Source organism: Gymnogyps californianus, chromosome 12 (assembly GCF_018139145.2).
Source record: "Gymnogyps californianus isolate 813 chromosome 12, ASM1813914v2, whole genome shotgun sequence".
NCBI classification, from domain to species: domain Eukaryota; kingdom Metazoa; phylum Chordata; class Aves; order Accipitriformes; family Cathartidae; genus Gymnogyps; species Gymnogyps californianus.
The window spans coordinates 3,268,487-3,338,011 of NC_059482.1; the positions used below are offsets into that span (position 1 = coordinate 3,268,487).

At 50.9% G+C, this 69,525-nt stretch overlaps 4 protein-coding genes across 5 annotated transcripts; 3 read left to right on the top strand and 1 right to left on the bottom strand.

Moving 5' to 3' along the window:
- The first annotated feature begins 14,168 nt into the window (after positions 1-14,168).
- On the top strand, positions 14,169-17,151 carry FOXF1 (forkhead box F1). Its single transcript, XM_050904169.1, has 2 exons — positions 14,169-15,228; positions 16,991-17,151. The coding sequence occupies exons 1-2, from the start codon at positions 14,169-14,171 to the stop codon at positions 17,149-17,151; spliced, it is 1,221 nt and encodes a 406-aa protein (XP_050760126.1).
- Positions 17,152-28,643: 11,492 nt separating this feature from the next.
- MTHFSD (methenyltetrahydrofolate synthetase domain containing) lies at positions 28,644-44,414 on the bottom strand. Of its 2 annotated transcripts, XM_050904036.1 has the most exons (8): positions 44,387-44,414; positions 44,095-44,198; positions 42,482-42,595; positions 41,791-41,904; positions 39,588-39,678; positions 38,606-38,718; positions 38,271-38,396; positions 28,644-29,984 (listed from the first exon to the last, which is right to left on the bottom strand). In XM_050904036.1, the coding sequence occupies exons 1-8, from the start codon at positions 44,412-44,414 to the stop codon at positions 29,469-29,471; spliced, it is 1,206 nt and encodes a 401-aa protein (XP_050759993.1). In that variant the 3' UTR covers positions 28,644-29,468. The 2 variants fall into 2 exon arrangements, with proteins under 2 accessions (XP_050759993.1, XP_050759994.1); XM_050904037.1 differs by lacking the exons at positions 42,482-42,595; positions 44,095-44,198; positions 44,387-44,414 and adding an exon at positions 42,308-42,332.
- A 6,511-nt stretch (positions 44,415-50,925) lies between these two features.
- Positions 50,926-52,638, top strand: FOXC2 (forkhead box C2). The gene has a single exon (XM_050904041.1). It carries the CDS (start codon positions 51,160-51,162, stop codon positions 52,636-52,638), a length of 1,479 nt encoding a protein of 492 aa, XP_050759998.1. The 5' UTR covers positions 50,926-51,159.
- A 6,809-nt stretch (positions 52,639-59,447) lies between these two features.
- FOXL1 (forkhead box L1) lies at positions 59,448-60,359 on the top strand. Its single transcript, XM_050904042.1, has one exon. The coding sequence runs from the start codon at positions 59,448-59,450 to the stop codon at positions 60,357-60,359; it is 912 nt and encodes a 303-aa protein (XP_050759999.1).
- The last annotated feature ends 9,166 nt before the right edge of the window (positions 60,360-69,525 follow it).

Genomic DNA, 69,525 nt, shown 5'->3' on the forward strand with positions numbered 1-69,525 from the left:
TGGCTTTGGGCAAGGTATTAAATCTTCCCTTGACTATATTTCCAGCTCTAGGCAGTCAGCCTGGTCTGTAGTGGACATACAGACCTCCTCTTTTGTCTGGAAGGGCAGAGGTAGAGGCTACCTGGCAATAGGTATGGGGCATTTCCAGTGGGGTCTGCACCACCACTGGAAAGCTGTAGCTATTTGAACACCAGAAATGGTTAAAACTGATTTGTTAGCACTTCTGATATGCCCGTAGCAGCAATGAGGGCTTACTGTGAGACAGAAGAGATCAAATCCTGGTGGTGGAAATTAGGAAGTGAAAAGCCAAGAACAATAACTAGAACAATGTCATGAATTTCCTCCACCACAGCACTGAAGGAGTGTGACAGGGAATATTTTGATAGGCCTAAATAATTCAGAATGTTGGTTTCACTTCGGAAATTCCAACCAAACCTGCCCGATGCTTGTGTTTTGTTTTTAAATGTTAGTAATGATTTGAATCACTATCAGGGGTACGTATAATTGAAGTGGATCCTGGGCTCCCGTCTTGCTGCTCCACGGGCTCCAAACCAGTAAGCAGCTTAACAGAGCTGGGAAAAGGGAGCTGAGACCTGTGCAACTGGCTTTCTCCTGCATCCCCTTTCCCAGAGCACACACATACCGTGTGTCATGTTGAAACTGGATGCACCTGCTAGAAGAGCTGTGTGGGGGCAGACATTATACACCAGTTATAAATCCTTAAGCTATCAACAGCCTTTAGTAAACATTTGGACAATCCTTCCTACCTCTCGGTCGTCCAAATATTTGCATCATGCGGGGCTGCTAGCCGTTTCCTGACATGCTGCGTATCTAAGAATATCCTCAGATCGCAGGTCGGTTCCAGCGCACTGTGATGGATGGTCTTATTGGATGAAATAAATGGCTTGGGGAGAAAGAAAAAAAAAAAAATATCTATCTGTCTCCTGATAATAAATCCAGGTCAGGATGGAGTGAAACAGCTTGCAGTCATGAATGGTATTTTTAGAGAGCTTTTAGGATCTGATCCGAAGCACCCAAGGGTTAATGACGAACAGCCCTGAGCTCAATTAGTGGATATACTTCCCTTGGTGACTCGGACCGCTTTGGACCAGGCTCTCGGAGAAATGGTCGAAGATGCTCCTGAAAGCTCTTCCTTCCTGCTGTGCTAAGCACAGGGTTGGAAATAGCCTGAGCCAACTTTGGATGTAAAATAGGCTTCTGCTGCACCAAAGCCGGGTTTGGCAGCTCTTCCTCCCGACTAGAGCATCTCCCAGGTGAATCGCGGGAGGAGACCGCTGCAATGCACAGGGCTTGTAATCTGTGTGCGAACCATTTAATGCAGCAGAGTTGCCAAACAGAAATAAAACTTTTTTTTTTTTTTTTTCTCTTAATGCAGAGAGAAGAAAGCAGCCTGGACTCCACTTTAGCAGTTAATAGGGTTTAGCAGTTACTTGGGTTTAGCAGGTAATAGTCTTAAACACAAAATCTGTGTTTTGTGATTAAGACTACTGTGCTAAATAACAGAGTTAGGAAGATTAAGCCTTGCAACACAATAATTTTAGTCTTCTGTTCAATACACAGCTGGTACTTTATGGCTAAATATACACTATAATAAGCCAGTGGATTTTCTGATAGTGTAGTAAAGAAAATAATCAACCCCCAGCTTAACTGCAGGATAAAACTGCTTAGGGTGTGATGTGGCTTTTCCACTGCAACTTCAGTTCGGACCTTTTGTTTTAATCTTCTCTCCCCTCTCAATAAAACCACCAAGCCCATGACAAGCAATGCAACTTGCTATTGTGCAATAGTTGAGGTGGAGGGTGCCGTAAACGCGTTTTCTAATTGGGATGTGGGGCTAACACCGTGCGGAGGGTTTGCTCACCCCCAGGTAATTCCCCTCTGCTACCTCCCAGTTTCTCCAGCATCTCCTCTCCCCACTCCCCGGTCATCACTTCCTTTTGGGAAGCCCAAAGCTCCGACCCCTCTTTGGACAGACTAAACAACATCTGCAAAGTCGCCTCTCTCCCCTCCAGCCCTCCTTGGGGAAAAGAGCCGGTCCCAGATGGACAGGAGAAAGCCGGTGTCACCAGGGAGGGCGAGCGGGGCGAGCGGGGGGTGCCGGGGAGCAGGGATGTGGCGGAAGCATAAAGCACCTGTTGGGAGGCTATTTAGGGATTAGCCAAGTGCTGACAGACAAATTGGCAAGATTAATAAGAGCAATCAAGGCTGTGTGGGCTCGAGTTGTGAGCTGACATTAATGTGACATCACTTTCATCTGCTTTTGCCTCACACCGCATAGCTGGTCTGCGGCATCATTAGTGCTTCTAGAGAGCAGCGCGGTCGGATGTGGGGGTTAGAGGAGCTGGGGGGGGGGGGTGTCTGTGAGTGTGTGTACGTGTGTGTGTGCGTGTGTGCGTGTGCACACGCGTGTGTGTCGGGGTAGGGGACAGCCCTTTGTGCCCGTCCTTTAGCCGGTCCCCACGCAGGGGCTGCCCACAGTGACCAGCACAAGGGCTGTGCCTGCTACAGGGCAGGCACCAGCGAGGGGCTGTGTATTTGGGGGACCCCCGGACCCCCTGCCCTGCTGCCCCCCCACCGCCGGCACCTCTGCAGGGCCTACCTGGCTCTAACAGCACGGGCTTACTTTTGGTGACATTTTCTCCCAAGCCATCTATTCAACAGGGTTTGGGGCTTTTTTTTGCCCTGACAATCCCTCCTACAGAATCGCTTAATGTCACTGGGAAAAAACAATGTTTCCCCACCCCAAAAAAGAAAAAGAAAGAAGAGAAAAAAAAGCATCATGGAAGAAAGGCTAATTCCAGGTGTGAAGAGAGAACAAAGAAACTCCTCTGCGGTCTCACTGAGCCCTGCGCTGGGAATCTCCCCTTTCCGCGGGGAGACGGCTTGACCCCCCTAAAGATATTTTAAGGGAGAAAAAGCTGTTTTCAGAGCGCTCCTCTGCCCCCCAAACCCGAGGGGAAATGCTCCCTGCAGCTCTCACGCGGCACAGCCACTGCGTGGGGAAAACTTTGGATAAAGTTTTCTCATTTTCCCTTTTTTCCCTTGTTTTCTTGAATCCCTTCCCTGCTAACGTTTCCCTCGCCCCAAATTTTGTTCGCGTCCCCTTCCAACGGTGACTTGTTTACGCTCCGATTTTCTTTGTGCTTTAGTCAATGAGGAATCATAACAGTAGTAAAACATCTGAATGTACAAATCCTCCAGGTCTGCCTGGCTTTGCCGGAGAGGCTCCTCCACCGAGAGCTTTTGCCCACAAAAGGAAAGTGTTGAAAAGGAGCGAGATGCCAAACGCTGCGTGCACGTTTGCTCGCAGAGCTCCTGGGTGGGGGAAACCCGCTCGCTGGGACCCAAGGTGGAGCTCTCCACGCTGGGATATTATCAAGTAGGGAAAAAAAGTCTGCAAAAATCTGTTTTGGTGTTGTTTTTTTTAACTATCGCTATCAACAGTTCAAGCACGCAAATGCAGATGGGCACAGAAACAGTTGGGGTGGGGGGGCAGAAATAATTTTGGAGAGGGTTTTTGTTAAGAAAAACAGAATGAGACTGATGCCAAAGTCAGACTCTGAAATCAAAGTAACAGGCTGATGATTGCTGCTCCCCCCAAAAAAACCTTCCGTATTTTTATTTTTAAGTAAATGGATTAATTGATTCCTGCTTAGTTAGCATTTAAAAGGACTGGAATTATATATATATATATATATTTTTACCATCCTGAATGGGGAAATTACCGGGGTTTTTGGAACGAATTTCAGGTTCTGCCTAGCTCCACCCGGCAAGGACAAACCCCTGAGCACGACCCATCCCCACCGCGCCTGCAGTCCCCCCCGCGCAGCCGAGGTTTTGGGGGACACGCTCCCGTTTGCCACCGGGAACCCCTCTGCGGGGTCGGGGGGGACTCGGGGAAGGCGAGCTGAACCTCCCCTTCCCCTGCCCTCCTCCAGGAGCCCAGGGCTCGTTTTCGTTGTTTTTTTTTTTTATGGCTAATTCCTGGAGATGCTTTTCACTGCAACCCTCCTGCATCCCTGCCCGCCACGCCGGGAAACGCAGCCCCGAAAGCGGAGGGAAGGGGCGGCACGGGGCTCCCCAAAGATCCCAAATGTCTTTCTGCTAAAAATAATAATTTTTTTTTTTTTTTAAATCGTATTTGCTCCCAAAAACTGATTAGGTTTAAAGTACACAGCTTAGACCAATCCGGCAGCAACATCCCGGGCATTCAGTGGTCTGTTTGTAATCTCAGCCTTTTTCATTAACATAAACACTACTTCAACAAAAATATACACGGCCACCTACTAAGCCAGTGAAGTAAATGAGGAGCCGGTCGCGCCGCTTTCGGCGCGGGTATTAAGCCGGGTTTAACGGGCGCGGAGCGGCGTGAGCAGCCGGCGCGGAGCGGCCGCACAGCCCGGCGAACCGCGGGGCAGGAGCTGCGTGGAAAACTCACGCGGAAATCGGTGTTAAACCCGTGTTCTCGTTCGTGTCCCTGCCCCGAGGAGGGGGGGTACAGGCAGAGCCGTTCCCGCACCGCCCATTCCCCTCTCCGGGAAAAGATTAGGGAAACAATAAGGCACCGAACCGAATCCCCCCTACCCAAACCTAAACCGGGGGTGTTATTCTTTCTTCCCTCGGTTTCGCGGCGTCCAGGGGCACTGTTAACGGCACCGGGCAGGGGAGCGGGCTGCCCGCCGTCGGGGCGGCCGGGGCGACAGGTACCCGCGGCCCCGACGGGCCGGGCCGGGCCGGGCCGGGCTGCTCTGCCCGCGGGAGCGCTGCCCTCCCGGCTCACCCCTGTTTTCCAGGGAAAAATTATGTTGTCTATGTCTTATTATTGGTTTTGCAGGCAATTAATTTCCCTTTTCGTAATTGCTTTCTTGCTTGCCTTTTTTTTTTCTTTCGTGTTTTCTCTCTCCCGTTCTCCCCTTTTCTGCCTTTCTCTCTTTTCTTTCTTTTTTCTTTATTTTTTCTTTCGCTCTTCTAATCTTTCTCTTTTTCTCTTTTTGTCTCTTTTTTCTCTCTTTCTTCCTTCCTTTCTCTTTCTTTCTCTCTTTCCTCCTTTCTTCCTTCCATTTTCTTTCTTTTTCTCTCTCTCTTTCTTTCTCTCTCTCTCTTTTCCTTTCTTTCTTTTTCTGTCTCTTTCTTTCTCCCTTTCTCCGTTTCTCCCTTCCTCCCTTTCTGCCTTCCTTTCTTTGTCTTTTTCTCTCTCTCTTTCTTTCTTTTTCTTTCTTTTCTTCTTTCCAGCTTGTCCTCTTTCTCTCTATTTTTTCTCTTTCTCTCTATTTTACTCTTTCTCTTTATCTCTTTTATTTTTTGTTTCCCTCTTTTTTGTCTCTCCGTTTCCCTGTTTCTCCATTTCTTTCTTTCACCCTTTCTCTTTCTCACTCTCTTTCTCTTCATTTCTCTGTCTTAATTTCTCTTTTTCTCTCTCCTTTCTCTTTGTTTGTCTTTTTCATATTCTCTGTCTGTCTTTCTAGTTCTTGTTCTTTATCTCTTTTTCTTTCTCTCCTTTTCTCTTTCTGTCTTTCTGTCTTTCTTTCCTTCTTTCTTTCCTTCTTTCTTTCTTTCTTTCTTTCTTTCCTTCTTTCTTTCCTTCTTTCTTTCTTTCTTTCTTTCTTTCTGTCTTTCTGTCTTTCCGTCTTTCTGTCTTTCTGGTTTTCTGTCTTACTGTATGTAGTTCTGTATGTCATTCTGTCTGTTCTGTCTTTTTTCTTCCTCACTCTCTTGTTCTCTCTCCTTCTCTCCCCTCCAGGACAGTCTCTCTCTATACCCATTTATCTATTTCAGTATTTGGAGGCACTTCTGTTTTCCTCTCCTGGGGCTGCGGGGCAAACCAGACCCAGGGCTCCGCTCCAGCTCTGCTCTAAAGCCTCTTCCCGAGGTAAAGAAAATGCCCTTTCCAGTTACGCCAGCGCAAATTTCACAACACGTCTGTATTTGGTTTAATCACAGCCGTTTAACCTTAATCGGGAGGGTCTGAATACCCCCGTGGGTCGGACCCACTCCCTCCCCAACGCCAGGGCTGTGCAGGCAGATTTCGATACGCTTTAAGAGCTCAGCACTGTGCCCCGACGGCACCGCCCGTGGCTCGCCCCGTCCCACGCGTGGGGGGGGGGGGGGGGGTACACGGGCGACCCGGGACTGCCTCTGCCCCGGGCACCGGCAGCTCCCCCGACCCCGTCCCCGCAGGAGCTCCGCGGCTGCGGCTTCAACCCCCGCTTCGGTGGGGGAAAAACCGCCGAGGGGAGAGCAAACTCCTTGAGCCCGCGGTGCTTCGAGTGAAGCATTCAAATTCGATCGTTTCCAAAGGAGAAACGAATGTTCCTGTAAGAAAAAATTATTGTGCTGCGACCTAAGCCCTCGGGCAGCATCTTTCCTCGCAGGTAGCCCGCAAAATCTGCTGGAGAAAGGGATTTGCTTCCAGCGCCTTGGGGGCCAGGCAGAAATTCCCTCATTCACCGATTTTAAGGGGGTCACATGCAAAATGATTTTGTGTATTTTAAGACCTGGGACTTCAGGGAGTTGAAGAGCGCGGAGCTGAGGGTGCTGTGCAAAACGAGCTGGGGCGTTTTATAATTCAGCGAGCGATTCTGAAAACAGGAAAAGCAAAACCATTTCGGGGCTCGTTATTCGAATTTTTAGTGAGTTCTGCGCCAGTTTTGGTGGTTTGGTTTTTTTTTTTCGGATTTCTTCCCCTTTCCTCCCCGGCTTTCGCACACGCACGTCTCCTTCCCCAAGAAACCCAGATGCCCAACGGGAAGATGGATGTGCCCGTTCCCGTTATCAGCCTGATTCGCACAAAAAGCAACTGCTTTGCAGCAGAAATCGGTTAACTTCGGGGCATAATAACCCGTGCTGCCGAACGCCTTCCCACCTTGGGTCGGGCATTTCAAGTATTCACTGAGCATCTTTCCCGGGAATGCCAACGGAGCGCGCTGTTCCCGGCAGAACATTTTTCAAAGCCCCCCCAAAAAATCGCTTATAATGTTTAACTAAGGACCGGTTGTGCAAAAGGGATCGTTTTACGAAGCGCTCGTCTGTTTTTCTAAGGAGGTGGGAAAGGTGATTAACCAATTTTTGGCGTCTTTTAACGCTCTGCGCTGGTAACTGCAAAGGGGGTCACGAATCTGCAGCACCCCGCAGTGTGGCTCCAGAGCCCGCTGGTGCACGACAGAGCGGTCAGGGTCCACCAATTAAACGATACATCATTAGTTGGGAGTTTACTCATTAAAAAAAAATAATAATAACGATGGAAAACAGGTTTTGCCGGAAGAGCTTCCAAGGAAAGCCATCCCCAGGTCTCTGCAAAAAGGGGAGCAAGGAGAGGGGAACTGTAGTTGTTTACAGCAGGGATTTTTCACGTTGTTTGTGAACATGAGTTGCGAACCGCCCCCCGCCTCCCCCTTTGGGCTGGGGAAAGGGGGGAACGGAGTTTAGATGGGGGATTTATTATAGAAACAAAGTTAAAAAAATCAGGAGGTTGCCGTGGGACACAGGCGGTAGCTGTGCGGGCAGACCTCGGTCCGGGCAGGGGGGGGGGGTGTCTCCCCGGGGCGGGCAAGCAAAGCCCGCTGCAGCCCCTCCGACCCGGGCCGCGGGCCTTTGCCTTGGCCGGTGCAGGCCCCCCCCCGCCTCCGCCTGCCGTGTGCTGTCCCTTTGCCTGGGGGCTGCAAGGCCGCTCTGCAGCCCAGCCCCTCTCCCTTCAGCAAAGGACCCGGGGAAACGGCCCACGAGTGGGGTTTTTGCCCCCAGAGGGATGCTCCCTCCAGCAAAAGCCGCTTTTGCAAGTGGGGCGGACCTGGCCGGTCCCGGGGCAACGTGGGAGCTCCGTGGGCAGAGACCAGAGGCACAAAGCCCCTCTGCTGCACCAGGGACCTTCTCGCACGCCGAGACCCGCCGGGGGCTTTCCTCCCCCGGCCAGGTACCTGGGCAGGTCGGTCCCTCCCGGCAGGTCGCCGTCACGGCCCGGAGATGGTGCCAGCCTTGCCCGGCTCTCCCGGAGGAGCCTTGCCCTTAGCATCCTTCGCTGGCAGCCGCTGTTCTTGCCCCATCCCTCCCCACGGGGGAGCGCCGCGTCCTGCGTGGGTGGCTCTGCCGCCGCAGCCCCCTCTCCCCGCTCGGCAAGGTGACAAGGCAGAAGGGGTGGTGGCTGCTGTGGCCCCTCGATGCTGAGGACCCCAAGGGACACTTGCCCTGGGGAGCGCCCGGGTGCTGGCACTCCCCCGGGGCCGGGTGATGCTCCTGCCTCGGTGGTCCCGGAGGGGACCGTGCTGCACAAGGTCTTTTCTCCCTCCCAGGAGCCCACCCGGACCCGCAGCACCGGGGACCGACCCAGGGCTCTGAACGGTGGCGGAAACCGTGCGGGTCGCCCCAAATCCTCCCCGGGGTTTTCCTCTTAGGGAGCCCGCTGCCCGCACCCCCAGCCCAGGGGACCGGGGTACCCCGCCGCACCCGGGCGGGCGGCCACGTCCAGGCGCTGCTGTCCCGGGGGACTGAGCACCGAGGGACAGCACAGGGAGGCCGGATCCTTCCCCAAACCCGTCGGGTTTATTTTCCGCACGTCTCTCTATATTTAAGTGTAGACGAAGCCGCCGACTTGGTTATCATTTAGCCCGGCAATACACCGTCCCCGCGGCTTTTAGTAGCCGTGCAAGAAAAGAACCCTTTCGCCCTTGATTTGCTCTATTCCGTTTTAAATTCTCTCACCTCTCCGTGCAGACGGATTTTGTGTGACACCCCAAAACGGGGGGCCGGTGGCCCTCGCCTGCCCGACGCTAAAAATTCCCCCCTCTGCTAGCACCGGCACGTAGGTGCCATTTCGACGGGGTTTTGGTTTAAAGTTGGGAAGAAAACAACGAAAAAAAGTTCAAGAAGCCTGGAAACAAGGCTGAGCCCCGGGGAAGCCCCTCGCCCTCCCCGTTTGGCGGGGACTCCCCGGCCCGGCCCGGGTCTGCCCGGCCGGGCTTTTCGCTCCGGGAGATATCGGGGGCTGGAGGTGATTCCCGACCCCGAAAATCTCAGCGGATCGAAATGTTTCTCCGGCACCGCTGTTCCTATTTTACCGCTAACCCGCCGGAGTTTGGGGCTAGAAAAGCTGGAAATGGCTACTCATTTTGTCTGCGTGCCACACTGCTCTGCCAAGGAGCTGGGAGAGGGGAGCATCCCTTCCCGAGGGTCCTGTTTGGTTTGGGGGCATCCCCAGCACTGGGCCCCCTCACTAGAGGAGCCCCCCAGGGAAGAAAAGGATGGCTCAGCAATGCCAGTCTGGATTTACACCTGGATTTACACCTGAATTTACAATTCGGGCTGCCTTTAAGGGTGAACTTGTTTGCTGAGGGATGGCCGGGAGTACCACTCGCCGGGTCCCAGCTCTGCTCCGGCTCAGCCCCGCTTTCTGTCGGTACCCAGGTGCTCGGGTCTGAATCCCAGCCAGTCAAAAAGCATCCCTCCGGGAAAGTATTCTAGCTATCCGTCCCTCAGCAGGGATATAAATACCCGGAGATATTTTGAAGATCTCTGTGGGAAGCGATTGTGTCTAAGTGGTAGCGCTCGGAGCTTATTATCGCTGGAACCGATTTGTTTTGCAGGGAGTGGGTCCCGCCAGAAAACTAAAAAAAAATCCTGCGCTGAAGAAGGCTGTAAATTCCTGTGCTGCAATATTTCATCGAAGGACGTCATGGAAAATGTGGGCTTGGGGGGGGGGGGCAGTCTCGGGACGGGTGGGGGGGAAAGGGAGACAAAGCGGGGGGAAAAGTGTAAGATTTTCCTTTTTTTTTTTTTTTTTTTTCCCCTTTCTGACCAAAGCCTGAACTTCTGCCTGAGACACGGCGGCTGACAGCCAGCCCGCACCTCCCCGCAGCCGCGTTAGCCGCTTCGGCAGCTCTGCTTCGCACCCGCTCCCAATTTCGGCTTGTTTTTTCCCAAAACCTACTCCAGGTCCCGCTCGGTCCTGGAGGCCGGGCTCTGCCCGCACGGAGCCCCGGGGATGCGAGGGACCGGGGCTGGGCTCTGGTTGCCACCGGGAAAGGGCCCGCCCGCGACCGGGCACACGCACACGCGTGGGGCAAAGCGTTGCCGTGGGATGGACCCGCAAAAATGCTTGGGGGGTGCGTGCGTCCCCCTAAATACCACCTCTCCCTCGGTCCGTTCACTCCCCCCCCAACACCCCTCTCCCTCTCCCCAGCCTTGAGCCCCTCGCTTGAACGCACCCCCTCGGCCTTAAATAAACATTTAGGGATCAATTTGCCGCGGATTTGAGGCCAGCGGCCACGGAGATGGTCGCGACTGACAGAAAAAAAAAACCCACCCAGCCGAGGGAAAAGGGCTGGTGCTGGGGAAAAGGACGGGGCGGGGGGCGAGGGGGGGGTTGTCCTGCGGGTGGTGTTAATGCAAAGCAGGGGCAGCGGGGAGCGGGACATGAGGCGGTCACTCCCCTCGCCCTGGGTGGTCCGGGCTCGTAGGAACACCCCGGCCCCTCTCCGAGCAGCACCCAGCCCGCCTATAACAATACCACCTATATACATTTCCATACTCGGATTACACCCGGCCTGGTTGCAAAGTTGACTTCACTTAAGCAATTAGCTAGTAAAAATACCTTCGGCGCAGGAAAAGGAAGAAAGCTCGGATTTGTCTATTTTTACACAAAACACCGTCGAGTTTCGGGGAGGGGGAGGGAAGGGGAGCGGGTTTGGGAAGGAGCCGGTTGGGAAGCGCAGCGGGGCCGGGGGTGGTCGCGGGGAATATGCGGGGCCGGGCCGGCAAAACGGACTCCAAACGGTGCCCGGATTAGCAGGGCTAATTGCTCTAGATGATCTTTTTTTTTTTCCCCTTCGTCTTCTTTTTTTTTTTTTCCCCTTCCCTGCATCTCTCCCCCGCCGGGGGCTGGGGGCGGACCTGATTAAACCCCCCCAAACCACCAGCAAACAACAGCCAAAGCGAGTCCCGTTCATCTGCGGGGGCCAACCCGCATCTTCAACCCAGAAACTTTCCCGTCCTCTCCCCTCCAAAAAACCCATCCCAGGCCCATCTTGAACCTGAAAGTACTTCTGGGACCTTGCGTGGAGTTTTTATAAGCAATAAAGCGTCACCACCAACCCTTCGCCCGGCGTGTTTCTCTCCCCTCCATCCTTCCAAGGCCGGCCCCGCACACCATCATCCTCCTCGTACATCAGGCACGACACGGCCCGGCTTTTCCTCCCCAAAACTCTCTTTTCCCCAATTCACGGGCTCAGCTTAAAACCCTCCAACACTTCTGCTATTCCCACGGCGAGGCCTATAAAACCCGGAGCGATGTATTTCCATTTTTAACGGTTTTGGGCTGTAATCAATACGTCGGAAACCAAATCTTCACACTCCGAAAAGATACTGCGAGAGTGAGAAAGGGCACTACTACAGGGACCGATATTTTTTGAAGGGGAATGGTTTGATTTTTTGAGAGGTTTTTTGCTCGGAGATGTTTTATTTCCTAGTGGAAACGCTGCCGGTGGCGACGGGTTTCAACGTGGGTTTTACACGAGCTCTTTGTGTTGTGTTTCGAGCTCCATCCCCGGGTGTTTTGGGGGCAGGTCGGGGAGATTCAGGCGCAAAGCGATGTAAAGCAAAGAAAAACACCCTTTTCGCGGCCCGGGGCGGGGGAGCGGGGGGGCATTCGATGCGGAGCAAAGCTCAGGTTCAGCGATGAGCTCCCCCCGCAAAAATAAAAAGAAATACAGTGACAAGCGGAGGGTTTATTCCGCACCAGCCGCCCCGGGGCTATAAGCACCCGGGGAAGGTGATCGCTTCCCGAAAAAGCGATTTTTGGGGGTGGTTTTCCCCCCTCCCTGAGCAGCCGCTGTGCTCCGCGTTCTGCTCCGCGCTCGGCAGCCCCGGAGGGGAGGGAGAAGCTCCAGAAATAACTGCTCCCCCCCTCCTCCGGGTACCTGTCCCCGGCCTGGGGTTTGCCCAGGGCTCTCCCCTGCCTGTCCCCGTCCCCAAAGCTCCCCCCTTTGCCCCGGGAACAGGAGGGCCGGTGCTTTCTGCAAGAGGATTTATTTTGCGGAGAGGGGGGCAGACGATGGGAAGGGGAAGGAGAGAGGGGGGGGATAAAAACAAAAGCCCCTGATGCGAAATCCCTCTTGGTTGTATCACAGATGTGACAGGCGCCCCGGAGGCTGCTCACAACTGCTCGCGAATAACGCGGAGAGAGTTTGGGAACCCGATCGGTATCTATCTTTCTTTTAAAAGGTATTAAATTATCATTAAAAACTTTAAAAGCGAATCTGGAAGACGGGGGCTTCGGGGGGGTGTCCCCCTCTCTCTCTGCAGAGGGTGCAGCGGGACGGACCCCCAGCACTGCGGTGCGGCCTGCAACGGGGGGGGGGGGGGGGCGGGGAGGGGGGAAGCTTTTTCTTCCTTTTTTTTTTCCTTCTTTTCTCTCTTCCTTTCCCCAATCTTGAACGGGAGCACGCCGCAGCAGCCAGCACATCTCCTCCGCTCCCAGCCAGCAGCCCTGAAAGCCCAGGCTCCTGCAGCCGTGCCACCCACCCTCCCGCTCCCCCCCCCCCCCCCCCCCCCGGAGCGCAGGTTTCCACGCGCGGTCCGCAAGAAGGTGACAAAGGTTTCAAGCGACTTACCTTGAGTGACAGCTCTCCTGATAGGACGATGCTCAAAAGGGTGGTGGGTTTGGTTTTTTTTTTGGAGGGGATGGGGGAGAAAAGGGGGTCTCTGCCCCCCTGCCTTCCTATTGTCCTTCCCCCCACCCCTTGTGTGTGCCCGTGGCATCCGCCGGAGCTGAGCATCAGGCTCCTGGCATTCAACTGCAAACGTTCAGTATAGATTTATATATATCCCCCCCCCAAAAAAAAGAGAACCCCCCCCAAACCAACCCACCCTCATCCCTAAAGCAACCTCGGAGCAGGCGAGGGGGTCCGAAGCCCGTTCCCATCCCCGGCCCGGCGGCGGAGGCAGAAAAGGGCATTTCGAGAGGCGGCAGGAGTTTTCGCCGATTTCTTTTTATTAAAGCACCCCCGAGCCCGTGTTTACATTGCGCAGTATAAACATCCTGCCCGGGCCCGCCGAGCTTAAAAGAGCGCACGAAGAGGGGGTTTAAAGTGGGTGAAGCTCCGCGCTGCGCGGAGGCCGCGGTCGGGCAGCGTCTCCGCTGCCCTGCGCCGCCCGCGGAAGCTGCCGCGCCCCGGCCCCCTTCCACGGCCCGCGTGGGGCCCTTCCCACCCTCCCCCGTGATTTTCAGCAGAGGTGGCGGGGGGGGGAAGGGAGGCGGGGAGGAGGAGGGTGGCGGCGCCCCACGCAGCGCCGCGGTCACGCGTGGCACAACCCCCCCCAATATACAGGCGGCGCCCCCCGCGGCGGGCAGGGATGCGTGGAAAGGCTAGTGCGGCGTGGAAAGGGCTCTTTAAAAGCTGCCCACCAGCTGGGAGCGGGGAGCGGAGGGGGGCCGGGACAGGACGGCGGAGGGGGCCGCCCGGGAGGGCGTGGGGGAGCGGGTCGGGGCGGGGATCTCCTCTCCGCTCTTACGTCTGTCAAGGAGCGGCAGACGCCGCTGCAAGAGATAAAGTAAAAGGCGAGCGGCGGGCCCGGGGGCAGACTCGACAGCCACCGCGATGGGAAGCAGCTCCCCGCAGCACCGGCAGCGCCAACCCAGCTAAAGCCGGGGCGGGGCAGGGCGGGGGGGGGGGTGGGGGGGGAAGGAACGGGACGGGGGACGGCGGCGGCCCCGGGAGCCCGGCCCGCCGAGGGGCAGCGGGGCAGGCGGAGGCGGCCGCCGGCTTCTCTCTCTCGCAGCAGCCGAGCTCAGATCGCTTCCACCCGCCCCCCCCCATCCCGCCTCCCTGCGGCCCCCCCCCCCCCCCCCCACCCGACCCTCCGCCTCTCGCTCGCCTTCTGCAGCCGGGCTCGGATTTAGGGATAAAGTGGGAGGAGGAGGGAAAGGGGCGGGGGGGTGGGGTGGGGGGGTCGTCGCTTCCATTTGTTTATCCACGGAGGGGTGAAGTCTCCCGGTGGAAAGAAACCCCGCCGGGGGGCCGGGAGGAGGCCGGGGGTGTGTGTGTGTGGGGGGGGGGGGTGAGCGGCGGCGAGCCCCCAGCAGCGTGGCCTTTTGGGGGGGCGCGTGGGGGAGGGTGGCGGAGGAGGGCCGGGGCTGGCCGCCGCGGACCTGGCCGTAGATGACTGCAGAAGCGCAGCAGGCTCTGTCCTCTCAGCCCCCTCCTCCTCCGGTGCAGAGCAGCTACGGCCCCATGTCCTCCGTGGCCGAGAAGCAGCCGCAGAGCTCGGCCATGGACGCCGCCTCCGCGGCGCCCGGCGGGGCGCCCGGCAGCGCTCCGGGCAGCGGCGGCGCTCCGGGCAGCGGCGGTCCCAAGGCGAAGAAGACCAACGCGGGGATCCGGCGGCCGGAGAAACCGCCTTATTCCTACATCGCCCTCATCGTCATGGCCATCCAGAGCTCACCCTCCAAACGCCTGACCCTCAGCGAGATCTACCAGTTCTTGCAGAGCCGCTTTCCCTTCTTCCGAGGCTCCTACCAGGGCTGGAAAAACTCGGTGCGCCACAACCTCTCGCTCAACGAGTGCTTCATCAAGCTGCCCAAGGGGCTGGGACGCCCGGGCAAGGGCCACTACTGGACCATCGACCCGGCCAGCGAGTTCATGTTCGAGGAGGGCTCCTTTCGGCGCCGACCCCGCGGTTTCAGGAGGAAATGCCAGGCGCTGAAGCCCATGTACAGCATGATGAACGGGCTCAGCTTCAACCACCTCCCCGAGAGCTACGGCTTCCAGGGCTCGGCCGGCGGGCTCTCCTGCCCCCCCAACAGCCTCTCCCTCGAAGGGGGCTTGGGGATGATGAACGGGCATTTGTCCAGCAACGTGGAGGGGATGGGCCTCGCGGGACACTCCGTGCCCCACCTGCCCGCCAACGGCGGGCACTCCTACATGGGCAGCTGTACCGGCTCCTCGGCGGGGGACTACCCGCACCACGAAAGCTCCGTGCCCGCCTCCCCGCTGCTCGCCGGCGGCGGCGTGATGGAGCCCCACTCGGTTTACTCCAGCTCGGCCTCGGCGTGGGCGCCCTCCGCCTCGGCGGCCCTGAACACCGGCGCGTCCTACATCAAGCAGCAGCCCCTCTCGCCCTGCAACCCCACGGCCAACCCGCTCTCCTCCAGCCTTTCCACGCACTCCCTCGACCAGTCCTACCTGCACCAGAACAGCCACAACACCGCCGAGCTGCAAGGTAAGGCGCGGACACGCGTGGGAGAGACTCCGAGACCACCGCCACCGGGGGTCGGCCGGGGGCTGCCGGCCAGGCGGCCGCGCTCCGCGGCCGCGCGTGGATCCCGGCCGCGCCGAGACTCCACGCTTCGTGGATGGTTTTAATGCACTCCCCAGGGAGGAGGCCGCCGTCCCCCCCCCCGGCTTCTCGCCTCCTTTCCCAGGGGCAACAGGGCAGCCGTCGGGGCTCTCCGCCGCTGCGGGGCTGGGAACCGCCGGGCCAGGGCTCCGCTCCCCCGGGTGGCTGCTCTGCCCCTGGGGCCGCCCCGGGGCCTAGGGACCGGTGGGCTCAGGCAGGCGGGGAGCTGCGGGAAGGCGAGGCCGGGGATGGGCCCGAGGGGTCTTCCACCTCCGTCGGGAGCCGGAGGGCTCCGGAGGGAGAAAAGGTGGGGGCATTTCCCCACCGGGATGTCCACCATCCGCACCCTCCCGTCCACGGCTCCGGCCCCCGCCATCAGCTCCTCTCGGGGTTGTGTTTTCCAGGCCCATCGCCTCCTTCCACCCTCCGCTCCTCAACCCATGTGGAAGTCGGTGGCCCGGGGCCCCCCGCGCCCCGCAGCCCCGGCCCGGCCTCGCCCCCGGCCCCGGGATGGAGCTGCCGGGGGTGGATTTGCCCTGGCTCTTGGCGGGGGGGGGGGGGGGGGAAGATGGTGTTCTGGCCGGGAGGAGGCCTCGGGAGGGACGAGGCCGGCGCTGGGCTTCGTCCCGCGGCCCAAATTCACCTCGGGGGAGGCGGGCGGAGGGGGCTCTCGGGGCACGGGGGAGCCCTGGGAGCCGTACCCGGGTGAAAAGGCAGGTTTTGGGGGTCCCTGCACATCACCCCGGGCCTTCGGGGGAGCCTGACAGAAACGGGTGTGAAACGAAGCGTTAGCGGGTCAAAAACACGAAGAGAAGCGGGGAAAAAAGCATCAGCCGGGCCGGTACGGAGCGGCCGAGCCCGGGGCAGAGCACCGAGCCGGGCCGGGCCGGGGCCAGCGCCTGCGGGCACCCTCCTGCTCCCGGGTCGGTCCCGGCTCCGGGTGAGCGCACTCAGATCCGCTGCAAAACGGAGCAAAAATCCGTCCCGAGGAGCCACCGGGCCCGCCCGCGGCCTTAACCGAAATGCTCCGGATTAACACCCAAATTAACGGCGCCGGAGCGGCGGGGAGCGGGGTCCCCGGGCGGGCGCTCCTCCCCAGCGCACCCCGAATTTACCGGGCGTTTTTATGTCCCGAAGTGGCGGCAGAAGCGGCGGGGACAGCCCCGCTCTCGGCGGCGTTTCGCCCTCGGCCTCTCCGCCCGGTCTCCGCCGCCGGCCCCGGTGGGCGAATGTTCTTCCCCGCTCCGCACCCCGCGGACATTCCGCGCGGGCGGAGGCGATGGGAAAAGCAGCCGGCACCTTCAAGAAGGCAACATGGGGAAAAAAAAAATAAACCCGAGCCAAACCTAAATCCCGTCTCCTCGAAGCGTCCTTGGGGCCGCGCCGTCCCGGGGCCGCGGGGCTTTTTCCTCCTCCGCACCTGTCCGCGCCCGCGGAGCCCGGGGAGTGCCCCTGCATTTGTGTGCATGCGAAAATACACCCAATTCCGCGCTGAGACCCAGGGGCTGCAGAGGGTTTGGGTTTGTTGGGTTGGGTTTTTTTACCCCAGGCGGCGGCTTTCTCCCTTCCGCGCTCAACCTCCTCTACTAAATATAATTCCGATGGCTGACAATCTTTCCCCCCCCCCCCCCACCCCGTCCCGCAGGCATCCCGCGGTATCACTCCCAGTCTCCGAGCATGTGCGACAGAAAGGAATTCGTCTTCTCTTTCAACGCCATGGCCTCCTCCTCCATGCATTCAGCGGGCAGCGGCTCCTATTACCACCAACAAGTGACATACCAGGACATCAAGCCGTGCGTTATGTGATACGGGGCGGAAAAAACACCTCCTGGGGCCGGCAAGGGCTGACCCGGGCACCGAGCCCCCCTCCCCAGGACCCTCTCGGTGGAAAGGGGGGGGGTTCTCCGCAGACTGGCTTTGTTCAGGAGGTATAGACAGGTATATGAGCCTGCCCCGCAGCTGAGCATCGGCCGGACCCGGCCTCCAACACGGGTCTTTAATCACAGACGGTCTCTGCCTTCTTCTTCTTCTTCTTCGCTTGGGATTGGGTTGAGAAGAAAGCAAAAGCAGCCCCCCCCCCGCCCCCGAAAACCCCAACTGCGAGTTTGGGTTAAAGGTTTGACAAATGAGGTTTTGATGCTTCTTTAAAAAAAAAAAAAAAATTAAATTACTAATTCAGTTTTGTAGTTGGCATTGAGCGATGCCACCATCCCGGCTGGTAGGCGCAGAGCCGGATCGGGCTGGAGGGGCTGGAAAGGATCCCGACCCCAAAGCCGGCGCATTCCGCGCCCGCGGCCCCTCCGCGCTGCACCGCGGGGAGGAGCGGGCTCGCCGCCGGGGTCCCCCCGCCCCAACCCCATCGGTCCCGTCTCACTTCGAGCCCCTTCTTCCAAGAAATACCTTTTTTTTTTTCTTTTCTTTTTTTTTTTTTTTTGCCGGCAAACACCCAGCGGGAAAAAATCTCTCAGAGGGATTTTTTTTTTTTAGGTATTAATATTTTTTTTTTTGCCTGCATAAAGACTGCAGGATCAGACCCTATGCAGAGAGAATAAGGCACTTTGAAAAGAGACAGCCATGCTCATTCTGTTATTTATTCTACATTTTTTTGTTGTTGCTAATAATCGAGACACGAGTAGTCTCAGTTGATCAGTATTAAATCGGTGAATCTCTGTTGGCAATATTTGCCATATAGATTTTTTTTTTTTTAGTTAACCTTTGTAAATTTTAAACCGATCATGGTCTCTGTGTAAAGACAATCCTCCATATGTTTTTATAGAAATATATATATAATGAAGGATTATTTCCCTCCCTCCTCCCTCTCTATTTTTTTTTTCCGCCCTGACTTTGTACAGTTCGGTGACACCTATTTTAATTCTTTCTGCACTGTATAAAATTGTAATTATGTGGGTTTTTTTTTCACCCTGCCCTTTTGTGTACGTTTTGCCCCTAAAGAAAAAAAAAAATCGAACCGAAATAAAACATGTATGTTATTTGTACATGGGCTTCACGATTGTATGAGCAGCAAATAAACGAGCATGCGGTGTAACACGCGTAATTATATCTGAGGAGTCTGTGGCCTCCGCCGGGCTCCGCGGAGCGCTCCGCAGTGCGCGGAGGGGCCGCGGAACGCCCGGCCCGGCCGCTGCAAACCTTGGGGCGTTTGGTGCAATAATTCCCCATCTCGGTGCAGACTCGAAAGGGCATTTTGGGGGGGGGTTGGCTGCGGCTTCCGAGGGGTGCTGTGGCCCGGGCTGGTTCCCCCTTTCTCTGCGCGGAAATCTTTAAAATGAGGATAATGAAACGAGGAGGGAGGAAAACCGGAGGCGATTTTTATTTTTATCTTTTTATTATTATTTCATTGTTTGTTGCCCCCCCCAAGGAGAAAGCGAAAGGCGGTGTTTGACAGCTCCTTGCCTCTTCCTCGGAGACAAGGCGTGTCGCTGCGGGGATGGAGCCCGCCGCTCCTTTTCTCTCCTCCTCCACCCCGGGAGGGACACAGGCATTTTTTCGGGCAGCCCGAACCGCGCATCCCCGCGGAACCTCCGCTGGTTAACGGCCGCGGCCGCCCCGAGGAGAGCGCTAAAAATTCCCGCGGGTTTTTCCCCGCGTGAAAATAAAAATAAAAAAAAAATCAAGCAGATGAACTCCTGCACCATCACCGTCCTGCGCTGGGCAGCGATAAATCCGCAGCGAGGGGAGAGCAGGCAGCGGGGACCCAAGCCCGGCTCATCTGAAAAATAGGTCTTTTCCTGCGAAGTTTGGGTTTATTTGGTCTAATTCAGGATACTCCCATATCCAGGAAATTTTGCTTTAATCCCTGGGTCAATATGCCTGTATCAACACTCACACTACGAATATACACGCACATAAAAAAAAAATAGATGCACACAAATTAATTTGATTACTTGGCTGTGTACTTCTGTCTTTATATAGGGCAGTTAGGTTACTGTGCACTAATTAGCCCAGCTGTAAGTAATCAGCTTAATTAAAAGCAAAGTTAGCTGCTCACAACAGCAAAAAATCTAATTATTCTTTTAATTAAGGCAGGTGGGAAAGGCTTGATCAGAGCTGGTAGAGGCCTTTGTCAGAGAGTGGGGTTTGTTGTTGTTTTGGGGTCTTTTTAGAGGGGGTTTAGGGGGTTTTGGGGTGGGGTTGGTTTTTTTGAGAGTAGGTCTGTTTAAGCTAGCAGCAATCAACCTGCAGTATTTATCAGGTTTTCCCAGTTTTTATGCCTTTATGGGTTGATCCTTCCCTCCGTCGTCTGCGCTGCTGCCCATCCCTGTTGGAGGTGAGCCGCATTGTTACCATCCTTTTTATACACAAGCTGAAGACTGAGGTTTTTTGCTCCTGAAGCACATATCTGCTCTAGGTGTGGCTGAGATAAAGGTCCAGGGTTAGGAGTTCAGTCTCTGGCAAGTGGTTTTTCCTTCCTTGAAATCTCACTGTCGCTCCTGAGGTTCATTTTCATCCTTCAGATGAAGTTTGGACTCGCTCGTTTGCCTGCAGTACCGATGCCTTCACAGCTTGGCCTCCGCCGGGCTGGAAAGGGCAGGCAGGCACCTTGCAAGCCTCAGGTCCAGCTTGAAGGGGTTTGGTATCTGGTCCCCAACAAAGGTTTACGTGATTCATTTTTCTCCCTCCCGTCAGTTTCCAAACCTGGAAAAACAGAACCACCGCATACCGTGGACGCCACATATTCCTCAAGCCAGTGAGCGCAGTCTAAACAGACAGCTCTCCATCTCAGACACCTACATCAGGGAGCAGAGGATGAAACCCCACAGGCTCCTGCCCCCAGCCCTTCTTCTGCAGAAGACAAACTTGATTTTTCCCTGCATATATTGTCCCAGGGGACGGCAAAAACCGTAGCTGCTATCACAAGCGGTCCCTTTGTACAAGCTCCGCTTGTATGTTTGCAGGATCGTTTGGGCTCTGGTAGGAGGCGAGGAGAAATAAGCTTGCTCAGAAATGCTGTTGGAGCCCCGTAAGAGGAGATGAGACATAGGCTTGCTCAGAAATGCGGTATTTGCTCACGTAACGGCCCAGATCTGACCGTGGTCAGCTGCTGTGGCTCAGTTCAGTATCAGCGATCTCTCTGCTCCTCGTCACCCACTTCTCAATCTGTAGGTGATACAACAACACGGGTTTCTTTGTTTTTTTGGCATTTCTACTATAGGAAAGAGTTTCTCATTGCAGATGCCCTGTGCAGGCCCGTGAGTTTTCTCCGGGGCTGAAATTTTGGAGCATGATGAGAAACGGAGCCTGGTGTATCCAGCTGGATTTGATGCAAGATGTACCCCTGGCTCAGGGAACGTGGGGGTCCCCAGGCACGCTGCACCCAGGGCCGTGCCCTGCCGCAGCAAGGATTCGGATGGCGAGGCGCGTTGGCAGCCTCGACGCTTCCCTCTGCTCCTCCCTGGGTGCTTCCTCCCACCCTTGCGGGGCCACCACGGAGCTGGAGCTCCGCATCTACCGCTGTCACCTGCCCCTGGGCTTGCGTCCCCAGGGGTGCTTATGGTGGGGGGCGCACACGGTCCCATGTGGGGGCACAGCTTGAGGGAGCACGGGATCACGCAGGGATGGCAAAGCAGGGGGCATGCACTGTGGAGCCCCTGCAAAAGGAGATGTGGGGAAGCACACATTTGGGGGGGGGCCCCGTCGGGGTGATCTGCGGTCCTTTTTGGGGGGCAGCATCTGGGCAGGGATGCTGTCGAGGGGCCTCTCGGGGAAGGGGGGGCGGATTTGGAGGGATCCCCGGCGAGGGGAGCGGAGGCCGGTCGGGGGGGGGGGGGGGACGGGACACGACACCCCGGCGGGGGGGGGTGGGGGGGAGCCGGGACCGGGGGGGCCGGGGCGGGGGGGGGGGGGGGGGGGGGGGGCCCACCGGACGGCACCGTTCCCTTGGCGGCAGCGCCACCTGGTGTCGGCGGAGCGGCACGGCCCGCGCCTCGGCCCTGCTCCCCGCCCAGCCGCGATTTTCCCCAAATTTGGCTTAAAACCCGGCCGGTTCTGGCTGTTTCTGACCGTTTCTCCACGAGGTGGGTGTTAAGGGTTTGCTTGCTTTCATTTATTTAATTCCCCCCCCCCCCCCCCCCCCCTTCTGGCATCCGGAGCTCTGAAGGTGAGCGTCCCTTTGTCACACCTTCAGGTTTAGCATCGCAATATCGGTGATTGAACACGGTGAAATGGGTTTATGGGATGCTGCTGGATCAGGCCTGTCCCGTGCCCAGGTGGGACGGATGGGGATACTTGGCACGGGGTAGCATGAAGTAGCCCGTGAACACAGACACGCAGCACGCGATGCTTTCAGACGGGGTTGGTTACCCAGACTAGCAGAAAACTGGGTACCTCGGAGACTTAACTGGTGGGAACAGGCACCTTGAATCTTAAACGGGTATTTGGAAGGCCAAGTTCTGAGTTTGGTACCAACTTCTCAGCAGGTAAAGGCTCAGATCCGTCAGAATAATTGGGTGCCTGATTTCTCCCTCAAAACCAAGAAGTTTGGGACCTATGTACCTCGGGGGATCCGAGCCACGGTTCTTGTCACTTTTGAAAAGGGGACTTTGATTTCCATGTCACTGAAATGCTTCTGGAAGACCACACCTAAACATTTGTTCCCTTTCCATGCGTATTTACAAGCACAACTGCTGCCTGACACCAATCTCTGCAGGAAAAGACAGTGCTGGGGTGCTTCTGTGGGCTTCGTGTTTGCACATCCCTGCCACGAAACCTTTGCCACTGGGCGTCATCCTCAGGAACAAAATACGGGGTGCAGGTGAGCGTGCGTCTGGCTAAAGGAGACCCCCTGATGAGCAGGAGATGCCTCGAGTGCTAGCAGCAGCTCTGCAATCGCGAGTTGATGTTATTCATAGAAACAATTAACAGAAAAAACCCCAGGCTCAACGAGTGAGGAAAGGCATGCAGCTCAGTTGTTTTTTTAAATAACATTCACTGCCAGTATTCATCTTGCCCAGTAAGAAACTAAAATCAGAATATTATTAAGGAAAGATAACAGAAGGAATAAACCTTATTGTTACTGAGCTTCTGGGTTGGGGATCTGTCTGTTTGCACAGGCTCTTTGAGACCAATTCCCATTATCACAGGTTGCTCTGATCCATCAAACTTCCAATAAATGTTTTAACTCCAATCTTAAAATGAGCTATATTTTTGCAAGGGAGATGCAGATCCTTCAGAAAATTTCACTGAGGTGAATCGCTGTGTCGTAAACATGAATTTCCTCTTCTCGGACGCTTCTCACAGGTCCTCTGAGAGATCCCAAGGAGCCTGCAGGCCACTGGTACAAGCATCAGAGAGCAAATGACAATTCTAGAGGTCAAATCGTCTCTGCTTAATCATGGCAAGAGATGCAGGGCCACTTTACTTCAGTAGTTCTTACACTGGTGTAAATATATGAGCCTGAACATAGGCGTTTCTTTATTTAAAGCAGCAGGAGTTGAAAAACCCAGAATGGTACAGAAAGTGCAGTTCTGCGGCTCAGCTCAGCTTCGGGCTAATTACTGAAAAAATAAGCAAACACACCTGGGAAAGCAAGATGACAGGGCCTGGAAAGTTTTGCAGGGACTTACAGTACCAAGAGTTCGCTTGGAGCAGACCTTGCTACAGCAATTGTGTTCCTCTGTGGTGGTAAAGAAAAGCCGCTGCAGACCAGCTACCCGAGTAATCGCCTCCTTCAGAGAGATGGAAACGCCACGCTTCGGAGTCTGAGCAGTGCAGGTGCCTGGAAACACTCTGAAAACACGATATCCCTCTGGAAAAATGTAAGTATTACTCTTGTCTAACAAATAGTCACTCAAAAATACTAAGGAGTGGCAGCAATGGATACACTAATGCCTAGAAATGTAGAAGCTTTTGCAGCATTTCATGAATGTTTCCCTTCTTTCCCTGCCCTTTTTTTTCTCCCATCTAACAGTCCTGTATGTTTGCCTTATTCCTTAAAGAAAGAAAATCACCCTGGTTTAGCTCCATGTGTTCCTGCATGGGATGGGTGGACCGTAACACACTTACGTGACTTGCTAGAGCTCTGGAGGAGGCACGTTTTGGGAAAAGTATCTCAGTTTCTCTCTCATGTCTTGTCTCACAGGGCGAGAGCGCTGTGGTTTATCTCCCTGGACTGGAAAGAGGCTTGTGTTGGGTGGTTGACTGGAAGGCTCTTCTGGAGCCGGAGGACACGCAGGATCGCACGTTTCCCAGCCACAGCAGGGCTGGCCAGTGGCTCTGGCCGGTGAGTGGAGGCAGGGTGACCACCTTCCCCACTTGGGAAGCAGCAAGATGCCCGTCTGGGACATCAGGTACCTTCACACAGAGAAGTCCAGAGGCTGCCACGCTGTGGGGGGGGGTGTGTGTGTGAGAGTTTTTGATGAGTTTCTAGTCTGTTCTCTCCAGTTGTTTTCCAAAGTGGTAGGAATTACCAGTTGGATCTAGTCTATCAGGAGCCATCTCCGCCTTCCTCATTTTCCCATCTGTAAAACGTGGATGTTACTGGGGCCACTGTAAAGATTGACTAGATAGGTCCATATCCTGAACTCATTTCTCCCAGTGACTTCAGTGGGATGCCCAGCCCAGAACAATGGCAGGATACACGACCCTAAATATTTCTGCAGCGCTTTGAAAGATGAAAAGCAGTGACTTTTATACCTATGTCAGCGTAGGGGCAGAGAAACGTTTCATGATGTTTATAGCAGACATCACGGACATTACACATGAAAACATGGGAAATGGTGCACTTTTCTTGTAGGGAGATAATCTTTAATAGATGGCAATGAGGAAATAAAAGCATTCGTACACAAGAGCCTACCTCACGGAGGGGTATGTTTGCCTGAGTAACATGGCCACAGCCACAGATGTTTCCTCCAGAGCCAGAACTGCTGCATGGGGCTGTTCCTTCTGAGGAACCGGAATGAGAGAAATCCCAGCACACGCTTTTCCTCCCCCTCCTCACCCCTTGCTGCAGTTGTGGAGAAAAACGCAGCTCTAGTGCTAGATTTTTCAATGGGAACATTTCCCTAAAAAACATTTGTTTCTCCCTTTGGAGCAGTAGAAGACGACGAAATAATAAAAGACATGACTTGAAGGCAGTATTTAACCATCTTTTTTCTGAGGTATTTTATTGGTCTCCGACGATAACGGGCTAAAGCCTCTGTCCTTAAAGATTGTTTTCTGGGAGGGGACCAGGGACTGATGTGCTTGGAGAGGCCGGAGGGCTGGATGGGGACCTGCCCGTGGGACGCAGGAGAGGGCTTTACTCCCTTCCCACCCCGATGGTGAGATTTATTTTTTTTTTTTCCTTTTTCTCTCCATGGAAACAAACAATCTCTGACTCTTGTCACACAGAGAAGACTACACAGCAACACGGCTTGTTTACTCACTGTTGTCTTCGGTGGATTGAAGCTGTGTGGCCTTGTCCTTGTTCCAGGAAATGCATGGACATAGCTGTCTGAAGGAAAACCCTAATGATTGTACAGTTTTCAGCGCTGAGTGGCAGTTAGCCACCTCGCTTTTATTGTTAGCAGATTACAATGTTGCCTCACTGCTCTGTGCCACACACCACGCTGTGACTAATATCATTCAACAAAAGAAAATCTCCTCCAAAGTGACCATGTTCTCAAGCCTCGTGGATCTGGTAGAGGCTCCATTCATCCGATACCGTTTTCTCTCCGCATCTCTCCACGAGCGAGGATAGGAAGAGGGGCAGAATCACCCTGGGAAGCTCACGTCCGTGATGTAACACCTAGGGTGGTCGCTGCTGGATCCCACACCCTCCCAGCCGCCGTGAGAGCGGAGCTGGGTTTGCTCACACTGACCAGCCTCCGGAGCTGTTCAGCATCTTTCCCCACCGAACCCTCAAAAAGAGGGGCGTGCAGTAACAACATCCTAACTTGTTTGTGCCATGAAAGGAGCTGGAAAGAATGCACTGAACCACATGACAAGCGAAGACATCAGGCTGCGCAGAGAATAGAAAGACCTCATTTTTAATTGCTTCTGAACAAAGTTGGCTCAGTAAAGTATTTCCCATTGTACTGCTGAACTTTTCTTCTCATCACACAGCAGTGAAACGCAGGCTCCTCTGCTGCTGCAAGTGAACTAAAATCAAGTCTGTGTTAGGGATCACTTCATTCCCTATTAAAAGCAGACTACCCATCTATCACCAGCGTTTCAGACACTTCTGCAGCGTCCAGGCACCTCTTTGTCACTGTGGATGTTTTTATCATGAGAGTCTCCAGAAGCAACGACGTCCCAGTGTCCTTACAGAAAGAGACTGGGGGTTAGGTGCTTAAAGATGCCTTCTCCCCATTGCTCCAGGCATGCGTGGTGACAGAAAGGCCATTACAGAGAACTGGCTTGAAGCATTGAGGCCTCTGAAGTCCTAGACTGGTGCTTCAGGCACTGCAAGAAAGAGGGGATGTAAGGGCTGGTACCCACCCGAGATCAGGCACAAACTCCGTCTACGTAGACGTAGCACATAGGTTGAACTCGGCTAACAACAGGGCCACAACTGCAGGAGGTACAAAATGAATTATTACTTGAATAAAGGTTCTCATCTTTAAAGCCTATTAATTCAGACTGTAAATTCTTCAGGGCACAGACTTTATGGTTTGATTGTCAGTAAAACATCTTGCGTAGTCTTGGTCTGGGCCAAAGGAAAATATAAGCAGGCTTCAGTTCCTCGAGTTTCATTATGAGATCAGAGTCCAAGGATTCACTAAAATGTATTGCATTTCAGAGTTGTGTGGATTTAGAGAAAAGTCAGAAGTGACTCATGTATAACTGATGTCTTCCTGAGCATGCAGAGAGCCTGAAACAATAGATCTGAGAGATGCAGACTGCCCCATTCACTTTTTCTTCAAAATCTGCTGTTTCCTCAAGTAGGAACTTGGTCAGCCCACAAGAAAAAATCCACATCATACAGCTGAAGACACCAGAAGGCCATGTAGGCCTGTGCCTCGGGCAGTCTTGCATTATTTAATTAAATAGCAATTTAGCATCTTGCATTGAAATGTCTTTCAGCTAAAGATGAGCAACTTCCCAAGCAGCAGGAAGGGCCCCGTCCTCGTCACTGCTTCCCTTGCCGTCCAAGGCAGAAATTGTGCTGACTTCAGAGTGCGCGGGCTCCAACGCCTGCTGTGGTGGTACGTGACGCATCTCAAAAGGCACGAGCTATACCCTCCTCCTCACAGGTAAGCGTACAGAACAGCTTTGCTGCAAGCCATGCTGCTTTTTTGCAGCACGTAAATACTCAAGTTCTTGTTTTCCCTGTGGGAATCCCATAGCAACCCAGAGGTGATTTCTGAGGTCTACTGTTTTGCCTCCATCTAACCGCTTCCTACTAAACCTCTGCAGAAGCTCTGAACCCTGGTGAGCCTTCTGCAGCTTCAGGCTCTATTTTCAACAGCTGCCTGTACTCCTTCCCTGCAGGTTGTTGCTCTTGAAGCAGAGATGACAGAAAGAAACTCGTACCTGCACTTCAGTTGCTACCGATTCGCTGAAGCTGCTGGTGCGGATGGGTTTGCAACAGGCTGCCATGCTCGGACCTGGAGCAGCTGCTACTTTCAACTAAAAATACTCTTTAATGACTTTAAGATGGCAAGGCCCGAAAGACCTTGCCGTTTATTAATAACCTGGATCAAAAATGACTACTTAAGTTGGAAATACAACTATCATAGCATCAACATCATTATTCCACTCCATTCAAAATGCTAAGGAATGGTGCATTAGCTTCAGCTTATAGTAATTATTTTTCTTCTCTGAGCCTAACTACAGTTACATACCTCTGTCTAGTTAGTATCTTCTCTGTAGTGTAGTTTGGACGGTTAATCGCCTATTGGGAAAGTAACAAGATATTAGGTAGTACTGTGAAATGTGGCCTCACAATACGTGACAGAAAGAAGTGACAGGCTGGAAGAGAACTGCAGAGATCTGCCCACCTGGATACAGACCTAGCACAGCTCACCCTGTGGGTTACACACAGAACCACAACTGCCAACACAAAACCATCTAGACACGTTTGTCCAAACAAAACCGGCCACTGACTGCATGCAGCGTTGAGAGCAAAGCAAGCAAACGTAACACATTTACGTATCACTTAACATGTAAACGTATCTGTGCTGAAACTTCAGATGTTAAGAAAGGAAATAAAGTAGAGGATGAAATTCCCACAAATTTGACCAGAAAAGGCTGGTTCAATCTGTAACGCAACGGGGAAAGTTTGAGATGCTGGAAGTTTTCATTGGCAGAGTAACTGCTTTTTAACTGCTACGGTCACCTGGCCATCTTCACCAAAGCGAGCAGTATTGCAAGTCAAAAAGAACATCAAATGATCATGTTACTTAATTTGCCATCATTTGGAAGGGGAAGGCAGTGATGTATAATTATTTTTTTGCTTTTCTTTCCTCTGCTTTCTAAGCCCATGATGTAATGAGTATGTTTAAGTAGTAACATAACCCCTGACTCCTACCCTTGAAGCGCACAACTACTGAAACAAAACGCAGAGGACTCCGCAGCGCTTATGTTTTAATTCAGACTAAGTGATATTGAAAATAATTTTGAGCTGGAGAAAAACAGAGCACTTTAGAGCATGGCACTATTTCTTTTTCAGAAAGCTTTCCTTTGTTGACCTTACAAGAAGCTGAAGCAATGCTCTCCTTGAGCCCCTCTGTACAAAGTACATGATAACGATGAGAACTTTTTACTTAATACTGTATGAAATGTCTGACCCTTGAGGCATAATAACGTGCTTAAAATATACTTAACAGTACCCTCTGGCTAAAAAAAGTTTCCAACTCATACTTAAAAAAATATCCATTTAGATGCTTACTTTGACTATGTGCCCAGCATCAATGGCAAAAGTGCTTCTGTTTAGAAAGGATGGTTCAGCCAAAATTCAACTTGTTTTTCAGGAATAGGAAACCGAAGGGAAAAAAAAAAAGTAATAAAAGCCATACCAAATAAATCATCATTCTCCTTTACACCGTAAGTGAATGTTCACGCGTGTGCAAATCTCACTGTTCAAGCCAGTACTTGATAGCACTTTCACAATGAAAAGTTGCCAGTGCTGCTGCCTAACCCTCATCGCTGTCTGATGCTGTGGGTGCAGGAAGACCACGCTGGTGGTGACAAAGGCACAGCAGGAACAGGCTTTGCTACTATCTCCAGCAACTTTTCAAACAACTCCATCCCAGACTAGTCACCCACAAGTTTTGACTGTGGTCTGTCTGCTTTTCATTTCCACTACAATGATTAATATTAATGGAATTTCATGGAGGCAATGGAATCACACCAAATCGTAAGAGACAAGACAATCAGGAAACGCATCTATTTCATAATTATCTGCATCCACAAAAAAGGCACCTGAAGTGTGCTGGGGAAAAGCAGAGGAGAAAACTGGTCTTCACTTTCCTCTGCCAGACCGAAATAAGAAATGTAAGGTTTACAAAGGGCTGAATTAACAAAACAAAGCTGAGAAAGGGGCTACCATCTCTTCCACCTGATGTTAACAGCTATTACTAGAACTCAGTGGCTAAGACAGTGTTTCCACAGCCGTTCTTCAAGAGCACAAAAAGGGCAATCTCTCCCCCCGGCCATTTTTATGAAAAATATGCTGAAAACTCCCAACAGACAAACCCCATTTTTTAGTAAACAGAATTGTAACCCTTAAGACAGATTTTCTGCAGCTGGCTTTTAAGCTCACGAGTACAAATTTGAAGGTACAACCTTTAGATGACAGAACATAACCACCTCGCTACATGTGGCTGCACACAGCTACCAAGGGGCAGGTTTTTGATCCAGGCCTAACAAATGTACACACCGAACAGCAACTCAACCCACGGCCAATGAAAACCAAATACACAGAGTGTGGGTACTTTGTGGATAACTGTTTAGAGAAATGGGCCCTCTGTCATCTGTCTTGACAAATAGACTGTGCATGTACAACTGCAAGAATGAGGCCGGCAAGTCAGCTGTGAGATGTATGCCTCATTTGTTTGAAAAGTTGGCTTCACACTTCGTTGTTTAGCCTGCAGAAATCAGAGGATATACTAATATCCTTGAAAATTTAGGTTGGCTTCTCACAAAACAATGAAAACATGCATATATTTTTCCTCTATTCATATTCATTTCTGACTATTGATTTCTACTTGCCCTTTGTTTCTCTGATTCTTGGCCAGCTCAACTCGCAAAGTATTACCCCCGAGGCTCAAGCCTTTCAAAGAGGATACAGCGCACTCTGCGGTTGCTTTATCCTTGTAATCAAGAAAAGCCCTGTGCTGCGCTCCTTGCCAATTCAGTCGTAAAGGAGCTGCGTGGAATTCCCTCAAAGCACATTTCAGCTCGCTCACTCTTACGCTGGGAGGTATGTTCCCCACATACACAGTAGTAATCATGCCAGATCCCTCTAATCTGGGACTTAAAGAATCACTTTCAACATAATGTTGTCCTATTTGAGCTGAGCCCGTAGCATCCTGCGGTCTTGTATTTTCAGCCATCGCCTTCTCATTTAACGCCGCTGGTGTGTTGGCATTTGCCAAGTCCGAATGTTCACCTAGGAGGGTAACATCCTTGCCAGTCTGCTTCTCTCTGTATCGAAGACTCTTCAGGATGGGAATTTTTCCCAGCATCTCATAGCTGACCTAAAAAGGAGGAAGACAGATACAATTATGAGATTTCTCGCCTTCCAGAAAAAGACGACGACCATCAGGACCTATTTGTGCCATAAAAAGAGAGGAACCTTATTATATTGCTACCATTCAGAGTGCCAGAGCATTCAAAACGTTGCTAATTGCTGGCCTGATTCTGAAGTTGCTCCCTAAATACACACTGCAGGACAAAAATAAACATTAGTTACTCTTTAAGCAAGCAGCACAATGTAGATCCAGCAGGAAAATCAAAACCAAACTCAGAACTATTCGATTTTGACGTTTATTTATCAGAGTGCTTTCAGATTCGCATTCTCATTGTTATCCCTTAATATTTGCTTTGACCAAGGGCCTGTGCTCCTGCTCTGGCAGAATCTTACATGCCTACAATTCATCAGACCATCAGGCACTTTCATTCTGCAGACCTCCTTGCGCTCTTTTCCCCCAAAACAGGATATCCCGTAGGCCGGGTCATACAATGGGGAGGGACGATGGTGTTAAGTTTGCAGCTGGGGAGCGTGCCTTGTAGCGGGGCTCCTATGAGTGTGGGCCCAGCTGGAGGCACGTTCTCTGGCTGTGGCACGTCACCACAGCCTCCCTCTTGTCGTCTGACCTCACACACCACCCACAGCTACTCATCGGATCCCACATCAGTCTGCTGGGTTGGATCACAGGACGGAAGAGCGCTCGGACACTATACTTCAAAACTGTGAACCCTCTAACTCCTCCATCCATCTCCAGTTCCCAAGCAGCTTTTCTGGAAGGGCTCTTCCTCTCAACAGCTGAACCCTATCCATTTCAGGCATGAGATGCCCCAGGCTGCACTCGGTGACTGGCAGGAAACGCAGTGGTTCCCTAGCTCATGTGGTCTAGGCTCTTGGCTTGCAGACTGCATTTGGAAGGAGGACTAATTCGTACTTGGCTGCTGGACAAGCAGAACATCCATCAACACAAGATCCAATTCTTAAATTTAGGGAGCAAAACAGAGCCTAGGGAAGCGATGCCTGAGCTAGCACAGACCCAAGCTAGTAGCCCACACAGTGTGAGCAAGCCACTCTAGCAGGGTACTGCACCCAAGCTTATGAGGCACCACTACTCAGCAGGGTGTGCTGGACTAGCACCAGCATATTCTGGCTAGAATATGCCTGCAGATCTCCCAGCTCAGATCTCTCTCACCTCAGAGCCCTTGAATTCCTGGTTCTACAATTACGGTCAGAGTGAGTTTGGATCCAGCTGCACCACAAAGTCTAAAATTTGCAGATCTCTAGGGAGAGTAGCCCAGCTCTGACGTGACTCGAGTAAAATCAAAGACAGGGTGGGGGCAATGTTAGGTTTAGGTAACAGGAAAGCCAGTCAACAGAAGTCTCTTAAATGTCCCCAGGGCTCCTCTTCTGAGGAGCAAACAAGCAAGTTTTATTTCAGGCTGAAACTAAATAAAAATATAATTTACATAAAGCCTGTCCTAGCTCTATCTTGTTAATACAATATCAAACAGCAGAATAGGACCAACCAGTATGGGCAGAGGCCACCTCCCTTCTGCCACACTGCAGACCCAGAGTCAAGGTGTTTGGGATCAGGCCCTTTAAACAAGCCAGCTTTATGACTGAGAACAATTTCTGAACAAATCTGGCCCGATCTGGCAGCCAGTACAGAGAGGCAAGGACTTCCTCTGGGGCTCTGGGAGCCTCCGCACTCTGAAAGGTACATGCCATTTTCAGATTATGAAGAGTTATCGCTCTGTGAATTTTTGGACTGATTTGTTTTTCTCAGCCAAGAATTCAGACTGCTGTGTTTGACAGCAAACTCCCCTTCCCTGGGCGATACAACATCAAACCAATGGCTGAAGCCATCTTATTTTGTTTTTACTGGCCAACAACTAGGAACATTTGTTGTCCTCTGTCAAATTTCTATGTGAAATGTAAGCTCTATGCTAATTAAACCAAACAGGAAAAACATTTTTCTATTCTCATGCAACTTATCACTCCTGGGCCCAAAGCACAACTTCAACCTCTTACCAACTGTATGTACACTTCCTTTCACCCTGAAATTAAACTCAGTTCCCAAGGCATGGACTGGGTGTTTAGTTAGAAAGATCAATGCTACCAAGGGCAAACCCTCACCACTTTGTAAATTAAGGGAATCGAAGAGATGGGCACTGACAGGATGATCTCTGGAACTCCCCGTCTTTCAAGGACAAACCAAGGAGAGGATTTAGATAATCCAGGGGCTAGCATACTCTCTAAGAGACTTCAACTGGCCAGGCTTCAACATGGCCTCTCCTCTCACTAGAGTGACCAGTAGTTTTTGGCATCTAGAGCTCTTGGAGCCACTGTTTCAGGCTCCCTGAAGACTCAGGAAGAGGTAGTTACAACAGCATATATGTCTTTGTAAGGGCTATGAACTGTTGTTTTCTATAAAAGCTGAAGCTCTGATCAAACACCGCCATGAAGTGGACTTATCATTACCTTAAATTCAGCCCTGCGCAGATATAACAGTAAGTAGCCTTTACAGTACCAAAGCAACAAAGGCAGTTGATTTGGCACTTGGAATTTTTTTGTAATAGAAAACATTCTGTAAAAAACCTACATTAGACAAGTTCTGACACTGTCAACTCACATCCTTCTGCCACAAAAGAGAGACAGAGGATTTACCTTAAGGGCTGTTTTCCCTGGGGTCTAGGAGAATCATTCAGCTGGACCACACCTTCTAAATCCTTCCCTATTTTTCCCCACTTTTATGCCAAGGAAAGGCAGAAACTCAAGTTTGATATTTCAGAGTTTCAATTCAACAAACCAATTCACTACCTTTTTTGGGGTGCAAGGGGGCGAGAGCCAAAAGGGCAAAGGGGGCAGTGGGTGGCAGAGGAGACGAAAAAGCTCGCTCTCCTCTGTTGCAAAATAGCAAACAAATGAACTCTGTGGTAGTACAATGTGTTGCTAATTACGATCATGCAAAAAGTTTCTTTTGTCTTGTGAGCTGTGGAGGATTGCAATGATTTATTTCCATGTGGAGAGAGGCCAAAGATATTCCTCTTCTCTTTCAAACAAGCTGCACGTTTCTTGGTCCGGTGCCGGCTGGTCCCTCCTCCCTAGCCTTGCCTACTGCTTTAGGCTAAGCCAGGATGCAAGGGACTTGGGTTCTACCCCAAGTCTGGTTGATCCAGTTATGCGGACCTGGGCAAACCCAGTGGTGGAAGCTTCTTCCCTTGCTCCCCCCATCCCTATAAAGTCAAGGCCAAACCATTTATTGATGTTTGTAAACTTTGTATTGAGTGTTGGGATTTAGCTAAATGATTGGCTTTGGCAGTGAAGCCAGCTGAAGAAGTTTCCTATTATCCCTTGACCACCAATTCCCAGGCCAGTTCCATACTTCAGCCCTCCGGGGTTGGCCAACAGAAGTGCTTGTGGGTCTGCGCTATAAACTCAGTAACCGAAGTGATTCAGGTTAAAAATAACTCCACCAAAGGCAATTAATCATTTAACAATCCTGCCTACTCCCTGCCATAGCTGGGAGAGCCCTGGGGAAGGAGGACAGCAGGGTAGATGAATTCTTCTGGCACACAATTACCGGGCTATGGGAAAGGAGCTGAGAAGGGAAATGTGGCCCCTTTCTGACAGAAACCTGAAGAAAACAGTCTTGGATGCTGAGTGCCAATACAAATCTCCCAGCACTTAACCCTGAGCATCCACTCTTATGACACCTGGTTTGGTCCCAAAACAACGTAGTGGCAGATGGACTTCTGCAACGTCTCTGCTGGAACATCGGGGCTCTCTTCAACCTCTGTTATTCCAGAACAGTGAATGTAGCCACTTTCAATATTTTGCTGGGGAAAATGAAAGATGTGTTTGTCCTCTGACAGAATGAGTAATGCTGACCCCTGATACAGTGCAGGCCAAGCCAAACACTATTTTGATTTCCCTGGCAGCAGAGGCGGTGCAGCTCTGATGTACGGCAGATGAGGGAAGGACAGCTATAGGTTGGAGAGCATGCTTGGTCTGCTATTTAATTCTGCTTCACACAGCTACCCATCTGCACACACCAACTGACAGAAGAACACGTGGCTCAAGATGGAGACAGATGATGCTGCTGCCCTGCCCTGCCCTGCCGTGGAAGGCTGCGAACAAGACCAAACAATCTTTAGTACAGCAGATCCACCAGCCCTTCCAAGTATTGAGGCTGGTAGGCAGAAGGTGTTTGAAAGATTCACCTTTGCCCACCCTGAGGGGTCTCTGACCCAAGACTGTTCAATAAAGGCTTCCAGGACAGAGCCCACTTCTCGTGTTGTCTCCTTAATCAGTTGCTTGTTTCAAGGAGCACTGAGCTCACAGGGGTTTAAAGCACAGACAAAGCCAAAACAGCTAGGACGGGCCAGCACAGTCGAACATTTTATCATTCATTTGCACAAAATGTCCAAATATGTGCACGCAATCCGAGGGCATATTTCTGGGAGCTGGCAGCCCATGAAGTCTGCTAGTGTCCCTCAGGAGAAACTTATGCAACCCACATTTGGAATCCATCAGCAAAAAATGATTCCATGGACTCTGCAGCACGGGTCAGATCTGCAAAGGTGTTGAGATGTTTAACCATGCGTGGAAGCATGTCCTGCTCATGCTATCCCTCCAAAAAACAAAACAAAACCAAACCTTGGCTAAACTAACAGTAATTTTCTTCTGATGGCAACGCTGTGTCCCTGCTAAAGGTTTTGCCAGCTTGAACGTGTGAATTTTTTGAGCTTTAAAACAACATCATTTTACTTTCCAAATATTCTATCACAGACTCAAATCAAAAGCTGTTTGTTGTCAGATAGTTTCCATCTCTGCCGCTGAGTACTAAACTCTTTCAACATTAGACCCAGGGATTCCCCCCAGTTCATTTCATTTCAGGAAAAATCTTTTGCTACTTCTATAAAATTCTCAGCAAAAGAATGATTTAAAAACCAGAAGGAAATGCTTGCTAGAATATAGTGATTTTTCCACCAACTACTCTCATTTCCCTCTTCATGACCCCAAATATTTTAATTGGTCTGTATAGTTTCAATTTAAAATAAGCACAGCACAAATAACTTCATAATTGTGACAAATATAATAGACAGTGTCACAGATAATGATCACAGCTACCCATACAAAATACTAAATGAGAAAGTAAGCCATTTCATGAATTTAGAGTTCCCAGAAACAATGGGTTAGATTTTCAAGACAGATGAAGCCAAATAATTCTCCACTGGCATCCAAATAAAGTTTTCCAGAGTGCTCAGCTCTTAGCAGCTCTTGCTGTCCTCCAAGAGCACATACTGATTTCTCAAAACCCTGAACTCAGATGCAGAAAACTTACCCATATACAGACTCCAGTACTGCCTTTGTATTTAGAAGTGTTTCTAGAGTGCCTAGCACCGATACTGATAATGCTTCTTTGGTGTTAATAATATTGTAGCTCTCACACTTCCTTGGAAGTCTTTAAATCAGCATTTCTGTGACAAAAATCACAGCAAGTAACTCACATCTTCCTGTTTGGAAAAACATACTACCTCGACAGCAAGAAATAGCTCAGCTGGAAATTCTGCACGAAGAAGAACTGGAAGAAGGCAACTGAGGGCAAGTCATGTCAATTACCCCAAGAAGTGAATCATTTACTCACAGAGGAACACCTATTTACCCCATCCCCATATCTGACACACTACTTCCTTCCTACATAGCACATAAACAAAAACACTCCAGGAAAATGCTGTACCTCTTTGAGCACAGAAATCTAGCCTGGAGACATGCATTTTGTTTGCTGCCTAAGTACCTTCTTACCTCTTTGGAGCTGAAAACAGAGTGCATGTATTAATGGCTATTTATCCTAACAGCTTCAGGAAAGCACATCCTTTACAACAATGCTTAGCTTTAATCCCATGTTTGCAAACACCTTTCATTTAAGCTCTTAAATCATTGTCTTGGCTTGATCCAGCCATGTTCCTGAAGGATGAATGTTTTTGCAATGTATTTTACACATCGCACATCTTAACAATAAAGTTAAGCTACTTTCTGTTGACAAAACACCATATTTAGAAGTGGGTTATTTATTTACTCACTACCTCTTGGTTCATTTAGTTTTGCTCTGAGGAACAGGAATGCACCAGTAAAGCCAGGATTTGAAGGAGAAAAGGATGTAGAGAAAAGGATGTAGAAGTGCCAGGAAAAGTCAAAAGACAAACACTTAAATAGCCCGTATCAAATCCTGCATTTTTAACACCCTGTCGATTATCTGGACCTCCCACCTCCAAAACCCTCTGTGCAAGAGTTGAACATACAGTTACCACCACAAGCACAAACAAGACATATACAAGTCGTTCAGCTCCCTGTGAAAGAATTGTGAAAGAATAATGCTAATTTCTTTCCTCTTCATATAGACACGACACTTTGTTCTTGTCCCAAAATGACAGAAATGTAATGATTATCCCTGCTCTGGCTAGTATTCTCCAATATTCTTATCTAATCAACACATGCTCTGAAGAACAGCCAAAAGCAGCTTTAGGTGTTAAATCAACATTCAAATATTCAAAGAAAGGGTCAATCACGTAATGTGCTCCATTCTCAGTGAAAGCTGTAGAAAACGCAGCGAGAGCTGTATTTTTCAGACACCACCACTAACGCAGAGATTACAATAGGAAAAAAGTTTCACTGTCTCGTGCAAACTGGCTAAAGTCAGTGTGGCACAAGCTTTAGATACAACTCTACTAAGCATCTCTCCCCAAGCTTTAGAAACAAGCACAAAGGAGTTGTGGCACATACTTCATCAGTTTGAGGCATATATGATAATACTGATCTTGATTTTTTTTTTCTCTGAAAAGCAAAGAAATACAAAGGTAACATCGAATTTGATACATTGCTTGGGACTGACTGACTTTTCACGAGTGGCAAAAGTTTCACCAAAATTCAACGGCCCCTGCAAGAGACTGTGTTCCCCAGACCTTTGAAAAATGTCGCTGCTACAGGGACTCAGACAAAAAAAAAAGAAAAAAAAAAAAAAGAAAAACAAGTGTGAGCAACACCACTTATGAAGACTGAAGTCTGACACTAAGACAGACAGACTGTGATCAAAAGTATGTTGGCAAGATGGATGGAGCACAAGGGGTAGGCCTTCAAAACAATTACATTCAATAATATCCTAAAAAAATTATGATTCAAAAATAATTCAATGGAAAAAATGCACTAGTACAGACAGAGCTTTTATTTATTTATTTATAACCTCAAATCCTCAACCACAGGCAGGGTAAAATACTCTCCCACCATAGGAATAAAAATAGTACTGGCTAGAATTGTTTGTTGTAGCTACATTACCTTAACAAATTTAACTCTTTTTGCTGTTTGGCAAGTGCTTAATAAACAACTCTTGATTTCCCTAGAAGTATTCACTAATAATTCCTCAGCGGTTTCTGCAAGACGTGGGTATACTATTCCTCATTTCAGCGTCCCTACTGTTACGCAGTCATGCGGGATTGTGGCTGCTCCCTAACTGGATGATTTTAGGAATGAAAATGTAATGACAAAGAAAAAGTTTTCCCAGCATGAACTTCCAGTAGAACAATTCACTAAATGCTTTTCTGAAACCATCTGTGAGGCTGCTAAACTTTCTGACAATCTTGGGGTGGGGTGAGCCAAACCCATAAAACAGTGTTTATCAATAAATAATGATTCATGATTTAAAGCAGTATAAAGTCGCTATTCCTCCACCTAAAAACACACTCCAGCCACAAATTCATCTGTCCTTTGAAAGTTAATCCCATACATCCACTACGTAAACAGCAATGTACCAGCCACTAGGTCACGCTTTCCTTTCACAACCAGAGCAGCACACATTCTACCCGTTCCACACGGCCTAACGCCGTGAAGTTCTCTCTATGGTACTGTCTCCAGAAAATGAACAGAGCCAATTTCAATGAGCACTGAGGAATAAAACACATACGGTGGAGAAGCCCCTCAGCTTACATAGACTATTATACTGCAAACGACTACAAGAAACGATGTCTATCCTAAAAAATCCACGGACAATGTTTCCAGTGACTCTCACCCTATAATCCATTTGATACAGCAACCTCAGCTTCAGTAATATATTCCTCCTCCTCACCTTTACCACTTAAAAAACACTGAACACATATGCTGTTGTTTTGTTTCATCTGACAAACACATTTGCTCCTTTTCCAAGTATTTCTAATACAACAAATGTGTTTATATGTAAAAATGGGGGACTTAACAACAGAATGTTGGTACCAGTAAGCCACTGTTAGCAGAGGCAACTTGCCTTATGCCATATTATTCCCTGAGGTTTCGGTCGTTTGCAATTAGTCTTGATAGTTCTTGTTGGAGTGAGTATATAATCCACAGTTAAATCATGATCATCAAGAAGCTCTTCTGCTATGTCAACCACCTACAAGGAACAAGAGATTTGGTAAGTAGTTAAAAACAAATTCACTGAAATTGTGCACCATTCTTGATGTCTCGCAACATATGAAAATCTGACAGTGACAGTGGAAACAAAGATGCCACACTAACATCATTCCAAGTCTCTTCTTCAGACATACTATTCAGTATCACACAGTTCTGACCCGTCACTTGAGAGGGGAAATTTTAACTTACCTGACAGTCATGCACAATAGTAACTACAGGTGTATCCTCCTGCACTGCACCCATTGACACCATCATTGCATATTCCATGTCTGCATAACCTTCCCCTTTTCCAATTCTCCAGCCTAAAATACATACAAGTAAACAGTGATATTAAATGCAGAAAGAGCAGAGTGGAAAGGTCGGTAATCGTCAAAAGCATGCAACTAAACTAAGCAGTCTGCAACAGATAAACCAAGCACGGAGTTGTAACTCAGGAAAAATACAGATCAGTGTCTCACAGAATGCAACTTTCCTTGTAATCAGCACTGAAATTAAAATAAAACATTAGTTTCAATGAACTCCTAAAGGATCCCAGGAGCCTCCCATTCAGAATAAACCAAATTCAGTCCAATTCAGTTAACACAGAAGCCTATTTACCCACTGTAATTAGAACCCTCTCTTCATGTCAATCATAGGTTAACTTCATGCGGGTAAAGAGGAGTCTGGGTCACACACAAAAAGCATGTTATTTTTAGGCAACAGATAAAGTCAGTGGAAAATTTTTCATGACCAGCAGGTCTTCAAAATACTAGAAAACGCAAAATCTGATCCCCAAATAGGTACTGAATCAGCAGCTGTAACACACATCCTTTCACACACCCTGCAAGAGCAGAGCAGATCCTCTGAACAGGGAGGCCTCTTCAATTCTTTAAAAAAGAAATTGCTTGCCTGAATAGTTCTACTGAAGGCCAAAACACTGGCCCGCACACTCTAAACCACACTGCTGTCTGCCCACTAAGTCCTGGCAGCATTGTTGTACAGCAGGCATTGATTCTTCCTGGTTGGATTGGGATCAGTAACTTGTCACGCAGAAGAGACAGAACTCAAGGCCGTAATTCCGTTCCAAAGATATGTTTGGGTCTGCCAAAAGGAACACGTAGTGGAGCCTACTGACATTGTGAATCGTGACTTAGGATCCTCCTCCTGAAAAGGTTACAAGGCTTTATCTTACCTTTTTCAGAGACAGCCACTGATCCTACAACAACCAAGTCCACTCGTGCTTTCCCATCAAGACCTACAGGCACACTGTATTCTTTTATACCCTGCAACAAAAACATAATTTTAGGTTTGCAGAGTGCAGAGTCTTCCAACCAGTGAAGCAGAAATCCAGAATATTTTGACAAATCCAAGTAACTCCCCACATTTCAAAGTGTTTCTTCCATGTATAGCCAAGCTGTACATGTCTGGAAAGTTATCCTCTAGGGAATCCTAGAATAGATTCCCTACCCTACTACAGTGACAAGAATTTTGGCACACTTCAAGGAGAGCTAAGGGAGGTGGGCACTTTTGTAAGCTAGGTTACTTATTTAGGATCAAAACCTCATATTTTGAAACCCTTTATTGGACATCTATTTCTAAAAATGAGGGCAAATGACACTTCCTACCCTACTACTACTACAAACTTGAAGTCATAATATGTAAATTCATGCCCATGAGGAATACCAGAGCACTACAAATTCTTAAATGAATTCTCACATACAAATCACAAAGTTAATTTAGACACAGACAGCTACAGCATAAAGGTGTTAAGCTGCTTGCCCAAAGTCAGACAAAACGCTTTACTGAAGCACAACCAGGTACACAAGCTGGATCACTCTCCACTTCACACTGCATCCACCGCATTGCCAGTTTCTCCACACCTGTAGCTTTAAAAGCACCTTCCAAAGCTGCCTACATGCTCCCCGAGACTACATTCCTCAACACTTTTCTGCGTGACCATCATTCAGGATGTGCCACTGCCAAGCTAAGCTATCTTTACCAAAACCTTCTATCTAAGATGCTAATGAACAGAAAAACACACCGCTCCTGACAAGTGGAAAGAAAAACCTTACATAGCCCTGTCATCCTTTTTTTCTTCCCCTCTCTCCCTGCTCATCCCCACCCATCCCCTCTTCAGGCTCCTCTCTAAAGAGTACATCCTAACAAAATTCTGTCCAGAGCTGCAGAAATTAAAAATGGTGCTTACTTGGGCTTTCAAACATCAGAGGTTTAGAACTTTCAAAAAGACATCTTGTGATTCATTCACTCAGTATGTGTACAGCATAATGTAAATTCTCCTCACACCAATGCAACTTTGTGCTAAGTTAATCCTCACAATAAAAAGCCAAACATTTTCTGTGCAGAGCACAAAACCAAAAAGATCAGTAATTTGTGGCTGACTATCCGTAATAATGCTCATTATCCACTTCACAGCAGTGTGGTAAGAATTGTTTGCACAGTGCTTTGTAAATATAAACTGCTAATAGCATTTATTCATTAGCATGCCTTGTTGGGGGAAAAAACAGACACATGGTGGTAAGATCACAGATCAGATATGAGGCCTGAAGCAGGTCAAGAGAAGGGTCTCTTTCAAAAGTGCTCTTCAACCCTGAAAAGCTTAATCAGTTAATGACTTTAATAGAACTTCCAACAAAGAAAGTCACTACTAATTACCATCCATTTACAACCCTCAGTTGTATACAGGATTACTGCAGAACTTTACTGCCTTTAGCAGGAGATAAAGAACAAAATAAAACCTATACAGCCGGCCTATTCATTTTGTACAAATTACGTTTTCATATCGAATAAAGATGCGTATAAACTAACGCAGGTTTCTCTGCCAAATGACTTTAGTGGTACAGTACGATATTTTAACACCAGAGGGCAGCAACATACCACACTTGAAAACACATTTTTGTACCTCAGTTGATGCAAATGACAGAATTAATGTTTCTTTAGACTTAGGATTCTAAAGGAATTGATCTTTCCTATTTAGTAACACCTAATAGTCTATCGACCAGATTATGCAAAAACTGTAACCACTAAAATATTCCTCATAGCGTTCACAAGCTCAAAACTGCAGAAGAATATAGTACTATTTATTAGAAACTTAAAGATCTAAGTCACCTATGAAAGTTGCTCATAACGTTCCAAAAAGCATTCACAAAATATTGATACCGTTCTGTTAATAAAAAATAGCAAAAAGACAAAATTTCCTCATGATTTAAGTACAAACAAAAAAATTATTAACGGTGGATGTGTACACAAAACCAGGAATAACATACTAGCAGAACAGTATTTCAGGTAGCATCTAGTTTTCCAACTTCTAGTTGGACTATAACAACACAACGCTCTTCTACAAGTTAATTCAGACCTCCCCCATTTTTCATTCCTACTTGAGACGTAGCACATATTCGCAGGATCTCCTTAGTTGCACCTGAAGGTGGAACAATCTTATTGAACAGCCCAGTTCTCAGACGTGGTGTGGGAACCAACAAAGTCTTCCTTGCCTGTGTAACAAAAGAAGTTATCACATTAAAAGGAGGTGAGCCACTAAAGAAATGTTTTTACTGTCCCATAGGTCTCCATATGGTCAATCGTTTTATTTGCTATAAAGTAGTTAGCATTGTTGATTGTGTAGAGCTTTTAGATGAATCCCCTCCAGTACAGCAAAATTCTAGACAAAACTTTATTTAAGAAATAGATGGCAAGACAATTGGTCTAATGCTTATGCCCACAAATAAGCTACTCATATAAGCTAGTGAGCATGCATAGGTCTGAGGTAAGTCTGTCCTGTGATAAATATAAGGCAATTTGAAGCAAGGCTACCTTACATGTTTCGGGGAATAAGAATACAATGACAGCGAAACAGCTACTGCTCTGCAGAAACATATTCATTTCCCCAAACCCTACCTGCACCTTTGCCATTTGCCCAAAAGGCGAAGACATCCTTACATGAGCAACCTCGCGAGGCTTAGGACTGGTAAAGCTCCCGCCGGAGAAATGGCAGGCGTTGACCATGAGATGCTGCCAAGCGCTGCACTGCTGTCCCCACTCTCCTCCTCAGGGGTACAAAGGTGCTGTTACCTGCAGCGCAGCTAGCCGAACACCTTCTAGAGGTTTGTCAGGATCCACTTTAATCTCACGTGCTCTGTTGAACACATCCAGCTCTTTAATAGAGCAGCAAGCCTGGTGAGATCCCTGCGTGAAGAAAGGAATCAAGAGAGAAGAAAATATGTTCACTTACTTCCAGCGTTAGAAAGCGAGCGTTCTTCTGGGGAGCATCGGGATTTATTTTTACAGTATTGGCAGCTTTGAACTCCTGTAAACCCAGAAGCCTTGTCGCAGCATGGGAGGCACCCTGTTTTCATGAGATATCAGTGCATCACCAAGGAGTTCACAGCAGAGATGGGCAATTTACAGTCTTTCATCCTATAGAGGCTGATTTCCCCAGATTTTAAATATGAGGGACATACTGCCAATTTGGCGATGTTCTCTATGGGAAACTTTCACATACTAACAGATACTGAGCACTTGACAAATATCTTGCAGGCCTCAGAAAAAGAGGGGATCCAAGTACACTCACTTGGCCTGACTTCACCCTCATTCACACCTAACTTAAAGCTGGAGACCAATTTCCCTTTTTGGTCAACGAATACAAACAGATTCCTTTAAACACAAGCCATAGTCAGAGATTCTTTTAGATGAAGACTTTCCGACAGGGTTCTCTCTTTACGGAGACTACACTGAACTCAGAAGATTCCCTTCTTATCTTAGTAAGCTCAAGCTTAGCAGAGCACGCACTCCCCTTGCAATTTCAGTTCTGATATCCCCCTTCTTAAGGGTGCAATAAAGCCTCAGGCTTCCTCCACCTGCTTCAGCACCTATTTTACCTCAGCGCCAAACGAAGGCAGAATGTTTCTGCCAGCTCCTTGAGCAAAAGCAGAACCAATCTCCTAATGCTGCTCATGGGCTAAAACACCTAACACATATCCCCAGAACGCTATTTCGGTCATCATTTCTTCAACATATGGCAGATACGTGGCTGCACATCTTGAGCTTGCATTAAAACAGGTAGATGGTAAAGCGGTGGTCTGAGTAACTGAATACTTAGAAGTCTTCTCATTTCTTCCTCCCACCCATCAAACTAGGGACACAATGAAGGCAGAGCAGGAGGAAGGGTTCTCCCACCACTGCCCAGCAACACTTTGCCAGCAATAACTTGGCCACTGTTTGCATTTTAGCGGCACACTGTATGTTCCTAAGCTAAGTCCTCCAAGACAGGTGACCTCAGCTTTCCATCCCAACGCACCTGCTGAAGGCCCAGGGGACAGAGATCCAGTTCTGAATGCCTCCGTTTCCCCACCCATAAATATATTTATCGCATTCACAAGGTGGTTTTGTATCCACTGATTAAAATGCAGCACATACCTGCCACGTCTTGTCAGGTACTGATACCTGCATTTCCTCACTCGCTATAAGTTATATATGCGTGCTGTTTGCACCGTGGCGTTTTTCAGAGCTCTGCCACCCTCTATCGTCACTCACCGACCGCACAGCTGCCTGTTTGAGGGCTGCAGCGACAGGCAGGGGAGCTGGGGGGCCCTGCCGGGCTGGGCTCCGGGCTCCAGAGCCCGGCGGGGCCCGAGGCTGGGGAAAGAAGAAGGAAGCGGCCCAGGCCCGCAGGCGGGTCGCCGTACCTTGAAGTTGGGGATGCGGCGGTGCACCGGCCGCGGGAAATCGGCCAGGCCGCTGGCCTCCAGGTAGTCCCACACCTTCTCCCGGACGTCCCGCTTGGAGGCCCCTGGAGGAGGGCAGAGCTGAGGGCACGGGCGGGCGCCTCACGGGGGAGCGCTGCGACCGCCGCCCGGCCGGCCCCTCCACCCCCCTCCCTCAGACCAACGGTCGCCCCCAACGGCCGCGCTCGCGCTCCCCCCCCTCCCCGCGCCGTGACGTAGCCCGCCGCCCCGCCCCTCCGCGCGCGCCGCTCACCCGCGCGCAGCCGCACGCCCCCCTCCATGGCGGCGCGACCGGCGGCGAGGAGAGGAGGAGGAGGAGCCTCCGCCTTAGCCCCGCCCCTCCCTCACGCGTCTACGGCGCCGCGGAGGGGTCAAAAAGGCCCGGAGGCGAAGTGGCCGAAGGGCGGGAAGCGGTGTGTGGTGATGGCGGCCGGGGCACTCTCCGGGCCGGGGAAGGGCCGCTCTTGGCCCGCGTTCGCCTGGGCGAGGCGAGCCCCCGGGGAGGGAGAAGCCCATGCTCCCGCCGGGTTCCCCCCCTTGTGCAGTGTAAAGGCCGAGAGGGAACCCGGGCCTAAAGGAGGGACCTTTCCTCAGGGGGTCGGGCCTGGTGTGAGCGGCCGGGCGGGAGCGGTGTGTGCTGAGGAGAGCCATCGCTTCGCACGAAGCCTGCGCCTGGGAAGGCCTCGGCTTCTCTTCTCCGAGTGTCTCTGTTGGCAGGCAGCTTCCAGGCTGTAAAATGGTGCCCTGCAGCAGAGGGCGGCCAGCCGTCTTCCTGGGCTCTGGATGAGCCGTGTGAGGGGTCGCGCACCCCAAAATCTGCAACGGCATCGCCGTTCTTTCTGGAGTTATACGTAGAAAAGGACATGCCGTATCGTTAATGTGAGAGTCCCCACCCAGCGTTACAGAAATACCATGGTCTTTTGATCACGTGTTATAGCTGGGGGGAAAAAAGACACCCCGCTTTTCATAAAATAAACTCTGAAATCAATTATTTTTCCATTTGAAACTGGCTGGTCGTGAATAAAGCAATATCCAGCCTTTACGTGGGCTTCCAAGTCTGCCAGCTTTCCGAAAGTACACTTCTCGCTTGCTTTTAATAGGATAGTAAATGATTTGTTTGCATGATTTATTATTTATAGAATTAATGTATTTGACAATTACCCCAAGAAAAGGGAGGATGTTGAGAATCCCGACATTCCTGAGCGGAGTGGGATGGAAGGGTCATGGGAACAATGAAACGGAGGTTTATTTTGAAGTGTGTCAGGGAAAGGGGGGGAAATGGCTTTTGAATTTGGTTTCTAATCTGCTTGGATTGGATGCTACTGATACACATCCACCGTCAGAGCTGACTGTTGCTCTGCCAACCAAAAAGCGGAACAAATTCGGATGCTCTTCTCTGAATAGTTACAGATGTAGCCGGGCAGATGCAAACGCCTTTTCTCTCTGCGGCTCCCGTTGATTGCCGAACAGTTTTTTTTTTCACAGCGCGAATCAAAGGCCAGGACTCCGCTGGGTTCGGGAGTCTTTCCCCCTCCAACTATGTGTGTTTTTCAAACTCAGTTTAAAATCAACGTATTGGGCTAAACGCTGCGGAGCAGCTGCGGTGAGCCTGAGGCTTCACCTTTCCACCGAGGTCCCTCGTAAGCATTCAAAGAAAGCACTTAGAGCCCTGGTTCTGCAATGGGGTGCATTTAGGAGGAGCCTTTTCACTACCTCAGAGTGCTGCTGGAGCCAGTGGGAATCCGTCCAGGCATAATAGACCACCCATGTGGAGCTGGGCCTAAATGTTTGAAGCTCATTCCTCCACTTCCTACTCACGGAAAACTCCCAGCGACTTTGATATCTCTGCGGGGAGTTCGGGATCGGGCCTTTGGTGAGCAATTTACAACCTCTCTGTAATTCAGCATTGCGATTTGCACTCCCGGGCTGCGAGTGCCGACGCTGTCCGTCTGTCCGCTGTCACCCAAAGTCGCCACACTGCAGCTCGTGGGACTCGCTTCCACACCAACGCACTCGCTTCCTCCTCTCCTTCGAGGAAGGGAAAGCGAGCGAGGTAGCGACAGTGCCATTAATTAATACATTAACAATCCAGGGGGGGCTGAGATCCTACCAGACCACCTACATCTCCCTCCAACCTCCATGCAAGGCGCTCGGTAAAGCTGTTCCTTACGTGGATTTGGCTTCCAACAAAGAGAGCCTGAGCTGGCTTTCTAGAAATCAGGGTACTTTGCCTTAAGCAAATGAGGAGTTTGCTAGTAGGTGACATCTTTTCTGCTGGTTCAATTCTCTGCTTTGATTCTATGGGCCTGAAATTTGCTCCAAATTACTTTTCCAGGGTCTCTTCTATGATGCGTACTGCAGCCTTTAGCATCAGCTCTAGCAGCCTGATGCGGCTTGTACGGATGCTGCTGGGAAGCCTCTCTTTTTAGCGGGAAGCAGACAGGGCTACCAACATCCTTATAAATGGCATTAGTCTATTGGAGGTGCCTGAATCACTTCTAATACCCATTTTACTAAAATGAGTGAAATACTCTAGTGAAAGAGGTTCAGAAAAGATCCTGGGCTTTCATACAAAAGGCAAAATGCAGCTCTTGCTTGAAACACCCACAATTTGTGAAAACACCTAGAAAAAGGGAGTGCCGGATTAATGCAAACCCTGTGAACAATGCAGAAAGAAACTCCTGCTGCTGCGGGAATAATTTCTCTGAAGTGCAGGCTGAACACACAAGGGCAGCCATGGAAAACAGACAAAATGCACCCAAAAAGGAGCGCTGAACTGGCGATATCACCCTGCTTGGCTTTCAATACTGAAAATTAAAAGTAGGCTGCAAATTTTAAAGGCAACAGTTTTTAACGAGGTTTTCATTCGTACGGCATATTAGCTGGGTACTAGAAACTAGTCTTTCAGACCACTGTGAAATGGATTTTCATGTGTGAAGAAATAGCATATGACCAAATTTTTGTGCTTACGAAATAATCTGGCAAAGGAGGCACATTAGGGCAGGTGGGGCTGGCCCGGGCTAACCTGTTTGAGCCCAACAACATTGCCTGCTGCTGGAAAATAGGTGTGGGGTTTGTCAGCCCGCTGGAGCCAGCGGTGGGTGCCCTCTCCTGGGTCGGTCACCAGTACAGATGCAAAACTGGTGAACGAGCAGAAATCCATGTCCATCGGTGGGTCTTAGCTGGGCTGACGCCACTGTTTGCATTGCCAAGGCATAGCTTTTCCTTTGCTTTCCTTCTTTCCTTCTTTCTTTCCTTCCTTCTTTCTTCCCTTCTTCCTCTCTTTCTTCCTCTTTCTCTCTTCCTCTCTTTCCCGCTCTCCTTCTCCTTTCTCTCTCTTTCCTTCTTTCCTTCTTTCTTCCTCCCTCTCTTTCTCTCCTTTCTTCTTGCCTTTTCGTCTTTCTTTCTCTTTCTTTCTTTCCTTCTGTCTTTCTTTCTTTCTTCCTCTCTCTTTCCTCCTCTCTCTCTCTTTTTCCTTCTTTCCTTCCTTCTTTCTCTCTCTCTCTTCTCCTTTCTCCCTCTCTTTTCCTTTCTCTCTCTTTCTGCCGCTCTCATGTTTTCTTTCTCTCTTGTTCCCATTCCCCATTCTCTTTCACACGCTTCTTGCTCTTTCTTTTTTGCCCGCTCGCTCACTCGCCCTCTTTTTTCTTCGATCCTCTGTCTCATTTCCCCCCCTCCTCGTTCTTCCCCTCGCCTCCTTTCTCCCCATCTCTCCCTCTCCGTCCCCCTCTCCCCTCTCCTCCGCCACCGCGCAGTACTCCCGCACAACCGGGGACCCGGGGCGGGCAGCCGGTGCCGGTGCGGGTGCCGGTGCGATGCCGGTGCGGCCGTGCAAGCCCCTCGGTGTCCCCTGGGGGGCAGCACACGCCGCGCAGAGCCCCCGGGGCGGGCAGGTGAGCGCTGCGCCCGCCGCCGGGGACCGGCCGCCGGGACCGGCCGCGCCGAGCACCGGCAGCGCCGAGCACCCGCCCGCCCAGGGGCCCGGAGAACCGGCGTGGGGAGAGCCTCTGAGGAGGGGAAGGGGTCAGGTTGTTGCTCTCGGGTGCTCGCCAAAGGCAAATAAAGGCTGCGGAGGGAAAACCGCCGCCTCACCGCCCGCGGCTGTTCGGGTAACGTGGGCAAACGCCGCTCCCGGAGTGCCGCAAAGGGAGGGAGAGAGAAACCCGCCGTGCCCGGGAAGAGAGCGCGTCTCCCCCGTGCCTCTTGCTCCCTTGCTTGAAAGGACTCCTCTCTTTCCGCTCCCCCGTTTGGAAGCTGGCTATTTTTCGTAACATTGATTTTTTTTTTTTTTTTCCTCTGCCTACCAGTTGAAGTTTGGGCTTTTCCGAGCCCGTTGACTTAATCTCTGTTAAGTTCCCAGCTGCAGCACGCAAAGAACTATTGCTGCTTCTTGGTTTTCTGTAGAAATTCATCTCGGTAAATGTTTTCAGCCGAGGAGAGGTAAGATTCAATCAAGGTTATTTCTCGAGAGCGTACCAGGCTTCTAGGAAGGGACAGCTCTAGGACGCCGCAGGGGTGGCTTGGGTCAAGCTTTTGCATTGAAAAATTCCTGCCTTTTAAAAAGTGATATTGTTTAAGAAATCCTGTGTGCTTATGTGCGCTAAGGAAACGCCCTAGTTTTTATGAGAAATATGATTTCTTTGAAAACCGAAGATAAAAACGTGAAGTCGTTCTCAAATTATTCCAGGGGGAAAAAAAAAGTTTTCTCGATGGTCGTACATTTACATGAAAAGTATGAGCAGACCTCGCAGAATTTGCTATTTCTTTTCATTAAAAAAATCCCCCGGACGGTTGCTCGGTTGGTGAAACCCTCCCAGAACATTTACATTTCTTTCCATCAAAATTAAATAACAATTTCGAAGCGTCCGGCGAAACTTTCCAATCAATTTTTCCATCGCAGATCATTTTTAACCATACCTCCTTGTAGAGGAGCTGCCTCTTTTTTTTTTCTTTTTTTTTTTTTTTTTTTCCCCGGCTATCGCATAAAATCGTTTCCTTTCTTATTAAGAAAACCTCCGGTAATTAACAGTACCGCCGAGTTCCCACGGCCGGAGCCGGCCGCGGTCTGCTCCCCACCGCCCCGGCTGGGAGCGGGGAAGGGACCCTTCGTACCAGCAGCCAGCAAAAATCACGATCTGACTTTGGGGGGAAAAAAAACCATCTTTGTTTAAAGCCTTACGAAGCCACACAAATTGCAAGGAGGGAAAGGCAGAATTACAGTGTAAGAAACCAAAAGATCACCGCTTAGAAATCAGAGCAGGAGCAGCCGGGCTCGGGGGAGGCAGCGGGAAGGAGCCCTGCCGAAGTGACAGCTAATTAATTTCAACCTTATCTTGGTCTCTTCGGGCTCGAATCGATTTTGCAGTGACTATTTTTCTTTTTTTTTCTTTTTTTTTTTTCGGAGCGGGGAGGGTGGGTGGGGGGGAATCGCTGTTTCCCACCTTCATTTCTTCGCTGGGCAGATCCACGCTTCTCCCGGGTGGGACAGGGCAGCTCGCAGGAGTTTTCCCAATACCTGAGTTTACACTTGGTCACCATGCGTCCCTAATTGTCCCACTCTGATTACCTCTAATGAAATCATTAGAGAAAAGGCAGAGGGGCGGATTTCACATGCACAAGAAAATCCGCCTCGATGGCCGGAACGAAAAAAAAAAAAAAAAAGCCACTTAAGTGCGCTCACTGTTTTCTTTAAAAATAAAATAAAATAAAATACCCTCAAACTCCCCCAAAGCGGCAGAGGAACCTCTCAGCCGCCAGCGACGGCGGGGCCGGGGGCCACCGGGGCCGGGGTGCGAGGGGCGAAGCGGGGTGAGATGCCACTCGCCACCGGGCGAGCAACGTGGGGAGGGACCCGGTGGCCTTGCCCCGCGTCAGGCGAGGAACCGCCGGGCTATTTCGCTTAAAATAAATATATTTAGAAAAGGGGGAAGAAGGACCCGCCCGGCACAGGGGCACCGTTTATGTCCGTATCGCGGGGCGATGCGGGGATGAGCGCGGTGTCGCGACTCCCGCCGTCCTTGAGATCAACCTGGCTCAAAAAAGTGCTTAAAAACTTCACTTTTTGGTGAAGCGCGAGTAAAGGTGCGGCGGGCGAGCGCAGCCCCCGGCCGGAGTCGCTCGGCGCTGGCTCCTTTTGGGGCCAAAACGTTAAAATTATAGAAGGTGGGGAATGTATATAATTTTTTACGTGTGTATATATAATTTTAGAGTAAGGCAAGGCGGACGCGCGCGCGTGTGTGTGTGCGTGTGTGTGTGTGTGGCGTTGTGCCTGCGTGTGATGCTCGCAAACGCCACCGCATCCCGCCGCCTCCCTCCCATTGGCTGCGGCGGCGGCTGCGCGCTCCGCCATTGGCGGGCGGTGGTTGCGGGAGGCGGGGCCAGCGGGGAGTAAAAGCGCGTCGGCGGCGCGGGGCGAGTTTTGAAGCTCCGCAGCGCGGCCGAGGAGCTCGGCGGCTCCGCGCACCCCGCGCCCCCCGCGCACCCCTCGCCAGGAGCCGGCGGGGCCCCGCGGGCTCCGGAAGATTTCGGGCGGTTGTTGTGACAAGAACTGGGTTTCCGCAAGGCTGATTTTTCTTCCTTTTTTTTTTTTCCTTTTCCCCTTTTTTTATTATTGTCGTCTTTTTTCTTTTTTTTTCTTTTTTTTTTTTAAATAATTCCCTTTTCCTGCGAGAACAGGCCAACCCCTCTCCCCCCCACCCCCCAGCTCCCCGCCTCCCGCTCCGCAGCAGCGCCCGCCGCCGCCGCGGGCCATAGGTGTGTATACAAGAATCACAGTCATAAAGAGGGAGGGAGAGGCCGCCAGAGACCACCCTGTCCCCGGCGACCCGAAGGATGCTGCTGCGGTGCCGCTGCTAGAGGACACGCTGGGATTTAGCTCGTCTCTGAGACTCTCTCTCTCTCCCTCTCTCCCTTCTTCCTTCTCCGCAGAGGGGTCCCGGACGGGGGGTGAGGCCCTTCCACCCTCTTCCTCCTCCTCCTCCTCCTCCTCCTCTTCCTCTCCTCCCCGGCCGCGGGAAGCCCCTCTCCATGATGCAGGCTCGCTACTCCGTCTCGGACCCCAACGCTTTGGGAGTGGTGCCGTATTTAAGCGAGCAGAACTACTACCGGACGGCGGGGACGTACGGCGGCATGGGCAACCCCATGAGCGTCTACTCGGGCCACGCCGAGCAGTACGCGGCGGGCATGGGGCGCTCCTACGGACCCTACCACCCCCACCAACCCGCCGCCCCCAAGGATCTGGTGAAGCCACCTTACAGCTACATCGCCCTCATCACCATGGCCATCCAGAACGCCCCCGACAAGAAGATCACGCTCAATGGGATTTACCAGTTCATCATGGACCGCTTCCCTTTCTACCGAGAGAATAAGCAGGGCTGGCAGAACAGCATCCGTCACAACCTCTCCCTCAACGAGTGCTTCGTCAAGGTGCCCCGCGACGACAAGAAGCCGGGCAAGGGCAGCTACTGGACCCTGGACCCCGACTCCTACAACATGTTCGAGAACGGCAGCTTCCTACGCCGCCGGAGACGCTTCAAGAAGAAGGATGTCTCCAAGGAGAAGGAGGAGGCCCGGGAACGGCTGCTGAAGGAGCAGCCCAAGCCCCACGGGCTGCCCGGCGCCGACCTCCCCAAGGAAGCCTCCTCCTCCTCTTCCTCTTCCTCCGCCTCGGCGCCGGCCTCCGAGAAGAAGGTGGTGATCAAGAGCGAGACGGCGTCTCCCGAGCTGCCGGTGATCACCAAGGTGGAGACGCTGAGCCCGGCCAGCGGCGGGGCTCTGCGGGACAGCCCCCGCAGCGCCGCCTCGCCCCCCGCCGCCGCCTCCCCCGAGGCCCCGCTGCCCGAGCATCACCCCGCCGGCAACGGGCTACCGGGCTTCAGCGTGGAGAGCATCATGACCCTGCGGACTTCCCCCGCGGGGGATCTCAGCCCGGTGAGTGCCGCCTCGGGCAGGACGGGCGCCGGTATGCCGCTGGGCTACCCACCGGGGCAACCGTCGGGCTACAGCGCGGCGTGCAGCCAGGCCCTGGACACTAGTGGGAGCTACCACTGCAGCATGCGGGCTATGAGCCTCTACAGCGGCGAGAGGCCGGGCCACATGTGCGTGCCCCCCGCACCGCTGGAGGAGGGTCTGGCCGAGCATCCCACCGGGGCCCCGTCGCCCCTCGGCACCCTGAGCCTGTCGTCGGGGCAGGAGGGTGCGCTGGGGGCCGGGCATCCCCACGGCGGAGGCGGCGGCGGCGGGGCGGCGGGGGGGCAACCCACCGCCTCCTGGTACCTCAACCACGGGGCTGAGCTGAGCCACCTGCCCGGGCACACTTTTGGCTCTCAACAGCAGACTTTTCCCAACGTCCGGGAAATGTTCACCTCGCACCGGCTCGGGATGGAGAGCGCCTCGCTCAGCGACCACCAGGTGAGCAGCAACTCCGCCTGTCAGATCCCCTACAGATCCGCGCCCTCCCTATACCGCCACGCCGCCCCCTACTCCTACGACTGCACTAAGTACTGAGTAGCCGCGACCCCCCCCCCCCCCCCGCCTAGGGCCACCCGCCAAAAAAAAAAAAAAATTAAAAAAAAAATTATTAATAATAATTATTAAAAAAAAAAGATCAGGAGAAATAAAACCACACCAAACGCTTCAGACGCAGGAAAAAAAAAAAAATCTGACAGCTTCCCCGTGGACCTGGGGGCCACAGAGTTTGTAGATCCCAAGCCCCGTTTCAGGCCTCCTTAGATTCCAGGCAAGTAAATTCTACTTGAAAAGGGGGATCTCTCCTAAAAAAAAAAAAAAAAAAAAATTAAAAAAAAAAAAGGAATAATTCTATATATATATGTTTATCTAAAAGTGGCAAATTTTATATGCTAAAGTATAGGGGGTCTCAGAAAAATAAGTTATGGACCAATATCACAACGACCATTTATACGTTTTAAAAGAAAAAAAAAAGTATATAAATATATATATATAAATATATGTCCTGGGTATTTTTTAAGTTCTCTGTTGTGCTGTAAAAAATGTGTGGATTTCTAATCAGGCTGATTTTCAGAGCCATTAATATAATATTTAAAGTTGAGTTCACTGGATTATTTTTGTCTCGCCCAACGATTCCTAACTTCCAAATTAATGACAAGTGATTTCTTCTTCTTCTGTGTACAATTATGCAATAGAGTTTCTTTCGATTTAGAGCTGTTCTTTTCGCAAGACGAGGAAATAATTTATTTTTTGCTGGTGGATTTTTTTTTTGAAAGAAAAAAAAGACGAAGTATCTGATACTTTTTTTATTATTATTTACGACGTGTGATGTTTTGTATAATAGATTTCACCTTGACCATTCCTAAGGACTATTTGCTTTAACCTGCTTCAAAGTTCGTTTGTCTTATGTGGTCCTAATTGTTGTACTTACGTTAAAATAAATCCATGCTGTTTTTTTCTGCTCCAAGTCTGGCGCTTGTCTGTGTATATACGTGTTTTTTGCAGTTTTTTCTCGCTTCACTTTTTCCTCATGCGGAAAACCGGTTGTTTTTAAAACAAAGTCGTTTTCCTGGAGCCTAAAGGTTTCTTATTATGATTATTTCTTTGATAAAAGGTTTAGTTCACGTGGAGAGCTGGAAATTGCACAACGGCGAGGGGAAACGAATAAGGCACTGCGGGGGTGGCCGGGTCTGAGCACTGGCTCTCTCCCTCAATCCCGAATCCTTGGCCAGCTTGAAATTTAGGGAAATTTCCCAGGCCTCCGATGGGGAGAACGGGGGGGGGGGGGGGAAAAACCAGAAGCCGCAGGGAGGAGGATTTCTGCTTCCCTTGCCCCGTCCCTGCAAGCGCAGGCCTTGCGCGGTGCTTCGCGTCTCTCAGCGCCCAGAGCCGGCTCTTTCCACGACAGAGAACAAACAAAATTCCGCCCCCCCCCCCTTTTTTTTTTTTAATTAAAGGAAGCCCGAAAGGTTACGAGTGGGTGCGGGTGATAAGAGCGATCGGTTAAACCCGGACCCACTGCGGAGCCTAAAAACAAGGCAGAAAGTTCACTTCAGAATCATTTTACAGTTTTTAAATCCTCTCCCGTGTGAAGATTTGGCTGATTTTAACCTTCTCTTTATCTATTTAAGCTCCTCTTCACAATGCCGCGCACTGACAGATGTGGTGCCTTTTCCCCAAACCAACCCTTAACCTGTTAAAGCAGCTTTAAACCAAGCCCAGAAGTGCGGGCGAATATCAAATGCTAAAGGCATAGAAATGCCGGCAAAGCCTGAAGCAGACTTTAGGAAGGCTCTTTGCGACTTTTCAAGCCCAGCTCGCTGGAGCCCGGCTCCTTTCCCAGCTGCCCGGACGCTGCAGAGCCTCAGCCTTCCAACATTTCCCGGGGACATTTCCCGGCCGTGCCCCCCTTCCACCTCCCGCAGCCCCCCAGGATCCCTTCGTAGCCCTGGCTGGGTTAGGGAGCGCTTATACCCGTGGTAGGCTGTTAAAATCGATGATATAAATTGGTTTTGATCGGGTAAATTTTGCATGCGCTAGAAAGCTGGCAAAAAGCACTGAAACTCCTGATTTAAATGAGAAAAAATGTCCGAGCCTCACTTGATCTGTGTTTTAAGGAACATTCTTGTAAAACTCTTGCCATTTTTCCTGGCTCTCAGAGGGTGGTTTTTCTTTTTTTTCTTTTTTCTTTTTTTTTTTCCTAATGCGACAAAATCCAACGTGCTATTTGAAAGAGAGAAAATAAATAGGGTAAAAAAATTAATAGGGTAAAAGGGTAAAAAAACGTAAACAGAGTAAAAAGGTAAAAAGAAAATAAATAGCATAAAAGGGTAAAAAAAAAAAAACAAAGTGGGGAAGAATTCTTCCACCGGTCCAGACCCTCTTCCCCGCAGGTTTTCTCCCCGCGTGGAGCCCGGCGGCCGGGGAGCGCCGGGTGGGTGCCTGCCCTCCCTGCCAGAGGTAGCTGAAGTCAGGTGACTGCTGTGGATTTTCCCACACACGTCGAGAAATCCTGGGGCCGCTGGTGCTCCCACATCTTCCCACGCCGGCTAAGGGCGCTGGGCACACGGGGACTCTTCCCCTCGACGGTGGGCAGGGATGCCGAGGGGTGCGATGCTGGGAGCTGGGGTTCTGCAGCCTCCCCCCCCCCCCCCCCCAGCTGCTGCTGGACAGTTCCTGGGAGGGGGGGGCACAGCTTGAGCTGGGCTTGGGGGTCCCCTCTCCCCCCACAACCCCTTGTTGGTGGGTTTTTTCCCACCCCATCCCGGCGGGATGCTCCCCCGTGAGGTCTGCGCTGCTCCTGGCCACTCTCCCCCTCTCCGCGCTGCTGCGCTCCGGCTTTGGAGATGTCAGGATTTCAGGAGCTTGGCAGAAAAAGAAAAGCCCTCTATTAGGTGTTGATATCAGTGCGGGCCCGGGAACTTGCAGGATCAGGCCTTCCCGCCGGCCGGGAACAGCATCCAGGGCAGGGTGGGCATCCAGCCCTCCTCCCAGGGCCAGGGGCTGGGGGCTGAGAGTGTCGTCCCTTTGCTGTGCCCCGTCCTCAGGCGAGGGTCAGCACCCATCTGCCCCTCACCATCGAGCCCCAGTCCCCCCCGCCTTTCCGAGGGGAGCCTTTTTTCGCTGGGCTGATTTCACAGGTGAGGTGAGAGCAAAGTGCAGGGGTGCAGGGATCTCTTCAGGGCTGTATTTAAAAGCTGAGATATGGAGGTCGATAACGCGATAGGCCTCTGTCGCGACAGGTGACTTCAGCCCGGCCGAGGCAGAGAGGGAGGAAGGAAGGAAGGAGGAAGGCCCAGGGTAGCTGCTGCGGACAGCCATGGCCGGATCGGGCCCCACAGGCCCTCGCAGCTGAAGGACCAGCATAAAGCCCCCCCGTAGCAGATCAGGAGGGCCAAGCTCGGCCCCAGCGGGGGCTGGCTGAAGCTGCTGCATGGCCGGTTGCACCGGGCCGGGGCCCAACGCGGTTCTCGGCAGCAGATGAGGATGGTGGATGGGGTTTTTTGTTTTTTGGTTTTTTTTTTCTTGCTGTGCTGCCATTAACCTACGGGTTTGCATACCTGTCCGAAAACCCAGACAGCTCCGGGTTTCGAGAGGGGAAGGGACGGCGGTTTTCCAGCTCGTCCCCGCCGGGAAGGTCCCTGCGCGGGGTGTCCTTGCAGCTCGGCCAAGGGAGCGTTTCCCTGGTGCTGCAGGACCCGGATAAAACGCAGTCCCTTTAGGAAGCCGCCCAGGCCTCGGCACAACCCAGGCAAGGAGCTGTCTGGTCCCCCCCAAGCCATCCCACCTCCCCCAGGGCTCGGCAACGCGCCGTGGGAAGATGCCGGACAGGAGATTTTTGGGGAAGGCCGCTAGCTCTTGTGTCGCTTTGGAGGGGACGTTGCAGAAAGTCCGTACCAGGCGCTGAAAGGCCAGGGGAGAAAGAAATACACCCCCCAACCCCGGATCAATAGCAAGCGACCTCGCAACTGTACAGCGCCGTGCACGGCGAGGGGGCGAGGGGTGGGCAGCTCCCGCCGGGGCCCTCCGGGAGGTTGTGTCTAAGGGAGCCCAGGCCAGGCTGCGGTGGGAGTGGGGAGCACTGATTTACACCCCTGCTCCCCCCCCCCCGGGGCCGGGATGCAGCAAGGAGTGAGGAGCACTGATTTACACCCCTGCTCACCCCGGGGGCTCCGGGTGGGAGCGTTCCTCGCTGCTGCTTTAAAAGGGGCTTGTCAGCAGGAGAGGAGGGGAAACACGTCCAGGAGCGCCTCCATCGCCGGCTCCGCGTTGTTTTTTTTTCCGTTCAAGGGAAAGAGCGACGGTAACAACAACAACAACAACAACAACAACAACAAACCCCCTCTCCGCCGCGCCGCTCGCTTCCCCGACCCCCCCCCCCCGGCCCCTCCGCAGCCGTCGGAGCCGCTCGGCGGGCTGCTCCCGGGCGGATAACGCAGCGAGCTCCAGCGATGCCGCCGGCGGGAGAGGGACAACAGGCAGCGCATGAGCTGGGAAGAAGGAGCAGAGAGAAAAGCCGCATCCCCGCCTCCAAGGATTTCCTACCGCGAAGAGGGGAAAACAAGGAGGAAGGAAGAATTTTACTGGGGGAGGGAGCTCAGGGAGTGAGCGGGAGCCCGTGTGCCTGTCTCCTGCCATACACGCGAGTATTTATTGTTTTAATAATCCGTGCTTGGAGTGTCCCAAGGAGCGGGGGACTCCCCGAGGTGGGGAGAGGAGGGGGTTGGAGGGGAGGGGCGACCCTCGGCCTCGGCAGGCTGCCCTGAGGATGCGTCGGGCGGGTTAGAGCAGCCGGGCTCTGCCCTATCCCTCCCCGGCGAGGATGCTACCAGGGGGAGGGCTGCCCGGGAGAGCTGGTCCCCAGTGTCAAGACGAGGGGAGCCCCCCCCCTCCCCCAAACCCTTTTTCTGCTTCCCCTTGTTTATTTCTTTGGGGGTTTATTGCATTTATGGCACGCCGGATCGGTCCTGCAGCTCCCGGGGGCCGGCGGGTGTGTGCACCGCGGGAGAGGGATGCGGCATTACCGGCAAGGGCGGTATTAGAGGGGTGGGTTTCCCTCCCACGCGTGGGGCCAGCCAGTAAGCGGGGAGACCCCCCACCCCCGCCCGAGAAGCCACCTCCCTCCGCACCCCGGCTCTATTTCCCAGGCTCGCATGGCGGCTTGCAGCCTTTAGGACTCATCTGCGGCTCCACAGCCATCGCGCTGGTTTTCACTCCGGGGGGGGGAACCCCTTCGCCCGATGGTTTGCTGGGGGAACGGCAGGAAGGGAGCAGAGGTGGGCGAGAAACCCCACGGGCGAAGGGGTGCTTGCAGGGAGGTCCGGGGGCGGGGGGGCATCGCCAGGGCCGGGCGGTGCTGGGGGAGACCCCGGAGCCCGGCTTCTACTTTTTCCCCTGCCAGGTAAAAGTCCCACCACGGTCGTGGGAGCTGCACTGATGGGATATTTCTCTCTGAAGGAGGAAGGGATCCCCCTCAGGCCTCCTCTTCCCTCCCCCGGAGAAATGATGCTCCACGGAACAGGGTATCCCCGGGGTCTAACGCAGGTCTGAGCCGCGGGGAGCTGGGGAAACAGCCGACACCTCCAACTGCATCGGAATCCCTCGGGGCCTCGGATTAAAGCTGTTACATCAGTAAATTTTAAAAAAAAAAAATACAAATCCAACAACAGAAAACACAACCCCAAACCTGGACGTTTATACAGAAAAAGAGCATCACGAATTCCTAATGTAAGCACCGGCCAGCTGTGTGCACTTGTAAAGTTGTTATAATCCCCCTCCTTGCTATAAACAGGAAAGTACATAATATAAAGCAACAGGCCCGCATTCACAAATACTGACCCTCCTCCCCGCGCCTGCCAAATTCCCCGTTTATGCAGCTCGCTGCAGCCCCCGGGCGTCTCCCCCGGCGCAGCCCTGCCTGCCCGGGGCTGAGCCCGGGGCTGAGCCCGGGGCTCGCCCTCCGCCCGCTCCCGGGTGGCCCGGCGCGACGCCGGGGGCGGGGGGGGACGGGGACGGGGCCGGGCCCGGCCGCCGCTCCGAGCCGGGTCCCCGCACGGGGAGGTGCAGGCTCCGGCCGGGGAGCCCCGCCACACCTGAGCCCCCCCCCCTTCCTCGGGACTCCAGACAGTCCCTTTTCCGTCCTCCCCGTCGCAGCGCTGCCTTCTCCTCTCATCCATCCTTTTTTCTTCCTTTCTTGCAAGAAAAAATTTTTTTTAAAGTTTTTTTGTTGTTTAATGCCCCAGTTTTCCTGCGGGGATCCTTGCCCGCTCCTCCCCGAGCTCCAGCAGTGTACATCCTGCTCTGCTGTGTGTGCTTACAGCGTCAAAGGGTGGACGTGATATTTCAAACATCAGATCAGTGCGTTTATATATTGGGTGCCCGGAAATTTTTCCAAATAAACACAGCTTGATTCGACTTGGGTGGGCAGACTTATCAACAGACTAATTCTATAAACAAATGAAGGAATAACCCGGAGACCATTGGCTGGTACCAGCAAGACACGTGGAGAGAGCTTGGAGTTTTGTAGCAATGAAATTTTAATTAATGTGGGTGGGCTGAGAACACAAACGACTGTTTATCAGAGACAATTTATTTTCCAGTGCTAAGTCAACATATAATAGCAAACTTACAACAATTATTTAACTTTTTTTTTCCTCCTTTTTTTTTTTTTTTTTTTTTTTTTTAAGAGCTATGAAGCAGGGACAGAGGCAGAGCGAGCTCCTTCAGGCAGGGCTGGGATCTGAGCTCGCACAAATAGCTCCCCGGTGGACTCGTCCCAGGTTCCTGCCCTTCCCTGTCCCTTCGCTCGGCTCCGAGGGGGAAGACCCGGAGCTAAGAGCCCGGCGGCGATGAGCCACATCTACGGCAGCCACCTCTCCCCCATGGGCAGCCCCTCCATGGTGTACCTCCCGGCCGCCCTGGGCTTCGCCCCCAGCGGTACGATCTCCCGGCAGGACCCCCCGCAGAAGCCCCCCTACAGCTACATCGCCCTCATCGCCATGGCCATCAAAGAAGCTCCGGAGCAGAAGGTGACCCTCAGCGGCATCTACCAGTTCATCATGGACCGCTTCCCCTTCTATCACGACAATAAGCAGGGCTGGCAGAACAGCATCCGCCACAACCTCTCCCTCAACGACTGCTTCGTCAAGGTGCCGCGGGAGAAGGGACGGCCCGGCAAGGGCAGCTACTGGACCCTGGACCCCCGGTGCCTGGACATGTTCGAGAACGGCAACTACCGCCGGAGGAAGAGGAAGCCCAAAGCCCCGGGGCCACCGGAGGCGAAGGGCGGCGCGGCCCCCGCGGACGGCGAGCAGCCGGGGCCGGCCGCTCGCCCCGACGAACCCAAGAGGGCCAAAGGGAGCGCGGCGGCGGACTCGGGCGACGAGGGGGTCCCCAGGCCGGGCGGGGGGGAAACGGCCTCCCCCGGGGGTCCTCCCCGCTGCGCCGGCGCCCCGGCCCCCGCCGCCGCCGCCGCCGCCCCGCCGCCCAAGAGCGGCCCGCGGGGCCGCAGCTTCAGCATCGAGAGCATCCTCGCCCAGGGGCTGAGGCAGCCCCCCCCCGGGGCAGCCCCCAAGGCGGCCCGGGAGAGCCCCGTCGGTTGCCTCGGCGGCTCCCTGGTCGCCAGCGGCGGCTTCGGCCCGGCCCTCAATGCCTCCCTCATGCTCGACTCCCAGGTGCACGGGAGGCTTTACCACATCGGCATCCCCTTCCTCTCCTGCTTCCCTCTCCACTTCTCCGAGGCGGTATTTAATTTCCAGTAGTTGCCCCGTAATTATACCCCCCCCCCCCCCCCTCCCCCGGCCTCCCCTCGCCCCGGTCGCTGCTCGGGGGCGCGATGGGAGGGAGAGAGCGGACTCAGACCTCATCAAGCGGGTAAAGACCAAAAAACAAAAAAAAAAAAAGCAAAAAAAAAAAAAAGCGATGTTAAAGGTGACTCAGGATTTCAGGGCATTCTCAAGGCACGTCTTGCTGCGGAGCTCTCTTTAGCGCTTGCCTCCCACCCTCCCTGCCAGATCGACTTTTAAAGGTAAAACGGTTTTCTTTTCCCCGTGGGTGGTGGAGGTACAGAGGCAGGCAGCGGGGGGGGGTCCCACGCTGGCCTCCAGGCCCCGTCGGGTTTGCTCGGCACCTTTAGTCTTTGCATCCTTCAGGTTTCTCAGACCTGGTTTCTGCTGAGCCCTTCGGGTCTCCGCTTTTCTTCTTTTTTATTTTATTTTATTTTTCTCTTTTGAAAACCAAACCCACTCCTTCCATCCCTGGGGGAGGAGGCTGAGTTTTGTTTTGCCATTAATACCCACAGGTGCCTGCACATAATAATTTCTGATATTGCCCTACCGGCCCAGTCCTCCGAGTGGGTAAAAGGCAGGTAACCGGAGTTGAAATAAGGGCAGACCAAACCATCCAGGCTCATTCTGCACAATCCTGCTTGCTTTGACTCAGCACTGTATATAACTCATGGCGTTAACGCAAGCTGGTTTCCTGCCTAGGACTTGTGCTTCTCGAGTATCGCGATAGCGTTTCTGTCTCACTGATGTGGCCAGAGAGAAGGGGACGGATGAGCAAACACGTTGTGAACGTGGAGGTGCGGCCCATTTCCATGTCTTGCTGGGATCAGTCGCTTCTGACCAAAAAAGACTGAAGCAGGATTGCGGAGGCTGGTCTCGGCATTTTGAAGTAGCTGTGTTAACAACCTGGACAACTACCAGGAAAAAAAAAAAAGACATCAGCTACATTTCTAAAGTTTTCTTTTTTCTTAAAGAAGGAAGAATCCAGACACATTACAAGCAATCAGGAATATTTCTTTTTTTTTTTTTTTTGCCATAAATAGAGGCTTTTTGTATATTAGTGGATAAATGCCCTTTTGGAAAAAAGAAATCTATATTCTCAATTTTCTTTATGAATCCAAACCTATATCCAATAAAAGTATTTTGTTCAGGACTGTGGCTGATGTGTTGTAAACACCCCTTGGCTCGTGCGGCCGGAGGGCTGAGGAGCGGGGCCTGCTGCCGGACGCGGCAGCGAGCTCTGGTGCAAATATCCTGGTGATGGCACGATGCACTCCGCTGCCAGGAGGAGCGAAAAGGTGGGAAAGACTAAAAATACGGTCCTGGGAAATTACCCGCTCCTTGCAACTGAGATAATGTTTCCCAAAATGATTCCGTTTCTCCTTCTCTCCCCTTCCTCCATCCCACCCCGTCTCACTTAGCAAAGCCTGTCCTTAAATTAGCACCTGGACTATTGGAAATCTGGGTTTCTCAGGTGAGTTGTGATTCAGCTTTTGCAGAGGAAGGCCAGCATCAAACTGCCCTGACATCTGGACCAGGAGCTCAGGGGAGCTCATTTCAACACGAGGCAAAGAGCTTCCAGGTGGGGAAGCACAGAAAATCCCCACAAGACGGGAGCTGATGTTGAGTTTCCAAAAGAAGGATGCTCATAGGCGGATCCCTGGATAGGCAGAGCTACAGCTTCTCACTGTGAAAAAAGAGAATAAAAAAGGAGATGGGGGCTTTTTATATAGATTTGCAAGATAGACTTTATTTAAATAAAATCCCTTATATGCTTCCTGTTTCTGACAATTCCCGTTTAGATATCTATTGAGTCCATTCTTCAAAGCTACGGCACCGAATTAAAAAAACACCACTTGTAAAAGTGAAGGTGTCACTGCCCAGTCAAAGCCACATGTGTCCCCGTCATAATTTACAAGGCTGGGCAAGCGCTGAGAGGGTTAACGCTCTCTGCGTGAAATCCCGTGTCCCTACAGTGCCACTCCTGTGTGTAATCAGAGACAGGTATCATAGCCAGTTAAATAAGTGGCCACCTTGCGAGGAGGTTTCTGGTCAAGGCTCGGGGCTGACATCACCAGTCTTTTTGGAGTCCGGGTGGTAACGTCGCTCACGGGAAGCTGCAGGAGTGGGGAAAAGATCCAGCTTAGTTCTTGCCCGGCAGAGACCTCAAATCATCTCTCCACCCCCAGGTGCTTGCATGTGCTAGGACGTGGGCACGTGTGTGAAATGGGAGCTTAACGCTGCCTCCACGGACTTGCCAAGCTGGGTCTCCATCAAGCTCTAGAGCTGCTTCCCACAGGTGGGAATCCTGCATCTCTGGTCTCCCTGCAGCCTGGCCCATGGAAGGGTTTTGCCCCCAGGAAATGGTTGTTTATGCTCTCAGTCACAAGGCGGTTTATTCCTAGAAAAACCTTTTTGCTTCTTTAAAACCCCTCCCCTGAAGGAGCTGTGGATGTTCCCATCAGGCACGGGCAGAGGCTGCGCGGGGCACGGAGCAGTGCTGAGCAGCCTCACCATCCCCGGGGGTCTGCTCATGTCCGGGAGGTGCTGGCACGCAGCCGCCGTCAGCGAGGGCGAGCACTTGCTTCTGCACGCATGGAGCGTGAGGACAGCCCCACGCAAAGAAAAATCCACTAAATCCCCCCCAAAGCAGTTTTGACCTGTGTCTTCAGGCTCCTCTCCTTCCTTTTCTCCTAACGTGGCACCCCAGCTGTGACCCTTCAATTTTGGCACCTCTCAGCTCCTATTCCAGCTCCCGCAATACTTTTTTGGACCTGCAAACAGGGCTTTTATTCCTTTCCTGCTTGTACAGATGTACCCCCTCCACCTTTCTGTATGAGGGCAGTTTTTAGTGGCAGGTCCTGGTCAAAAAAAAAAATCATCTGAAGGACTAAGTCTCACGTTAGGTTTGCAGTTTGATATGTACCTGATGTATATTTTTATCACAGGCACGTTTTTGGAGATTCAACTCTTTCTATGCAATGGGAATTTATTTTTTTCTGAAGCTTTGGTCGTGGTGATGTTTGATTTTGTTTCTGTTTTGTTGTAGTGGAGTGGGACCAAGTACAGCTGCAGTATTTAAAAGCCACACTGGGCTCGATTTTGGTTTCACTTGAGAGAGTAAAATTAGTAAACTTAACATGCTCTGCACAAAAGTGACACTAACTCGAAGGAACTCAGAACACAGTGAATAGTTATGAGTGGCAATTTGGAATTAATTGGGATCAGGCCATCGACGTAACTTGCAGGGGATGAATACCGAGAAAAAGAGTCTTATTGCCAACACGCAGAATGACTAACTGCACACGGCTTTTGCACGTCATCTGTTTATATAGAGAGGAGAAGAAGTAATGGTACAATAAAAACAACAGTGCTTCAGTGCAGAGAAATAAGCGTACATGTCAATACACCAGTACCTGCCGTATGGATGTAACTGAGCGTCCTTTAATCCTCTATACACCACGTGAACTTTGGTGCTGTGCGGTACCGAACAGACGACGTGTCGTACAAATATAAAGGACTTGACAAGCTGCACAGAGTTGATGTCAATGGTTTCACACCTGTTTCGCAACCCAAAAAAGCAGCTGCCAAACACAAAACTGCCACCCAGTATTTAACTCATCCCTGGAATCTTCCCCCTCCCGGCTTTCCCAGCCTCTTGGGGTTGGCTATAAACACAAGTCTGAAATACTGTGAAGAAATGTAGAAAATAGCCTACGATGCAGTATAAACAGCATACTTCTTGTGTGGGCAATATATATGCCTTTCCGTTCCACTGGAGAAGAATGACCTCTCCCAACCGAGCAAGGTTTCACGTCTCCGAGGTCTGCAGCCAATTTTAACTCGTAGGAGCAGAGAAGAGCGCACAGTGGAAGAGGCTCACAGCGGAGTCGTTCAGTTCATGGAGCGGCTTCTCGCCAAACACAGGTTTCCTATGAAGGGAACTGAAAATGTGGCATATTAAAATAATTCAGGAATTAAATTTCTCATAAATGAGGCTTCCAGTCTTTAAATACACTCAGTGTGTGTTCTCTTAAAGTCGGTCCCATAGCATATATAAAAAATAATCGAGTATTTACACGTGAGCGGAAGCCACTTTCAGGACTCATCATTCGAAGTGCATGGCTGTCGTAACTCTAAGGTGCAAGGTGACATAACTCTAAGGGACTTTGTAACCGCTTCTACTTTCCCCCCACCCCCTTTTAATAGTTAATTCTCTTTCCATCCTTTACCAAGGAAGACACATAATGGAGAGAGCATCCCTTTTCACACCAGTAACCCACTGGCCTCTTGCTAATTGCTCCTAAGCCTGTTGTGAAGAGCAGCCAATTCCCAAAACGAGAGGGAGAGAAGGATCTTCTTCGTTGCTTGATTCATAGCCCCGCGCACCCAGAAAACAGATCTCTTGGGAGACAGCATTTTGGATATTAAACAGATCACAGTATTTGATTTTAAGTGAATGACCAAGAAGACAAGATCACAGAATTAGAGAAGTTACAGATGGAAAAGCTCTATGAGGTTATGCAATCCATCAGTCTGGACATTGCATAATTGCTCCCCGCAGTATATTTTTAGTGCTTTATCCAGACAAATCATTAAGTGCTTTAAAATGGGCCAGATTCCTCAAACGCAATGCGTGCTAAGTCACAGCTGATTTCACCGAGGCTCGTAGCTTGCAGTGTCTAATAAGACACCAGAAGAAAGTTTTGTGTGGTCAAGGGGAACAGAATGGACTCTTCCAGAAATAAATGCGGGTCTGATTCGGTATTCCTCATAGGGATCTTTCCTAAATTGGCTGAATTAGATCTCTTAAATCTCATTTTCGGATTATACTGAATAATACATTATTACTTATTCAGATGTTCACTTAGTCCAAAGTAAAACATTGTTAATGTTCATGTGAACGCAATTTGTTTTAAGCCAGCTTCAAAGCCGGTTCAGTAAAGCGTAAAGAATGTTTATTTAAAACACAGTTGCTAAATTTAGTATGAGCTTGGTTAGCCTAAATCTTAGCGACATTTTTAGAGAGCACATTGCGAATCAGGAATGCATGGAGAAATAAATAAACTTTCCCACATTTTTGGAAATTGAGTAAGAATTTGCAAGTTATTTCTTGCACGGGCAATTTCTGTGGATTGGAAAGCATTATGAATAATGCAAATTTCCCCCTAAACAGACAGTTGAAAACACAATGTTAATAATTTTCATTGCAATTTCATTTCAAATAATGCTCCCTCAAGGAGGAAACAATAGCTGTCAGCTATTGTGACAGAAATTAGGCAGAGCATCAACATGTTTCAGTACTTACTCAAGCTCTTTGCAAAGCACCAAAAAGCGCAACGGAGCTGTGGTTGGCTACAAGCCACATCCAAACCCCTGCAAAGGAAAGCTTACGTTTGAATTAAGTCCTGTGCCTCTTCCTAGTAATTAGGATACTGGATTTTACACCCACCTCTTGCACATTGGTTGCCGAAGTCCTCTGGCCGGATCCTCAGCGGGGTTAAATGCCGGCCTGCCTGCGGGTTGAGCATGTAGACAGAAGGCAGATGATTTTAAGTTTTTCCTTTTCACCTCCCTGAGTTTACCCAGGTAAAAGAGGCACATCTGGGCCGCCTTTACGTTAAGCGACATTGCCTTAGAGAAACAAGCAAACCCCTGATGGGAAGACTTGCAATGGTAAGCGGTTCAATTCTTTTTTATTGGGTCAGTATCAGAGGGCTGGGGCCTGGAGATTATGCTCAGCTTTCATCATCTCCCTCCGTCCTTTCCATCCTTTGGGTGGTGTGAGTGTAAGACCTGTTTCTGCTCCTGAGGTGGGAGGGTTACATCCGTACCGCTCATGGGGCTACAAGACAAAAGGGCTTTGGCCGAGTGTCCCCCAGTGTCACCAAAGATACCCGTGGGTTTTGGTGGGATTGGGATCAGCTCCTCACCAAGCAGACAGGCGAAATAAGGGGTCATGGCAGAAAACACTGAGGGTCTTTTTTTTTTTTTCTCCGAAGACGGGGCTCCACCGCTGCCGCTGTTTTTAGGCAGCTTCAAGCATCTACGTCCTGACCTGAAGCGCTGTGACTCAGCTTTACACGCAAGCGCCAAGTCCCACCTGTAGACCCATCCTCCCCAGCCACCTCGGATCTCCCTCGGCTCTTCAGATGAAGGTTTGCAAATACACTGGCCCAACACACTAATTCCTGAATCTGCAGTGAGGCGGACTCCTTAATTCTTCACTACCTATCTTCAATTGCTTACTAAGTCGCTGTTTTCATTAGAAAAGCAATATGTAATAATAGTTGTTAAAATAATTGTATTTCTGTTTTTACATCTGTAAAGATTAAGTTAAACAGTATGAAGCCCATTAAACTATTTCATGTCATGCTGCCATAAATTTCCTCCATTCCCATTGCTACTATTATTCCAGAGTAAACTCTGAGATCAAGCTGCTGCCACAGAGAGTTATTTATAGGAGCTCATTCATCAATAAAAACTTCAAAAGAAATCTGTTACTCTTCTATTGGGAAGCCAAAGAAAACTAACATAAAGACAACCCTGTTAAGAAACAAAGCTAAGGAGACCACAAGACATTTAGTTAAGGAAAATCCTGATTTCTAACAAATACCAAGCAAGAAGGGGAGGAGGGAAAAAAAAAAAAAGATTGTTGGCAACATGAATCCTTTTAAGTTATTTCATTCTCATTGGATGGTTAAAATAAACTGTTAAACAGTTGTATTTGTACTGGCTCAGCCCCCTCATTAGCCTTCATGTGATAGATTTGTGATCTCACAGTGCATAAGGAGCTCTTCATCTCTTGCAAAAGCTGGCGTTGTCTTTCCACTTGTCTCAGCTGCTCGTACACCCATCCATCAGCACAGCAGAAACCTAATGAGCGAGATGCTGAGTAGGCAACTGATAGCATCCACCTCTCTAAAGGCAGATATATAGGATAGCAAAAGGTTATATTTCATCATCCTTATTCTCTCTTATTTCTTATTATACCTTCCTCTGCACACTTGAGCAGTGCAGCATTGGCTTTGATGGTCTTGATAGTTAGTCCTGCAGAAACTTAAATATATGAGGGGTTTAGTGCTGTGTTTTCCTGTACCAGCACCCGCTGCCTGTACCAGCACTGGTCCTCACAGAACAGATCAGGTCTCTTTTCTAGCAGGGCTGTTTGGAGCCACATCAGATCTCAACACATTTCATTTATATCATAGCAATTAACCCTAATCTGAAAAACATTTTCTCTCCGTTTTGTCCCTGTCTCACTAAGAGCTCCACATGAGTGAGATCTTCTTGGAGGTCTTTGCAGGAACAGGGACTCAGTGATCAGCCATCTCGTGGTAACAGCATCCTCAAACAGTGGTGTTTTTGAGCTCAGTGGACAGACTCACTTGTTTCCATCACAAGGATCTGAGTCTTGAAGGCAATGTGGACCTCAAGCTCCCGGTATGCTTTGCATAAAAATATCATGATCACATGCCCAAACATCAAAGCGCAGAGGTGAGGGTACTATTTCCCAGAGATCTCTTTACATGTCTGCCATTACTCAGGCAAACATGGGCAGGGCATTTTGCATGGGATTCATCTCAGTCAACACTAGTCACCTGACAACTCAATACCTAGTCTAAGCTGGCCATCAAAATTATCTCCAGAATCTGCCCGGACACAAAGCACCTTCAGAGAGCTGGACTTCCAACCACCTGAGGTGCAAGCTTTAGGGTGGGTGAAATCACCCTTTGATTATATATGGAGGAGCTGGATAAGGTCTGTGCTTTAGAGAATCAAGGGAGGTGAAATCCACGTGCAGCAGATTGCATCTTCCAGACTAGCTGTCAACTTGCTTGGCAAATGCAACATTTGCCTAAACAGCATCGTCTCTAAACTCACCCAAAAGGCTCCTTTTATTTTCCTTACAAGCTGTTCTTGGTTGGGTTGTGCTGCAGTAGAGGTAAGACATCACTGGTTTCCTTCCACCGAGGATTTAGAACAGGGACCCCCAAATCGACCACTAGTGATGTGACTTAAAAGTAGCCCAGTAGCTGCTTCCCCAAACAGAGGTACTGGATAGTTTGCAAAGACTCATCAAATTATGGGCCAAATCAATCTCTTTCCCCATGAGATCTGAAAGCATTACCCTCACTTTTGCCCATCTTTGCTTTGCTACAAATTGAGGCTCATGTATCCAGTTTTGCACCGATATAATTACAGTCGTTCAAAAAGGTGTGAGCCCCAAGTCAGTACTGTTGACTCAATTATGCCAAAGTTTTTATACATTGCTATAGCTTGTATTTGGAATTGATCTAAACACTATGGACACAATGATTATTAATAAACATGAAATGCCTCTGTATACAAACCAGATTTATTCCAATTTAACTCTACCTACTGTTAAATATAATTGCTTTGTTATGGAAAGGGCAAAGAGAAGCCCTTAATTGTTGCGTCTGGTTTCAGATTAGACGCTACATAAATTCTAAGTAACAATAACAGCAATTGTGACCCACTTCTTATGGAGTATTTTTCATTGATTTCTCCTGAAGTGCTTTGCAGGGAAGGTCAGTAGAAAGCCCCCTTGTAAACATGGGGAAATCTCCTGATTATTTGCTTTGGATGGCTATAGAGGAAATTGCATATGCTCACATGGAAAAAAATCCTCTATTGTTATCCTCTTTCCTAAAAGGGGGGGGCGGGGAAAGCCTGGTGACTCTGATCGTACTCTAAATTATCCTAAAGTAAATTCCTGGCAAACCAAATCAAGGCAGATGACTCTGGACTTAATGAGAGTAAATAGTAACAGACTAAATTAAAGCTTAAAACAGGGCACCTAGCTGCTCTGCACTCCTTTGCAGCACGATGGGTCTCTTGAAACCTTTGATTGACCAGTTTTATTTTCTTAGCTTATTTCAGAGCTATTTTACTCATGGCTTGAGCATCAATAGGAAACAACAGGTCAGCTGTTAGCAAAACAAAGTGGAAAAGAAACGTAGCCGTAGTTTATATAAAATTAAGAAAATAATTGTGTTTAGAGTGTGAAATGCAATCACGCAGCAAAGCATGCAAAAATACCTTTGTCTGATAAGGCTTGTGGCTGAACAGAGACAGCCCAAGACCAGACTGAGACGTGATTCAGCCCTCTGAAGTCTCA

Excerpts from the sequence above, each read along its gene's own strand:
- FOXL1 (XM_050904042.1), top strand. The coding sequence starts at position 59,448 with ATGAGCCACATCTACGGCAGCCACCTCTCCCCCATGGGCAGCCCCTCC.
- FOXF1 (XM_050904169.1), top strand. The coding sequence starts at position 14,169 with ATGACTGCAGAAGCGCAGCAGGCTCTGTCCTCTCAGCCCCCTCCTCCT. Across the intron at positions 15,229-16,990 it reads CAACACCGCCGAGCTGCAAG|GCATCCCGCGGTATCACTCC; the intron begins GTAAGGCGCGGA and ends CCCGTCCCGCAG.
- FOXC2 (XM_050904041.1), top strand. The coding sequence starts at position 51,160 with ATGATGCAGGCTCGCTACTCCGTCTCGGACCCCAACGCTTTGGGAGTG.
- MTHFSD (XM_050904036.1), bottom strand. The coding sequence starts at position 44,414 with ATGGAGGGGGGCGTGCGGCTGCGCGCGG. Across the intron at positions 41,905-42,481 it reads TTCGGCTAGCTGCGCTGCAG|GCAAGGAAGACTTTGTTGGT; the intron begins GTAACAGCACCT and ends TTTGTTACACAG. Across the intron at positions 38,719-39,587 it reads AGTGGCTGTCTCTGAAAAAG|GCTGGAGAATTGGAAAAGGG; the intron begins GTAAGATAAAGC and ends TATGTATTTTAG.